The sequence below is a fragment of the Cyprinus carpio genome, chromosome B3 (genome assembly GCF_018340385.1).
Source record: "Cyprinus carpio isolate SPL01 chromosome B3, ASM1834038v1, whole genome shotgun sequence".
Taxonomy (NCBI): Eukaryota; Metazoa; Chordata; class Actinopteri; order Cypriniformes; family Cyprinidae; genus Cyprinus; species Cyprinus carpio.
Genome location: NC_056599.1, coordinates 29,898,914 through 29,971,002, shown reverse-complemented (window position 1 = coordinate 29,971,002; position 72,089 = coordinate 29,898,914). Strand labels below are relative to the sequence as shown.

The 72,089-nt window shown below is 36.6% G+C and overlaps 3 protein-coding genes across 6 annotated transcripts; 2 read left to right on the top strand and 1 right to left on the bottom strand.

Moving 5' to 3' along the window:
- The first annotated feature begins 18,050 nt into the window (after positions 1 to 18,050).
- LOC109060208 (parvalbumin, muscle-like) lies at positions 18,051 to 56,285 on the top strand. 2 transcript variants are annotated; one of them, XM_019077362.2, is made up of 5 exons: positions 18,051 to 18,275; positions 53,412 to 53,480; positions 54,809 to 54,941; positions 55,069 to 55,178; positions 55,805 to 56,285. In XM_019077362.2, the coding sequence occupies exons 2-5, from the start codon at positions 53,420 to 53,422 to the stop codon at positions 55,828 to 55,830; spliced, it is 330 nt and encodes a 109-aa protein (XP_018932907.1). In that variant the 5' UTR covers positions 18,051 to 18,275; positions 53,412 to 53,419; the 3' UTR covers positions 55,831 to 56,285. The 2 variants fall into 2 exon arrangements, with proteins under 2 accessions (XP_018932907.1, XP_018932906.1); XM_019077361.2 differs by lacking the exon at positions 18,051 to 18,275 and adding an exon at positions 52,044 to 52,154.
- Positions 56,286 to 56,569: 284 nt separating this feature from the next.
- On the bottom strand, positions 56,570 to 66,323 carry baiap2l2a (BAR/IMD domain containing adaptor protein 2 like 2a). Of its 2 annotated transcripts, none has more exons than XM_042720706.1 (14): positions 66,169 to 66,323; positions 65,492 to 65,567; positions 63,385 to 63,471; positions 62,738 to 62,799; positions 62,532 to 62,603; positions 62,223 to 62,303; positions 61,784 to 61,915; positions 61,362 to 61,463; positions 61,020 to 61,071; positions 60,729 to 60,921; positions 59,982 to 60,047; positions 59,723 to 59,900; positions 58,105 to 58,145; positions 56,570 to 57,988 (listed from the first exon to the last, which is right to left on the bottom strand). In XM_042720706.1, exons 1-14 carry the CDS (start codon positions 66,220 to 66,222, stop codon positions 57,916 to 57,918), a joined length of 1,269 nt encoding a protein of 422 aa, XP_042576640.1. In that variant the 5' UTR covers positions 66,223 to 66,323; the 3' UTR covers positions 56,570 to 57,915. The 2 variants fall into 2 exon arrangements, with proteins under 2 accessions (XP_042576640.1, XP_042576641.1); XM_042720707.1 differs by having other exon boundaries at positions 59,723 to 59,897.
- A 596-nt stretch (positions 66,324 to 66,919) lies between these two features.
- Positions 66,920 to 71,546, top strand: LOC109053813 (chromobox protein homolog 6-like). Of its 2 annotated transcripts, none has more exons than XM_042720704.1 (5): positions 66,920 to 67,078; positions 68,304 to 68,347; positions 68,432 to 68,497; positions 68,828 to 68,894; positions 69,913 to 71,546. In XM_042720704.1, exons 1-5 carry the CDS (start codon positions 67,010 to 67,012, stop codon positions 71,161 to 71,163), a joined length of 1,497 nt encoding a protein of 498 aa, XP_042576638.1. In that variant the 5' UTR covers positions 66,920 to 67,009; the 3' UTR covers positions 71,164 to 71,546. The 2 variants fall into 2 exon arrangements, with proteins under 2 accessions (XP_042576638.1, XP_042576639.1); XM_042720705.1 differs by having other exon boundaries at positions 66,942 to 67,697.
- Positions 71,547 to 72,089: the final 543 nt, after the last annotated feature.

Genomic DNA, 72,089 nt, shown 5'->3' with positions numbered 1-72,089 from the left:
TATATTAGGGGTTAGTAACATTATACTATAGGGGTTAGTAACATTATATATAGGGGTAGTAACATTATACTATAGGGGTTAGTAACATTATATTATAGGGGTTAGGTAACATTATATTATAGGGTTAGTAACATTATACTATAGGGGGTTAGTAACATTATACTATAGGGGTTAGTAACATTATATTATAGGGGTTAGTAACATTATACTATAGGGGGTTAGTAACATTATACTATAGGGGGTTAGTAACATTATACTATAGGGGGTTAGTAACATTATACTATAGGGGTTAGTAACATTATATTATAGGGGTTAGTAACATTATATTATAGTGGTTAGCAACATTATACTATAGGGGTTAGTAACATTATACTATAGGGGTTAGTAACATTATATTATAGGGGTAAGTAACATTATATTATAGGGGTTAGTAACATTATATTATAGGGGTTAGTAACAGTAACATAGGGGTTAGTAACATTATATTATGGGGTTAGTAACATTATAACTATAGGGGTTAGTAACATTATATTAGGGGGTTAGTAACATTATACTATAGGGGTTAGTAACATTATATTATAGGGGTTAGTAACATTATATTATAGGGGTTAGTAACATTATACTATAGGGGTTAGTAACATTATATTATAGGGGTTAGTAACATTATACTATAGGGGTTAGTAACATTATATTATAGGGGTTAGTAACATTATATTATAGGGGTTAGTAACATTATATTATAGGGGTTAGTAACATTATATTATAGGGGTTAGTAACATTATATTATAGGGGTTAGTAACATTATATTATAGGGGTTAGTAACACTATAGTAAACATTATACTATAGGGGGTTAGTAACATTATACTATAGGGGTTAGTAACATTATATTATAGGGGTTAGTAACAGTCTATAGGCTAGAGTGAAAAAACAAAACAAAAGTTGGCTTGTAATTAAACATTGCTATTATTAAGTTGTGTATCAGTAAATTGTGTTCAGCAGTGTTATGGGCAAAACATAGGATATGTTTAGCAGTTCATCTGCAATGCTCGCAAAATTTCAAATTCTATGGTAGCCCTTTGGGCGGGCATTGTTTATATTTCGGTAGCCCAAAATGAATTTAACTAGCCCAAATAAAAGAGACATCAGCTGAACTTCACAAATCAGCATGATGAAAAACTTCAGTGATTATGTATTTCCTTCAAATAACAAATCAAGACAGTAGGGGTGCAACAAATCACACAACTCACATATTACGAACTCAATGTTTAAAGTGGCAACATGTGCAAATAAAGTCCTATGATCCATTTCACCAATACAAGCAAGTAAACAACGTGAATCAATGAAGGAATTTTATTTCACTATTCAAAATAGCCTGTTGGGCAGTAGCCCGACTGCAAGATACAATAGCAGTCTATACAATTAAAGGGGTCGGGAAGTGCCTCTTTTTTATTTTGTACTGTTCTCTGAGGTCCACTTATAATGTTATCAAGATTTTTACACCAAAAAACTTCATAATTAGGAGTATTGGATATTTTCTGTCCTGTTTTTGACCCCCCTCATCAGAATGCCATCTTTGAATAGGTGCGGTAGATTGTAGACTTGGAAGTAAACGCCCACTGCTATGATTGTCTAGCACAGCGTCGTCGTCTGAAAATTCCACATTGGAATGCAGTATTCATTAGGCCGGGGGGGGGGGTTTATTTATTATAAATGTATTTTATGGTGAATGCAGTAGGCAGTAGGCCTATATAAGCACACGTAACGTGCCATTCCTGCATCTGTGCCCGCGCCCATGCTCGCTCTCACCTCATGTTTGCAGCTGAATACAAATGATCCTTATAATTAATGGACAACTAGGCTATATCAGGGAAAATACACCAGCGCAGTCCGGCACAGAGAAAAGAAACAGTAAAAAAAAAAAGCCGCCCAAGATGAAGCACGTGCATCACTTTCAGGCAGCCACGTTCATAATCCTGTGAAGCTTTTGACTGTTAACATTAACATGTTTTAATGTCGGTAATAATTTCATCACCACAAACAACGCATCTGACTTAATATATTAGTTTACATGACTTAAAATGTATTATATAAAAACAATGAGGCAATAATGATTGGTTAATTAACAATAATCATATACTTTCATTGAATAAGACATATAATACCAAATAAACAATTTGCATTATTACAAATGCCTGCAAAGGGCACCAAAGGCCTGATAATTGCTGTTGTTATACTTACAGGACGATCAAATCCTTGTTTAATATTGACCAAACACCGAATCCAAATATTTTTGGCCACCTTTTAGCAATAGAAATCCCTCTTTAATTTCTTCAACAAAAACATGTGGACATCACAGCCCTTACCAAAATTAACCATGGTTTTATAGTAGTAAAACTGCTTAATTTTATTTTGTGTGATTTCTGAATGCTTGAGACTATAAAATCAATCAGGCAACGGTATTATTAAAAGCATAGCCATAGGTAACTGAGCTATAGTTGTAATTTATAAATAATACAATTTATTAAAATTTATTTATTTAATTTTATAATTTATTAAAGTTCTATTTTGACCCCTTATAAGAGGTTTTTTTTTATTCTTTCTTTTATTTTTTTGGAAGGGCACAACAATACTATTCTGCTTAGGACACCCATTTGGCCAGCAGCGGCCCTGCTAGCATCCTTTGTTTACTGACAAAAACAGAGAAATGTTAGAAAGTGTTTTACCAGCTTTGAAATTGTGTGATAAATTCAGTAATTTGTAAAGGTGTCTTCACTTTTAGGAATTTTGTGTGAAAAGGTTTTCAACGCATTTTCGCCGCGCTAACCAACAGAAAGCTGCTTGAGTTACAGTATGTTATGTTAAGTTTTAAGCACATCGGTCTACACATATTGTGTTAAATGCTGTGTGTTAGTTCACAAGTTGTGTTGGTTATTCTTTTCTACACATTTTTGTTTAATATTGACACAAAATGTATAAATTAGAGTGTTACACATAAAGTGTGTTATCTTTCTAAGAGTGTATATGTTCTGCATTTTCTGTGATTATTTACTTTTACCTAACAAAAACAATGTCTTATTTAACCCTGTGTGGTCAAACCTCAGCCTGGTTTTACATCATAGAGTTGTACATTCCATAAGCTGTCGTTTTGGCAGACTGGCTTCAGTATGTGACCCTGGACCACAAAGATTAAGTCACTGGGTATATTTGTAGCAATAGCCAAAAATACATTGTATGAGTCAAAATGATCTATTTTTCTTTTATGCCAAAAATCATTAGGATATTAAGTTAAGATCATGTCCCATGAAGATATTTTGTAAATTTCCTACTGTAAATATATCAAACCTTAATTTTTGATTAGTAATATGTATTGCTAAGAACTTCATTTGGACAACTTTAAAGGTGATTTTCTGAATATTTAGATTTTTTTGCACCCTCAGATTCCAGATTTTCAAATAGTTGTATCTCGACCATACATCAATGGAAAGCTTATTATTATTCAGCTTTCAGATTATGTATAAATCTCAATTTCAAAACATTAACCCTTAAGACTGGTTTTGTGGTCCAGGGTCACATATAAGCTGTTTTTATACTCACAAGAAAGTTTTGAGTTCTGAAACTTACAAGATGTCTTTATAGTACAATGCCCACTTATATGTCAAAAGTTCAAGGGAATTTTGGTTTCTCAGTTCATTCCCTGTTCAAGACTCTGTATACAAAAAAAAAAAAAAAAAAAAAAAAAAAACTAATTTGTGCAAACCTTCATCAGCAAAGAAGAATGGTATGGTAAAAACTGAAAGTGAATGATAGGTGCTATCAAGCAATAAGAAGGATTTTGTCCAAATACAAGAACTACTGCAGCAAAATTGACAGCAAACCTCAATATTCACCTTGAAGGGAATACACAAAAACTGACCACAGAGGCAAAACCAACATCCATGAAAGAGCTGCAACTGAAACAACTTTTTATAACAGATACCATTGTTAAACTGTGAAAAAAAAGATGGTGTCATGATCATGAAACTTGAGATGAACTTCAGCATTTGCACTGTCCAGACAAATCAGCTGACTTGAATATTATCAAACCACTGTGAGCAGTTTCTGAGAGAAGAGTGAGAAGCAGATTCCCCTCTTCAGTGTCTCTAAAGTAACTGGCAGATGTTCTGATAGATGACTGGAGAATATTTAAAGGAGACTATTTTGGGTTGGAAGCTGAATTAAAGGCAAAGGGTGATCAACCACCTTGATAATGAAATATTGTTCATATTATTTTGTCTAACCCATGTAGAGGTGAAGAAATAGTAATTAAAGAAATGTTGTATGCCAGCTTTGACATCTCATTGCCCACATAATCACCAAAGATCAATTACTCAATGCATGTACTAATCTCAAGACTCCGGCCATAGAGTACATGATTTCAGCTGATTTAAAACTCTCTTCATTACAAAACATAGCTCCATCAAGGAAGTATGAATGAAATTTTAGCTATAAAAACTCACATTGAATGCTTTTAAGCTTTGATTTGTATGCTCTCTTCAGTTTTGATGGCTTAATGCTTGCATTTGGCTATGATCTGTGCATTCAAAGTAAACTCACATTAAAGTGATGTGAAACTGCCATGCTTCCTGATCACAAGGGACTGGCCATAAATGAGATACTGATATCTCTGCCACAAAAATAGTTTGTAGGTACTATTGAACTCAGGTTGGATTGCAAATTGCAGCTTCCTTAAATATATATCTTCATGAACAAACCAACATTTAATCAGCATGTTTCAGTAGAGCCTTTCCAAAGCATTATTGTGAGAACTGCCCTCTTAGAAACAGTTATTTTTAGTGTTCCAGAGTTGCATTTATCCGATTTTTCATCATTAAAGTATGCTGCCAGTCTCCAAACCTTTTGTGGAAATTGCAAGGCGGGAAGCATTGTAAAGATACACTCTTAAAAATAAAGGTGCTTCAAAAGGTTCTTCAAGTGATGCCAAAGAAGAACCATTGAGTCAAAGGTTCTTTAAAGAACCATCTCTTTCTTACCTTTTTATAATCTGAAGAGACTTCTTTCGCCACAAAGAACCTTTTGTGAAACAGAAAGGTTCTTCAGATGTTAAAGGTTCTTTATGAAACCATTTGGACAAAAAGGTTTTTCTACGGCATCGTGAAGCATCTTTATTTTTAAGAGTGTAGATAGATAGATATATAGATAGATAGCTCACCAAATGAAGCTCATCGTCCAATGACCACCACCATTTCAGGAACAATGGTTTCTGATTACTTGACAAATGACAGTCAGTCTTTAGTTGTACTTGTCAAACGCGTGACTGTCTGTCAGACCACATGTTAAAAAGAAAAAAAAATGAAAGAAGAAAACGAAAAGAGATAAATAGATTGTGTGAAGATATGACGTACATTGTGGGGGGGGAGGCAAACTGTTTCTTTAGAGATGAGCAGAACGAGCCTCTGTAGATCACAGCATTGTCATGAGTGACAACATAATTCTTATAATATTTGATTCCTATTAGAAAAATGTGTTTGTTTTGGTGGCTTCTATTTTATAAGCAGAAGAGTTCTTGATAGGCATATTACTATGTGCAGGAGTATGTGCTTTACTGATGTAGCTGTGAATACAGTAGGCACACAGTGCAGTAAAACAGTACGCTGTTCTACAATACTGTACTCGCCGTTCAGGAAGAGGTTTGTCTCACTTTAAAAAAACACACTCATTATACTTGCCTTGGCTCTGTGCAGAGCTCCATTATCGACTGTACAGAAACGACAGGGAAAATAGTGGAAAATGTGTGTAGGCTTGTTTAAAATTTCTGTCTCTCTGGAAAATAATGAGTGCAGACAGGAAGAGAACAATGCAAAATATACAGTTTTGCATGTGGACACAGTTTACTTGCTTTTAAGCGCACAAATTGCTCTTATTATGAACTCAGTACCTTTTAAACATAATTTTCTGTCCATGCAGATTCAGAAAATAAGCCCTGGCCACCTGACCCTCCAGAATTTGCATAAAACCAACCAAAAACCTTCTGGCTGTAGTTAACCCTTGATATGAGCAGTGGACCGCCTGTGGCCATTATTTATGTACAACAAACTATGTAACCAAAAGGACTGGAGCAATATTCCCTGTTGATAAAAAAAAAAAAAAAAAAAAAACAGCATATGCTGGTTAGGTATGTTTTGAAGCATGGCAGCTGGTTTGAGCTCATAACCAGCTCAGGACCAGCTTAAACCATCTCAAACCAGCTGACATGCTTCAAAACATACCTAACCAGCATATGCTGTTTTTTTTATCAACAGGGAATATTGCTCCAGTCCTTTTGGTTACATAGTTTGTGATGTTCAGTAATGAATTTAAGTTTCCGCTAAGTTTCCGTAAACTAAAGATGAGTATTAAACGGTTAGCTGCACAATGTTAACATTAGCACAGTAGGCCAGTCATATGCGATCCATCTGGGTTTTTTATTCAGTCTTTCCCATTCTGTGATGGATTGTATTCATTTGCAGAGCAGTTTTACCTTCTCAGAATCGTGTGTGTGAAAGTTTGCATATTCACACATGACTAATATCTGGATTCCCCTGTTTCTAATTTGATGTTCGTTCGACTCAGTTGAATTTCACACCTTTACGCTTCGGTTGCTTTTGTTAGTGTTTTGTTTTTAGATAGATAAAATGATCAAACCCCCTTTCTCCTTCTCTGAGCATGTGCAAGCATTTGAATGTATTTTTTTTATATTGAGTTCACGTTAACAAGAAAGCCATTGTCTTTCATTCACAAGATCTTGCCATTTAGACTCGTAACTTTTTAATCATTTAGCTGCTAACACTACACGTCAGCGGAGAATTTTGAAATCTGTGACTCAGTTCAGAAGAAAATGTGTCCTAGAGTAGAAATGTCTCTTATTGGCCTCTCTTCCTTTTTTTCCAAGATCGCCTTGCTAAACTCTGTGCCCTGTGATTACCTTTCTTCCTTAGAGATCCTTGCATGATTGTCTCAAACAGTTCTCTAGAAAGTTTGCATTGTCTAGACTTCTTCACATGACTTCCTGGTGACAAGTGTTGAGTCTTTTTTCAGTGTAAACTCGAAAGCCACAATAAAGTTAGAGCTTCCTTATTTTAATGTTTTTCGGGACCTCTTTTTCCACTGTTAAACCTTTAGTTTGTTTTAAATTTCAAGTTGTGCTACTCTGAAACACGACGGTGACTCATTATGAACAGGTAGGATGGTTGTGTGGCCCGAAATTACTTTCACGTCCTGTTAGGTGTTTTACAGGAACTGTTTTTGGAGTAAATTTGTGTTGTTTGTGGACTGAACCCTATCAAACTAGAATAGCCCTTAAAGCAACTGACACTGTGGATATTAAAGATACATTTCATAATATAATGCTATTTAATGCTGACCCTCTCATCGTAAGTGAATTGAAGCTGATCGAATGACCTAGAGTTTTTTCCTTGGCATATCTGTTAATATTTTAACCTCAGATTACCAATGAAGGTGTTATGTGTGAAAATGTTTCCTATTCTTGAACGGAACGCCTTCATATAATGCAAGCAAACACGCACAGTTGTTTCCTGGCAGTCTCTTGGTAGTAAGAAGTTTCTTAGAAGTTGCCATTTCTATATGATGTAATGCTTTCAGAAGTGAGTCTACTTCCTGTAAACCCAGCTGAGGCAGATCATCTGGCTGTAAATTCTTTATTGTAGTATTAGCACATTCTCCTGAGTTTTCTCATTCAGGACATTTGGGACTTTTTCCTTAACAGCTCGTTTTGTGCTTTTAAGGGCACCTATTATGCCTCTTTTTACAAGATGTAATATTGGTCTTGGGTGTCCTCAGAATGTGTTTGTGAAGTTTCAGCCCAAAATACCCCACAGATCATTTATTATAACATCTGGAAATGTCATTTTTTGGGGCATGACTAAAAAAAAGCTGTTTTGGTGTGTATCACTTTAAATGCAAATGAGTTGCATATTCTGCCCCAAGAAGAGGATGTAGCATATACATCTCTGGGTTGATTACCTACTGCTATGGGTGGGAGATATGGAAATAATATCATATCATGATTATTATTTATTTTTTTAAATATCACGATTCACGATTCTTTGTCATGTTGGTTTTACTATTTTGCAAGTTGTCTGAGCATAGCAGCCAAACTAATTTTCCTATTATAAAGACAAAGCCTTTCAAGGTAACAAAATACAATAAAAAAGGCAGATATTTAGGCCACAGTGGGTGAAGATAAAATCTGCCATTATTTTATTTTTGTTATTAAAAAAATAAGAACAAAGTATTCCATAGTATTTTTTCCTACTATCAAATTTAATGTGGTCCAGCAACTGTTACCCACATTCTTCAAAATATCTTCTTTTGTGTTCAGCACAAGAAATAAATTAATACAGGTTTGGTTGAGTTGTATTAGGTACAGGTTTAACCCATGTTTAGGTAAACGTGAGTGAGTAAATAAGGACAGAAATGAAATTTTAGGGTGACCCATCCCTTTAATGACAGTCGGCTGCATGTTTAGTACTGTCCCTTTAAAGGGGTCAAATGATGTGATTTCAAGTTTTCCTTTCTCTTTGCTGTGTTACAAGCTGTTAGTGAATAGGTAAGATCCCTAAAGTTGCAAGGACAAAAGTCTCAAACCCAAAGAGATATTCTTTATAAAAGTTAAGACTCGAACACACCCCCCTAAAGTGCCTCGTTTAAACACGCCCCCACGTCTACGTCACGATGTGTGAAGATTTGCATAACGCAGCTCAAATGTTCACACAAAGAAAGAAGGCGTAAATTTATTGTTGCTGCCACCGCCGCTGCCATGTCATTAAGACATTGTGTTTCTTTGTGAAAGTGAAAATACTTTGTTTGGGCTTCCAAAAGAGGACACAACTAGAAGTGGTCAGTGGTTAAGTTGTATTTACAAAACTGTTCCAGAACAATTCCAACCCAAATATATACAGGTCCTTCTCAAAAAATTAGCATATTGTGAAAAAGTTCATTATTTTCCATAATGTAATGATAAAAATTAAACTTTCATATATTTTAGATTCATTGCACACCAACTGAAATATTTCAGGTCTTTTATTGTTTTAAAACTGATGATTTTGGCATACAGCTCATGAAAACCCAAAATTCCTATCTCAAAAAATTAGCATATCATGAAAAGGTTCTCTAAACGAGCTATTAACCTAATCATCTGAATCAACTAATTAACTCTAAACACCTGCAAAAGATTCCTGAGGCTTTTAAAAAACTCCAAGCCTGGTTCATTACTCAAAACCCGCGATCATGGGTAAGACTGCCGACCTGACTGCTGTCCAGAAGGCCATCATTGACACCCTCAAGCGACAGGGGTAAGACACAGAAAGAAATTTCTGAACGAATAGGCTGTTCCCAGAGTGCTGTATCAAGGCACCTCAGTGGGAAGTCTGTGGGAAGGAAAAAGTGTGGCAAAAAATACTGCACAACGAGAAGAGGTGACCGGACCCTGAGGAAGATTGTGGAGAAGGACCGATTCCAGACCTTGGGGGACCTGCGGAAGCAGTGGACTGAGTCTGGAGTAGAAACATCCAGAGCCACCGTGCACAGGCGTGTGCTTTTGAACCAGAAACAGCGGCAGAAGCGCCTGACCCTGGGCTACAGAGAAGCAGCACTGGACTGTTGCTCAGTGGTCCAAAGTACTTTTTTTCGGATGAAAGCAAATTTTGCATGTCATTCGGAAATCAAGGTGCCAGAGTCTGGAGGAAGACTGGGAGAAGGAAATGCCAAAATGCCTGAAGTCCAGTGTCAAGTACCCACAGTCAGTGATGGTCTGGGGTGCCATGTCAGCTGCTGGTGTTAGTCCACTGTGTTTTATCAAGGGCAGGGTCAATGCAGCTAGCTATCAGGAGATTTTGGAGCACTTCATGCTTCCATCTGCTGAAAAGCTTTATGGAGATGAAGATTTCGTTTTTCAGCACGACCTGGCACCTGCTCACAGTGCCAAAAACCACTGGTAAATGGTTTACTGACCATGGTATTTACTGTGCTCAATTGGCCTGCCAACTCTCCTGACCTGAACCCCATAGAGAATCTGTGGGATATTGTGAAGAGAAAGTTGAGAGACGCAAGACCCACACACTCTGGATGAGCTTAAGGCCGCTATCGAAGCATCCTGGGCCTCCATAACACCTCAGCAGTGCCACAGGCTGATTGCCTCCATGCCACGCCGCATTGAAGCAGTCATTTCTGCAAAAAGGATTCCCGACCAAGTATTGAGTGCATAACTGAACATAATTATTTGAAGGTTTACTTTTTTTGTATTAAAAACACATTTCTTTTATTGGTCGGATGAAATATGCTAATTTTTTGAGATTTTTGGGTTTTCATGAGCTGTATGCCAAAATCATCAGTATTAAAACAATAAAAGACCTGAAATATTTCAGTTGGTGTGCAATGAATCTAAAATATATGAAAGTTTAATTTTTATCATTACATTGTGGAAAATAATGAACTTTTTCACAATATGCTAATTTTTTGAGAAGGACCTGTAGATGTGTGCAGCGCATTAAATGGAGGACGAGGACCGTTTCCTGATCCTGGGAGAAAAGACTACAATGCCGGCTGTTCTGACTAACAGCCTGTAAGTACATTTTCAAATTTACAGAATTTACCACTGATGATTCAAACGTGAGTTTTGAGCAGTGTAGAGCGGTTGTTGTTTGTCATTCACAAATGCAGACATGGTTTTATGTTTATGCGGCGCAATGCAACGCAACGTGTAAAAAGACAGTATAAGTCATCATAATCCGTAATTATGTCCCCACTGGATGCAAAAAATGCCTTGTTTGTAATGGGTTTTATTGGTTTTGTCTAGTCGCGCTGGTGTTCTGACGATTTGTGCTACCATGTCAGATTTTGCTACCTCCCATTAAAACAGATGGTAGCATAATTCAGAAGCAAAATCCTTTATTAACATGTACAACAATCCCAACCCTAAACCTACCCTTACAGTAGGATAAATACATTGTTGGTAGCATAATCTGATAGGTAACATTATTTGTTAGAACACCGGGATGTGGCATCACATTATGGTGAGGGGCTTAACATTTCCATCACACACTTGAGGTATTCGGCCAATCACAATGCACTGGATAGATGGCCAATCAGAGCACACCTCGCTTTTCAGACCAATGAGCTTTGTAAAAATCGACACGTTTCAGAAAGGCGGTGCATAGAGGAGAAACAATAATGTACAGTATGGGGAAAATAATGTGTTTTTGAACCATAAACCACATAAACACATTTCATTACACCAAATACACAACATAATGTTCTTTTTAGCAACATCATATGACCCCTTTAAGAGCTGCATGCATCTAATATACAGACACAGAGTCGTTTTTCTCTCAGTTGTTTACTTTTATTTTAGACACAACCAACTAAGTCTATATGTAAACTTTGTGTGTTTTGACATTATTACTGTAGCTTAAAAAATAACTTATTCAGTAATCAGGCACTGTTTGAAATACTTTTTTTGCAAGCGCTTCAGGTGTACGCAGTGCTTAGAAAAAGTGAGTGGGGCCTAAACAACGTGACATCATATTGCTTTGAAAATCAAAGCACTTGCCTAATGAGACTGAACTGGTTTAATAGGGATTAAAAATAAGGAGTTAGGTATTATTGTAGGGTGGTTGCATCACACACTGCCAACACACATTTGTGTCCAAACAACATGTACATGTGGATTTTGCATAACCGGTTCCCTTTAAAACTCTCCAGTAGTCATACACAGCTCTTAAACCATGTCCTTACCACATGCGGCGCGACGCTGCGACATGCGATAAAAGGTATCTTTTCAATGTTTATCAGAGGTTTTGTCCTAACTAGCCACAACGCCAAGATGCAAAATTTCTATTTTAGAAATGGTTTCTATTTCTACACGGCTGGAACAACAACATATGACAGCAGATAATCTCAGGTGATTATGTGCTTTATTCAAAGTTAAACATGTCTAATGTGAGTTTGAATATCATTTTGCGAGACCATACTGAAGCAACAACAGATAGTTTACCTAAGATCTTGAAAATAAATTAAAGCAAAGATGTACGTTAAAACTGTAAACTCACTGCGAACCAGTGAGTGTATTCCATAACAAAGATGGTATCACTCACTCAGTATGTACATTTAATGATGTTAAAAATGTTTAATATGTATGATTTAGATTATAAACTTGTCTATGTTGTTGCGAGTGCAGTGTGCTTCCAGAGAGAGCCCCCCCACACACGCTTCTGATTGGCTGTGATATTTGATTGCTTCTGTCACGTCACGTTGTTGCACCACAGCTGGTGTGGACACCCAAATTGCTTGTCGCTGGAATCTTGTCGCGACGTGTGTAGTTAGGACACGGTGTTACAAGAAATTCCAAAGCCATTTTTTAGAGCAGTTAATGCTGATGGAGGTCTAACGTGGTAAATGTTGTGTTGCAGTGTGTCCTTTCCTGTTCTTTAGAAGCTTAAGCAACAGTCTGTGATGTTGCACTGAGAGCATTAGTGTGTGTGTGATCCAGAGGGAATTATGCAGCCTTTGTCCTTCATGCTAGAGCTGCACAATTGACTCTTCAGCAGGCTGGAATGGACTACAATTCCCATGGGATGTCCAAAGGATACAGCATCCTCTTTGTGCTTTGGTATTCATTCCAGTTAGCTGCTTGAAAACTTTGAAATTCTAATGCAGTGATTTTATAATTCACAGAAACATGATCACTAGTCTTGAATTTGTATAAATTTTGTATAAACCAGATTTAAAAAAAAAAAAAATAATGTTTTTTTTGCAGGTGCCAAACTCACTATGGTGTTTGATTTGCTCTCTGTCTGTGCGTTGCTAGTCTACTTCCTTTTCAGAACCTTCATTTTCAGTTGAACCCATGACTCCAGCTCACTCTACAGTGTGTAATACTCCCAGGGATGAGCTGTTTGATGGGCTGGGGACAAAAAAGAAGACAAGTACCACAGACTTGTCTAGAAACCTGGTTGTTGCTAGGGTCTTTCTAATACCTTTCATAAAATACTAAAAAAAGTACTACAACAAAAGCTACGAAATAATAGCTGAAGAATAGGGCTTTGTTCATGAAATACTGAATTAATATTATCACACATTAACAGAGCAATTCATTTGTACCCTGGTTTGTAGGTACAAGGTCTTCTCAGGACGGCGAGACTCTGTACATTCAATTATGAATCTTTACATCACTGGGAATATTTCAACTGTGCTTAAAACTTGACTGAAATAAGGCAAGATTGTTGCTGGATTTCTCTACATTATGTTTTTTGATAATTGTTCCCTAAAAGCGAGCTTCCATGCAGTTTATTTCCAGATGCAGTAAATGTGATGAAGGCTTTGAACTGCCCCTAGTGGTGATTTGCTGAGGATGAAGTGTTTTGTGGAGAACTGGATAAGAGATGAGCTCATTATGATTTGCTCTTTTATTCCATTTTTAAATGGAATTAGGGATCAGCTTAATGCACATTAAATGAATGAATTCCCTTCTAGATCCCAAAGCAAACTGAAGAAAGGCAAAAGTGAGCTTTACTACTTATTCTGGTAAATCTGCCAACTTTCTCCTGGATCATTCATGAAGAAGGGCCTGCACACATCCCTCACATGGAGTCTATACATCAGAAACTCTTTACACCAGATCAAGTTTTCCGATGAGTTGGTTTCTTGTCATTTAATATCATAGAAGCAGATAGTCTCAAATATAATTCAGCAAAAAACACGATTCACACATGCGTAGACAATTTTCACATGCATGAAACCTAATTCACGTACACACAAAAAAAATTCACGTGCGTGAAAAAAAAAAAATTAAATTATATAGTCATAAAATACATTTCACAAATGCAAAACACAATTCGTAGATATACAACTGTGCACAAAAACCTTTGAATGTTTAAAATGTACAGTTTTCCGATGAATGTACGAATCGTCATTTACTACGAATCCACTCGGATTTGTGTGTGTGTGGTTTTGAGACTTTCCTGGCAGAGCTCTCTTCCCACGTGGGTCTGTCGTACTCTTTAGCCAATCAAATGCGAGCTTACCATTCAACCAATCATATCATAAGCCACTGAGAGTGCATTCAAGGGGCACGATTCTGCGCACCTTTTTCGCAATGTTGATTAATTAGAACGGAAATTAAGCCTTTACATCAGTAATCCCAAAGACAGTAAAAGAAATGGACACAGCGACCCAATTGGAACTCAATTGAGACAATTGAAGGCCATTGCGATTTTTAGCACTTCCGTTTTCTGACGCGCAGACTCAAACAAAGGAAGCTTTCTGCCATTATTGTGACTTCATCTGAACATGTGCAAACTCTACTCTCCTTGAATGCACTCTCATGTGGCTTATGATATGATTGGTTGAATGGTAAGCTCGCATCTGATTGGCTAAAGAGTACGACAGACCCACGTGGGAGAGAGCTCTGCCAGGAAAGTCTCAAAAACACACACACACAAATCCGAGTGGATTCGTAGTAAATGACGATTCGTACATTCAGACACTCGTACATTTTAAACATTCAAAGGTGTTTGTGCACAGTTGTATATCTACGAATTGTGTTTTGCATTTGTGAAATGTATTTTATGAATATATAATTTTATTTTGCGCATGTGAATTGCTTTTTGTGAATATATTTTTTTTTTTATGCACGTGAATTTTTTTTGTGTGTACGTGAATTAGGTTTCATGCATGTAAAATTGTCTACGCATGTGTGAATCGTGTTTTTTGCGTGAATTATATTTGAGACTAATCTGCTTTTCTTGTCATTTAATATCAGCTGAGTAATATATTCTTGCAGACCATTAGCTAAACCTGTGTGTGTAAATATTGAGATTCAGTCCTTGTATTACCAAACAGCTGAGGTAAACTTTAACTGTGGTTGATTGCAGTATAGCTTGATGTGATATTGAACGTCATTAGTGTTTAGCTGATCTGGGAGCTGTGTTGGCTGTCAGCCTAAAAGCTTTCTTTCATAAACACCAAAGAAACTCAGTAACCCAGCACAAATCATTCCACTCAAGAATAAATGGCCAAAAACACTGATTAAAAAAGCCAGTGTTACCTGTGATCGATTGAGGCATTTGCTGATTATGTCACTCACTTCACATACATGTTAAAGTGCCCCTATTATGCAATTTCCAGTGCTGTGTGTAATGTAGCTGTATGTGAATGTAAATGATCTGCAAAGTTGTAAAGCTGAAAGTGTACAATAAATAAAGTTATTGTTTCCCAAAATAAAGATTCGACTCTGAACAGCTGAAACGAGTCGTTAGTAATTCGAATCCCACTTCCATGACGGCTACACGTCACGGGGTAACACATTTGCATGTTGTCCAGCTGCAAACAACTTGACCTTGCCCACAAACATGTCAATAACGACTGCTTCTCTAATCTCAGGGAGGTCAACGCGGGATTCACAAAACGCTTGCTGTTGAAAGATTGATTAGTATCCTGTAAATTTGGACCAGCTGCTCCACTGAATCACAACCTGTACATATGATAAATAATAGATGTTTATATTTTCTATAGAGCGTTCAAAATACAGAACTATTGAAATAGGCATATCGTTTCTGACACGCGCTGTACACCGTAGACCAATCACATCACGCTTGGCCATCTGACCAATCAGAGCAGAGCAGGCTCACGGGTTTAGAGAGACTGAATCTTTGAACTGATTCGCACGGATCGTTTGAGAATCGCTGGAAAATGAGGTGATGTTAAATACATGTTTTGAGAAAGTGAAAGCATTTTTTGACCTTGCATGCATGTAATCATATTTTAGGAGACTCCCAAAACAGTATTAGAAACCGTAAAAATGGCACAATGGGGCACTTTAAGTATTTCAAGGTATTTGCTGTCCCCTCTGCCGTTTGCACGTATTCAAATCGTTTTTGGATAAAAACTGCTTTTTTTTTTTTTTTGTAAAAGCCACTGTGATGCATGAAAATGCAGTGTACCAGAATTTATGTTAGTGATGGCAGACAGCACTAATTGTTGTGTTTTATAACGTATTGTGACCGACTAAGTTAGTGATGCAGAAGTGCAAATGATATTAAAGTCGGCATGAAACCAAAACTTACCATATGTATTTTCTAAATGCATGTTATTGATCTTATCATGAATGATTCATTTATGCAGGTTTCATTATTTACATTTTTATTTTTGACTTCTCTCTGGTGACGTACATGTAGGCTGGATTTCTCCAGTCAACTAGTGCACTTAAAGGAATACTTCACCCAAAAAATAAAAATGTGCTGAAAATTTAAAATATGCAGGTTATGAATCCTATGCAGGTTGAATGGGTGGAACGATTCGGAGAAATGAGTAGTGCATCACAGCTCAAAAAAAATCCTCTGCAGTGAATGGGTGCCATCAATCAAGAGTCAAACAGCTAAAAAAAAAAAAAAACACCACAATAATTCACAAGTAATCCACACTACTCCAGTCCATCAATTAACATCTTGTGAAGTGAAAATCTGTGTGTATGCAAGAAACAAATCCATCACAAAATGTTTTTAATTCAGACCAAGTCCTCTATCAATAATATTGCTTCATCCAATGAAAACATTTTCTCGTTTTAATCAGGGGAGAAATATGCACAGATCAAACACCTTTTCAAGTGAAACCAGTCCAAACAGCTCTAAACAAGTAGGTTGGTGGATTTTAACAGCAGGGGATGGACTTTTTCACTTAAGGAAATGTTATCATGCATTATGGTATATAGACTGGTATTTTGACCAGGAGTGACAGTTTAAAGTTAAAATGCTATAATAATGTATTACAAACACGCAGCTTTTCACTTTACAAGATGTTAACTGATTAATTGGAGCTATGTGGATTACTCGGATGTTAATATCAGCTGTTTGAACTCTCATTCAAGTCTGGGCAGGTGCTCACATAAATGTATCAAATGGCTTTAGAAGACATGGAATTTATTGCACAAGTCATATGGACTATTTTACGGTACTTTTAAGATGCTTTTTTTTGTTGTTTTGTAGCCTGACAGTCAATGTATTCTTCAGTGTTTGGGAAAGAGCTACACATAACATTATTCAGAATTTCCTCTTTTATGTTTTACATAAAAAAATAATAATAATAAAAATAAAAAGAAAGTTGTTCAGGTTTGGGACAACATTGTAAATCATGGTATAATTTTCAATTTTGGGTGATTTATTTCTTAAATACAGACACCACTGCCACTTGATGCATGGCTCATTGGAGCACATTTGCTGGACTGTAACGGGCAGCAACAGGCACAATATACATGCTTGAAGATAAATTACATTTATTTCTGCCTGAAACTCGCTCACACATTCAGCATCTTGTTTATGCTTTATGCAATTTAGAAATAATTGTGTTTGTGCCTCTGGGTCATCCTATTATGATTTGGAATAATTTGCTGCTCTCTGCACCCCTCCTGGGGATTCGTCCCTTGTGTTTGCTAGTCATTCTTCTACGCTTAGCGACTTTTTGTCTTTTTGTGCAGGTTCTGGTTGATTAATCCTTGTGTTTCATCACCTCCTCAAAAATAATTTTCCTTGGAGTTTGCTCAGAGCCTTCTGGATTGTTGTTTCATATTTCAGGAGATTTAATTTTCAGTTGTTTCTCATTTAGATGAAAGTGGATAGCATGGTGCTCATATCATCTTGAAATGATTAGAAAAGTTAGGCTTTTTTTGTTTTTGGTAATTTATTAGTAATTTGTCCACTCACTTGTTCATTCATTCATCCATCAGGTCATTTGTTCATTATTTCATTAATTTGTTTATTCATGTCTGTTTTTAGCTCATTTGTTTATTCCCTTGTTCATTCCTTCATTAGGTAATTTGGTCATTTAATTTCTGTCATTCATTCACTGAGTCGGTCCTTCATTCATTCACTGATTCTCACTGCTTTTCTTACGGCCTTGCACGGTCCCTCCTTTCCGATTTAAGCCCCTCCCCTTCTCTCTGTCTGTCTGTCTCTCTCTCCCTCACTTTCTCTCTCTCTGTCCATTTATCTTCCTCTCACACTCTCTCTCTCCCCTTCATCTCACCTCCAACTAGTCAGTGTTCCGTCTCTGTCCTGCTCTGTCTCTCTCTTTTTCCCTCTCTGTTTATCTCTCTCTCCCTCTCTCTCTCTCTTTGGTGTGCTCAAGCTCCAGTTCAGTTTGCTGTCTGTCTGTGCATTGCCGGTCTCGTTCCTCTGCAGACCTGAACCTCCAGCTGAACCCAGGACTCCAGCTCACTCTACAGCGGGTAAGACTCCAGGCATGCTCTGCTACCACACAGGGAAGTGTTAAGTGATGATAAATCAAGGAACTGTTTGATGGGATGGAGACAGAAAGGAGAACAAGTGCGAGAGCCATAAAGGAAGTAATACAGAAAGTACAATGAAAACTGGGGTAAAAAATGTTCAATTATCAAGTATAAGGAAGACTAAGATAGTTAGAAGATACACAGAAGATTGTCTCATATCAGAGTCAGCGTGGCTGCAAAATCATCTTCATGTAATATCCCATTCACAAACCACTGCTGAGCTCTGCCAGCCCTCCGCACTGTGTGTGTGTGTGTGTGTGTGTGTGTGTGTGTGTGATGAGAGAGCTTGAAGAGCATTCCTGAAAATGTAATAGATCAAATCTAGTGAAAATGGGACTGTAAAATGATAAAAGATTGCAGAGAGTTTTATGAAGACACATGCAGATGAACTTGATTAATCGCTCATTAAAAAGTGATTTAACCTTCTATCTGATATACATTCTGTATATCAGTCATTCTATCTTTCTGTCCTTTTATCTGTCCATCTGTATATTTATCTCTCTGTCTGTCTGTCTTTCTGTAATTCTTTCTGTCCATCTCTGATGTTGGAGTGTCGTTTCTATTTAGTTCGGTTCTCTGAATGCATATCGATCTCATTCATAAACTGATGCTGATTCTACTATAAAAGTACTGAGATAAACGACATTGTGCCAAATAATATTCCCGTAATAATTGTCATCTGCATCAGTTGATTTACCTTTATGTCACTTTCCTAATTCAGCATTTTTTCATCTCTTTGGGTACAAATACTCTCTGATACATGCTGTCAGGGTGTGTGGGGACTCCTGGAATGGGGTTAGCGTGTTACCTAAAAGGATAGCATACCAAAAAGATTACAGCCATTCTGCAGTGATGGCACAAAGTGTGCATGAGTGTGTGATTGTGTGAGTAAAAGATGCATTACTCCTGCAGGCTGCCTGCTCTGGTTAATGAACCAAATCAGTCACACATGCTCAGTCTCTTGCACATTTTTGGCCATTTAACCCTTTTGACTAGATAAACCGTCCACCAGAGATTGCCAGTTTAAACCGTGCGATTCTTTGAACTAGTCTTTCTTTTCGTGTATATTCTCTGGTGTGTTTCCTGCATGCTGTCGTCTTGATTTAAAGGTGAAATGTTTAATTTCTGCACTGCTAGCGGCACCAAATGGAACGATTCTGTCCCAGAGGTGCGGTCCATCTGTGAGTCCACACTTTTTTGGTAACATAATGCCACACAGACTGATAAAAAACTGTTCTGGAGCCCACAAAGTGAGCTCCCTTCCAAAACCTAAAATGACAAATAAAGCACTGGACGTCCTTGTGGACTTAATGCACTTACTGCAGCCATCGCACAAGCTGGTGCATATCAATTATTGTGTTTAACTGTTTTTGAAATGCTCCCCTTGTCTGCCAATGGTCCACCAAACAAGTCAAGTCAAATGTATTTATATATCTCTTTCTACAATTCACATTGTTTCAGAGCAGCTTTACAGACTATCTTGATGTTGATGTTTATAATATGCATAACTGTATGCATTATATTTTAGATCAGAGATGGGTTATGACATAGTTTACATTTTGCAGTGATATAAATAATGTGTTCATGACTTGCTTAAAGATGTTTGGGCACATAAAGGAGAGTTAAAGTCGACTTAAAGCCTCAAATTAAAGGGTTAGTTCACTCAAAAATGAAAATTCTGTCATTAATTACTCACCCTCATGTTGTTCCAAACCTGTAAGACATTAGTTTATCTGTAGAACACAAATTAAGATATTTATGATGAAATCCGAGAGCTTTCTGACCCTCCATAAACACCAACACAACTGACACGTTCAAGCCCCAGAAAGGTAGTTAGGGCATCGTTAAAATAGTCCATGTGACATCAGTGGTTCAACTTTAATTTTATGAAGCTACGAGAATACTTTGTGTGTGCAAATAAAACAAACATAACTACTTTATTGAACAATTTCTTCTCTTCTGTGTCAGTCTTCAATGCACGTTCAAATGAGCTTCACAAATTTAAGGTTGAATGACTGATGTCACATGGACTATTTAATGATATCTTTACTACCTTTCTGGGCCTTGCACATTTCAGTTGCTGTCTATGGGAGGGTCAGAAAGCTCTCGAATTTCATCAAAAATATCTAAATATGTGTTCCGAAGATGAATGAAGGTCTTGCGGGTTTGGAAAGACATGAGGGTGAGTAATTAATGACAGAATTTTCATTTTTGGTTGAACTATCCCTAGTTAGGAGACTTTAAGATTTGCCATTATGGAAGATTTAAACAAATAATATGAAACTTTTTCTGTTGTTTCTTTGAATTTGAATTTGTTTTTCATAGTTATGGGCCATTAACTGTGTGTGCTTTGGCTGTGTGTTTGCTCAAACAATCTTGGATGAACAGACAGAGATTGAGTGTGTGTGTAATTGCGTATATGTGTGTTTTTGGATGTGAGAGCAGTCAAGATTGGACAGCTGACACTAATTGAGTATTGGCAGATAGAGAATGCAGTGTTGGTGTGTGTATGTCTGAATTTCTCTCATACGTGGGCAGCTTTTAGATGAAACTCAACAGCCACCTATCTCTTGCAATCTGTTTCTGTCTATCTTTCTTTCTCTCCCTCTCTCTCTTTCTCATACACACACACACGTCATTCATTGAGGCTTTCTGGAGATAAAATAATGCGCTGTACTGTTGTGACAGCCTTGAAATGATAGATTAATTGAGACTTTGTGAGGTCTGCGTTATTTCAGCCCCACATTAGAGGCCTCACGTAAGACGATCAAAGCAATTACGGCCGATGTCTCATCAGAACGACATGTGCATACTAATTAAAGCTGAAGTGACTTGTGATTTGGAGGATATTGTGCAGATATGCGTTGTTTACTCACATTCATGTCATTTTAGACCCACATGACAAAAATAACTTGTAATTATTTATTTATAATAACATTAAATGACAGCATCATAAAAACTGTTCATACAAATTATATTTCAAGGCTTCAAGTCTTTAGTTAACAGAGGTGAAAATGATCAAGAAATGACTGAAGTGGTCTGTTTTTCAGACATCTGCTTTATAAAATGGTTTAGAAAATTTCACCTTTGCATTCCACGGGAGAAAGGAAGTCATATTCCTTTAATGTTAGTGACTGCATATACACATCTGTTTGAATGCACACACGTACAGAAGCACATTTGTGGCCACATATTGAACAGCTGCACATACAGAAGAGTGTCACAGATTTCTGCTTCCAGTCACATTCACAAAGCAGGAGGCTGATTCTGAGTCATAACTCAATATTTGAGCTGTCAGAACCCCTAGATTTCCCACAAATTCAGGTTTAGATTCCCTTTAACCATTCACACCTGATCACATGCTCATTCAAGGTCAGGCGGTCTGATAACTGCCTCTGCTCTTAGCGCTACAGCAGACCACTGCAGTACAATACTAATGGATTTGATTTCAGTCTAGCTTTACTTGTGAACGTCTTCATCAGACTTGTTTAATTTATGAGGTTTTTGTTAAGGGTGGATCATGATTAGGTTTAGACTTATTTTCCAGTATTGATAAGGTAATAATTATGTTTGTGTAATGGTTGATAATCAATAAATAATTCTGATCAATTTTTTAAATAATTATATATAAAATATTTAATTGATATTATTGAGCTTAATACAATTTATACTATTTTGTCTGAAAAAGTCATTTTAAATTTCAAAGTAAATTTCAAAAACTATAGAAATTAATATTTTTACTTAGCAAGCATGCATTAAATACAGAAAGAGTGACAGTAAAGACTTGTATTGTATTGAATTTGTATTCATTAAAGATTCCTAAAAAAAAAGTGTGCATACATACATACTGATTAGGTAATAATTATGTTCATGTTATGTCCATAACCAATAAATAATGCTGTCCATATTGTTGAGATTTTTAATAAATATATTTTAATAAATAGATATACTATTTATACTATTTTGTGTAAATTAAATGAAATAAAATAATATAAAGTAAAATAAAATAATAAATAAAATACCAAAATTATAGTCAGTCATTTTAAACTCTGCAAGTAAATTTAGCCATCATAGCATTATAATGTACAGCATGGAAAATGGATATTAATTTCTAGATTATTAAATTATAAATTTTTTAAAAATTAAGTATTATTCTGTAAAGATTTACTTTGAGCAAATCTAAATTGTGGAAATAAGCACACTTTAATATTAAATAAATAATAGTGTTTTATATATGCATGTACACACACACACACACACATATATATACTGTATATATCTCAGTCACCATTAGGAAGAAACAAATCCCGCTCTCTTGTTTGTGTTCTTGTCAGCGACATTGTGTGGGTGTCAGGAGTGTTTAAAATGAATACGTGTGTGTGTTGAATGCCAAGCCTTTTGTAAACGTGTGTTTGTGTGTTTATCTGATTTGGATTTTATCCATGATGCTAAAACACCTGCTAATTATCCACTTTGAGCCGCATGCTAATGGACAGACACGCAGCACAGACCCATTAGCTGGCATGTTAATATCAACGCAGGACAGATAAACATGAGAGGTTTTCTGTTAAGAAGTCATTATTTGGTATGGCAGTGTGTAAATACAGTATTCTGCATAAGAGTGTGGCGCTAATTTCTACATCTGTGAAAAAAGCAGATGTCTGAACATGTGGGATTGTATGCTGTATCTCTAGCCTTCCTGTTTTTTGCCTTATACTCTTAGGTTTCAACATTTGTACATTTAATAATGTGCACAATAAAGATTGTTTCTTATGCAAATCTGTCATGTAGCCTCAGAAGAGACACTTTCATGATACTTTTATGGTGCTTTTGTTTACTGAAATCTCTTCTGATTGCAGACTTTGGTATCTTGGCAAAGCTGAGCCAAATGCGTGCAACTGATCTATTCTAAGCACTTTGTAGCATTTTAAGGTGAGTATTTTTTGCTCAGACTTTGGCTCAGGCGAGGGAAAAGTCTAACTTTAGACTGACGATAAGGTCACTGTGTTGCACCAGGAGTCTCACCTTCAATTAACCAATCCCTGACCTCCTAAATGAGGTCAGAACTGTGGCAGAGGTCCACTGGGAGACCAGTCTAAAACGGTTCTTAAATACACAGTAATATGCCCTAAATTTGCGCACAGTCCTTGAAAAGCAGCTGAGCTCTGGAGAATTTGTAATTTTTTGAAAGAAGACTTTTATGCTCACCAAGGCTGCATTTATTTTATCAAAAATACAGTAAAAACAGGAATATTGTTAGATATTATTACAATTTAAAATGCCAGTTTTCTATTTTCATTAAGTCTTAAGTCACTGGGGTATATTTTTAGCAATAGTAAAAAAACAAAAAACAAACAAATAAAAAAAACATTGTATGGGTCAAAATTATCGATTTTTCTTTAATGCCAAAAATATTTTATTATTTTTTTAATCTTTAATGTCAAAGATATTTTGTAAATTTCCTACCGTAAATAAATCAAAACCTAATTTTTGATTAGTAATATGCATTGCTAAGAACTACATTTGGACAACTTTAAGATTCAGCTTTCAGATGACAAATTCATGAAATTGACCCTTATGACTGTGGTTTTGTGGTCCATGGTCATATATTTTAAAATGTAATTTATTCCTGTGATGCAAAGCTGAATTTTCAGCATCATTACTCCAGTCTTGAGTGTCACATGATCCTTCAGAAATTACTCTAATATACTGATTTGCTGCTCACAAATATTTCTTATTATTATCAATGTTGCAAACAGCTGCTTAATATTTTTGTGGAAATTGTGCTACCTTTTTTTCAGTATTATTTGATGAATAGAAAAGTTTAATAAAAGAACCGCATTTACTTGAAACGGAAATCTTTTGTAACATTTATACAAGGTCTGTTACTTTTCCATCACTTTTGATAAATTTGATGTGTCCTTGCTGAATAAAAGTATTCATTTATACACACACACACATACACACACACACACACACACACACACACACATATATATATATATATTATGCAGCACATGCAGAGTCATTCTCTTTCTGAGGTCAATCAGTTCAGTTCATTCAGTCAGCAGAAAAGGAGAGGGAGACTGCGTTCCTGTGCTTTTCACTGAATAGCGGTTTTCAGTTACAGTATCTCTGCTTTGTCATCTCAGAAATCTGCTTGATCTCAGGGGATGCTTGCACCTAAAGGACAAAATAATAGAAGTCCCAACAGCTGATATGAACTCGCAACTTCAATCTGGCGACCAGTAGGATTTCATGTCTTCACCCTGTGGGGTGTAGAAAAAATTATTTTTGTCTGATAGAGTTCCAGAGGTTAAGGATATTGCCTCAGAGTCAGTACTAACTGTGATTCGGTCCCCCGCTGAATCAAGATTAGTTTTGATTTGTCCTCCGAGTTATAATTAGCCTCATTATCCCGTAGTCTGACCCCCTACTCTCACAGAACCAATGGCAATGATTCACATGCACCAAGGGACAAATGAATTTGGGTCCTTTCTAGCTGAATCAAATGCATGTTTAAAGGGATAGTTCAGTTAGTGTGTTTTGTCTTTACAATGAATGTTTTTCAAAAGCTTTTTTTCCCCTCCAGTGGGTGATCTCCATCTTTTTAATGTGGAAGCTTGTTTATGCAATGGAATAAATAAAATAAATAAAAAGGTACAATTTTAACTTTTTTCTCACAATTCCGACATTCATTCTTTCAGTTATTAGTTTATATGACTTTTTTTTCTTTTTTTCAGAATTGCAACATATAAAGTCATCATTGCGAAAATGGTAAGACATAAACTTGGAACCATGAGAAAAAAAGTCAGAATTGTGAGGGGGGAAAAGATGCAATTACTGTTGCAAAAAAATAAATAATAATAAAATAAAAAATAAATAAAAACCCAAGTTGTAAACTTCCCAGAATTCTGAATTTATATCTCACAATTCCGAGATATCTTGTATATCTCATTAGACAGTATCGTGAGATATAAACTAACAAAAAAGTCACAATTACCTTTATATATGTAATTTATTTATTTATTAATCTATATATCTATTCTGTGGCAGAAACTAACAGGCTCTGTTGTTGAGTAATTTTGATGACCTCTAATTTGAATATTGGGAGCATATGCATTTACATGCTCAGGAATATTTCATCACATACAAGCAGAAACAACCACAATGCTCTCAGTATTCTCTAGAAACCAAGAACCAACAAGAATCCTCGTCATTTGTGCCAGACCAATCAAACACACCAATCCTGAGGGCGCACCGCAATTCTGAAGGTCATTTTGCTCCTTGCAAAAACAGACAAGGCACAAACATGTACTGTACCGCTCGAAGCCAGTGAATTGTGGGATAGCCAGAAGACAGAAATGGTCACGGTGTGGAATGAAGTGACTTAATTAGGCCGAACAGTGCTTTAATACCCGCAGGGCTCTGGGCAATTACAGTAAGAGGCCATTATAACAGTATTACTCCGTGTGTGTGTGTGTGTGTGTGTGTGTGTGTGTGTGTGTGTGTGTGTGTGTGTGTGTGTGTGTGACTGCATGTATAGCTCATTACTTTCATTTACATCTTGTACGACCATGAGATGTAAGTCCTCTTTCTTTCATTCTGCAGTTCTCTATGAGTGCTCACTGCTCAGGCTGGTCACTGGTCTAAAGCAACTGTGTGTATGAAAGTTAAAGTGAAGTGACGTGTGGCCAAGTATGGTGACCCATACTTGGATTTTGTGCTCTGCATTTAACTCATCCAAGACCACACACATAGTAGTGAACACACACATACCGGCATGAACACACTTAATGATCCAATGACAGCAATGTCTGATTCATAAAAGAATCATTCTGTTGACTCGACTCTTTCTATGAACCCGTTGATTTGCAAAACCTGTCTGAATTATTCATTTGCAAACAGAATCTGTTAATCCGTTCTTTTCAGTCTTTCCATTTCAGTTTACTGACTCAACTATCTAAACACAGCTATTGTCTGATTTGTAAATTGTTTGTTCTTTTGAGTCAAATCTTTTCCATGAGCCATTCAAAACCGGTCTGGATGATTCATTCACAAATTAGACTGAATTGGTTCTCAGTTTCTACTCACTGACTCAATGATCCATTCACAGTGGGCAGCGGCTCACTCGCAGGAAGATTATCAGTGAATTAAATTAATTTTGCTCTGTTTGTCACACAAAGCTCTTGTATGACTTCAGAAGACTTGGAATGTAAATGTATAGTTGCATGGGCGACTTTTATGGCGCGTTTGCAAGCTTTTTGAAAAATGAAACCTTCAGTCCACATTTACGCACTGAAAAGTGCTAATATGTAAATACTCACAACATTTTAGGATGAATCATTCCGTTCCACAGGTTTTCTCCCAAACTCAGCACAGAAAATGGCAAAAAATCTGCAGATCCCATCTGGAGCTACTAATTAGACCTCCTTTAAGCTCATTTTAACATGTTGTGGTATTACTGCTGAATTGTTGTGTGTTCGTGTTGATTCGTGTGTCTAACACTGAAGATTTGCTGACTGCAGAGAGACTCCTCAACTAATTCTATTTTCAAGGATTCTTAAACAGCCAACAACAGTCCCCTCTAGCACACACACACACACAGGCACACACACACACACACTGCACCAGACACGAGGAGAATACTGATTTTATGTTGGTCCTCTTTTTTCACGCTATAAGCTGTGGACATGACAAGAATGGAAATAGAGAGGAAAAGAGAGAGCGGGCAAGCTGTCTACTGGGCTGCGGAGAAATAAGGTGGTAGAGGAAGACTAGAGGAAGGGAGAAAAGGAATGAATGAACTAGAATGGAGGTGAGGAGTGCGTGAATTAAAGAAATGAATAGTTGGCACAAAGAGAGATGAATTAGCAGAGCATTGAAAATGAGTTTGAAAGGGATTTTCATTGCACAAACAATCCCAATCTGGTTGTGAAGTGAGACGTTTCAGTGATAACTTGTCCTCAAAACCAGTTCAGACTGGTCCAGTTCTAGATTAGGTGGTTCTGAGGTTTATTGTGTTGAAGGAAAGAGTTTTTGAACCTCAATGTTCTTCTGTTTGTTACAAATATATGAGGAAATAACATACATGCAATGTACGATACATACAAACATATGTTTTTTTTTTTTTTCATTCATAAAATTTTTTACTTTCGACCCTGATTCTGACTGTCATTGGTTATTGGCAGCAATTATGTGCTGCAGTCGAGAGCAACACAGTCATTATGCTTATAATAATGAGAGTTATGTGTGTACATGTGTATTGATCTCAAATGCTAACAGACACATAAATCCCTCTCTTAATGAGCAGAAAGCTTTGGTAAAGTCTTCTGTGTCCAAGAGATGTTCGTAATTGCCAATTATTTACTGTTATTGCTGTAATTAAAATGGGCGAGTGTATTTGCCAGCACAGATAACTAAGTAACTTCATCAGCTGCTCCCGTTCTCAATAAAATACCATAACATCAAAGTCAATAGATACAAATGGGTGCGTAAACACGTTATGTAAAAATGTAAATGAATCTGATGTTTCAAATAGCACTGTTCCTCACAGATCCAAAACTCTGAAGGATCCACTAATGACTTTGGCAGTAAACCCAGAAGCTGTTTTGCAAGGAATTGACATTTGTCGCATACTGTCCGCCAACATGTTTTCTGAGAGTCACTTCAATCAAATCACCATTAAACATCTGCACGGGAGTCGTGCTGTAAACTGAAGATCATTTTCTCCACCATTTAATCGCACAAAAGCTTTGGACTGATATTACGGCTGAACAAAAGTAATTAGCTCGCATTCAGATGGCCACAGCAGCTGGTACAAACACATTAGCAGCAAATTTATGTTTGCATGCTCCTCTTGACTTCCTTGTACAGTAGTATGTAATTAAATTAGTTAATTTATTTGTTTATTGCTTTCCTTCTATTACGAATGTGATTATTAGTAGCATATGCTGTAGCTCTTCAAAAAAAATTACAATGATAACCACAGTTTCTACATTATTCCTAGAGTTTCTATTATTACAAATATTATATCATGTACTCATACTGTTTCCTGCCATTTTTATTAAATTAATTCATTTTATATTATTTTTAATATAAACTATTTACTATAATTGTATTAAATAACATTTTTATAATGTTAGTTAAGTTATATCTTAAAATGTTATGATAAATATTTTATTTAAAAAATTGATATAGCATATCTTTCAAACTGAATTGTTTTTAATTTCTGATTCGTAACAGTAACTGTAGTTGTATTGCTGTAGGTTTCTCTTTTATAGCTCAGGGCCAGATTTAGTAACAGCTTGAGCCAGCGCAAACCATTTTTTGGCGTAAAAATAGTGCTGTCAGGATTTACTAAAGACGCACAGTGAAGAATTAACGCTGAAAAGGCATGGACACAGTTATTTTTGCCCCTGACCTTAGTGAATATGCATTTGTCTGAGTTTCCCTTTCAGATGCAACATTTATGGGAGTAGAGTATTAAACTGTATCATGCAATGTGCTTTACTAACGTTTGCGCTCGTCAGATTGCGCCATTATTTAATGCCCCCAAAAAGCATGTCTTAGCAGGCGGTAAATTGCGCTGCTCTTGGTAGATTGCGCTGGTCATTATGAAAATGATCTGGCTGCATCTGTGTTCTTTATTGTGTGCATTGTCAGTAAATCACAAACAGAATTTTCCCTGCTATCGGCACTTTTATGGAATTGTGCTCTAATGCTAATTTGCCCTGTTTAGTAAATCTGGCCCTTAAGCGAAATTCTCAATTTGATTTCCATTTAATCTCACTGAGACTCAATTACTGTAAGTATCAGATTGTCTAATTTCTAAGAATGTTTTTGAGAAACATCTAATGTGAATGTGAATGTGGATATGATTACGCCAAGTGCCCTTTCATGAGAAATTCATGAGAAATGAGTTCATATTGATACCCCTGACTTTCTGACTAGACTTTGGTTTTAATGGCAGTTCTGAGCATGGATGACACTTCACTGAGATCACTTCTGAGATGAGAAGACTTTTTTTTCCTCAGTAAAAAGTCTGAGAAGCAAGCAACTTAATCTTAATTTTCAATGTTATCTCCATTTGAACTCACTGATGTCTTTGAGAAACATTAAAGTGATCCCATTTGTGAGCTTCCTGTGAGTTTTTGACTTCTATAGCTTCATTTCACAATTTCATTGCTTGATGTGACAGAGAAAGAGAACATCTCAGAAAACTGAGGCCAGTGACAGTACACTAAAATCTCCCAGCATGCTCTCTGGCAGCGAGCCACAGCCCTTCCCTGGTGTCTGATCTCAGATCAGTTTATTCTGTGCTGCTGCTTGCCTTCACATCAAGCAGACTAGAGGACTTTTTATTCCATTGCATTCTTTCAGACCTCAATGCCTTTCTTCATTAATCCATCTGTCTTTTCTTTTGCTTTTTCATCTGCTCTTGCTCTTTTCTTACCTCTTTTCTTCACTCGTCCTCTACTTTTCTCAAGTCTGCCTATATTCATTACTTGACCTTCCTCTGTTTTTCTCTAGTTAATGGAATAGTGTGCCTGTGATTGTCAGTGTTTGTTGGAGTGACTGAACACAGTGTTGGTGTTTTAGTAAGTGTATTTGAGTTGACTTTTGTTTAGCAGAAAGTATGCGCATGAAAACGTGGGTGTGTGGACGTCAGGTCTTGAATAAAGATTTTAGCAGAAGGATAAAGCTTTCTTTAAGATGAATACGTCTGTTTCTAAAGCTGAACTCTTTGTATCTTTTCTTACCTCCATTTCTTTCCCAATTCCAGTGAGTCTATCTGTGATTTACTTTGCAACTTCACCCTTAATGTACTGTAATCACACCAGCTGGTTAAAAATAATAACACAAATTGCTCAGAAAAGATGTTTATTTGCAGATTATATTTGGTTTGATGTTTTGTTACCTAATGCAATGATTTTCAAAACGGGGATGTATGGTCAATTATGTGCCAGTATTTATTGGCCAAGATTTTTGCTTTTAGTTGTTGCATACAGTATTGGATATTTAATTGTGCATTATATTTGTACATTATGTTTTATGTACACATAAAGTTAATCTTAAAAAAACAACAACAACAACAACAAAAAATAATTATTTAATAACACTGTTAACTTATCTTTAGCGAGATAACATCTCATCTCAAAATGTATATTAATTTTTCATACGATACATTGTATTTAAAAACATTGATCACTGCATGATCACTTCCCCTGTTTTTATATTTAGATTTTTTTTATCAACATCTATAATTCACATAAAGTTTATCTTTAAAAACAAATAATTTAATAACACTGTTTAATGTTATGTAATTCAAATCTTAAATTGAATATCTATCTTTCATACTTAATAATAATGTGGATGCTTAAAAACTTAAAAAAAATGTTTTTTTTGTTTTTAGTTTTTTAAATTCACAAAACTCAGAGTATGGAAGACTAAATTGGTGTCCAAATATTTTACGTGTTTTATTTTTAGGTAAATCTCCCACCAGAAATGTGATATTTTGCATCCCTAATTCTGACATTTTTAAAAGTGTCCAAATATTTTACGTGTTTTATTTTAAGGTGTTTCTCCTTAGCTTGAAGTGTTTTTGACACACCTAATGTCACATGGGGTGTATTCCAGAAAGCACCTTGCTTACTCGAGGTATGTGGTTCCAAAAACGCGTCCGGGAGTAAGTTCATTTTTGCTTACCCAAAAAAACACGTCCGGGAGTTGTTCATTCAACTCAGAGCATAAGGTGCATATGGCCACCTAAGCGACGAAGACACTATACAAAAAAAAAATAAGAAAAAAACAAAAAGCACGCCATGCTGTTTCCTTCTTCTTTTGTTCTATAGTCGTTTACATGCTTAGTGCATATGGCCACTTAATTGATGGTTGTGCAATCATTAAAAAAAAAATCTGTTTAATCTTTAATCCTTGAGAATATGAATTATATTGTATTTTTTATGCTAATTATATATTAAGACATATCAGATATGTATTTTGATTTAGAATTTAGACATCATAGAAAATGCAGATCCAGAGTGTTTTATAATTTATACAGATAACTGTTATATATGCCAATCTGGAGCAGGTTATCTTCAGAGAGCAAGTTACATACCCTGAAAGTAACCTCCGATTATGGAACCAAAAGCTGAGGTTATCCGCTCGCTTATCCTCAAACATACCCAGGTATGTCACATAACCTGCTTTTTGGAATACCCCCCTGTAATATCACCAAAGGTCAAATCATTGATCTTTTGACACAAACACACACACACACACACACACACACACACACACACACGTAAGATGGTGGTCAGGTATAACAAACACGTTTTTGAAGCGCGATCTTCAATGCACCAGGTCTAGTTCTAGTTTTGAACTTCTGAATGCAGCAACAGAAGACAAGCTGAACTCAAAGGTCAGTCTCACAGAAGCGTGTGTGTGTCTACAGGTGATTTATGTGTGTACGAGTGGAATTTGATACACTCAAGCTCTCCAGGTTACGAGTTACAAGAATAATTTAAAATAAATATTAAAATTCAAAGAAAATCCTTTTTGATTTGTCCCTCAAGTGAACAAGAGATGCATTTTTGTGCGTGTGTTAACACAGAAACTCAAAAAAGAGTTCTTAGTGTGAAGCATGAATAGACATTTAACAGCATGAATGGACAGATGAAAGGATAAATGGAGTGTGTGTGGATGGCAGAGCTAGTTGGAGGAGCATATTGCCCTGAGGCAGTGATGCATTGTGGGAATCCTGCAGCATGCAATATGGCTCATGCAAGACTGAGCTTGAGAAAGTGGAAACTGGCAAAGCTATCACTCTTTTTGACGCATCAGGCACATTTATATAATAATAATAATAATAATAATAATAATAATAATTCATCGCATTTATATAGTGCTTTTCTGGGCACTCAAAGCACTTTACATACAGTAGAAGGGCGTAATCTCCTCAACCACCACTAGTGTGCAGCTTCCACGTGGATGATGCGACGGTAGCCATATTGCAGAACGCCCACCACACACCAGCTTATTGGTGGAGAGGAGACAGAGTGATGAAGCCAATCAGCAGATATGGGGATGGTTAGGAGGCCCTGATGGTCAGAGGGCAATGGGCGAATTTGGCCAGGATACCGGGGTTACACCCCTACTCTTTTTGAAGGACATCCTGGGATTTTTAATGATCACAGAGAGTCAGGACCTTGGTTTAACATCTCATCCGAAAGACAGTGCTTTTTGTCAGTATAGTGTCCCCATTACTATACTGGGGCGTTAGGACCCACACAGACCACAGGGTGAGCACCCCCTGCTGGCCTTACTAACACCTCTTCAAATGCACACATTTTTCAATTACCCAAAGCTATTCTTGAAGTCTATCGTCTGTTTCTTGCAAGGAGTCAAGTTTCGGCTGGTTGGTCTGGTCCTGTTAGCCCCTGCTGGTTGATGTTATAACTCATCGTCTTAATGCAAAAACAGCCATTCAGAAGTTGCTTTGTTGTTGAGTATTTTTATTTCACGAACAACACATACATCACAAATACATTTTGAACATATTTTGTAAGTGTAAAATTGACCTTCAGCCATCAAGTTTATGGCTAGTCGCTAGTGAAAATTTTAGGAATGTGAATGTTCAGTCACACTTTATTTTATGGTCCAGTTCTCGCTATTAATAAACCATTAACTACGGCTTTTGCTTCAAACTCCCAATTTGCTGCTCATTTGTCACGGTTTGGCAAGGGAGGACCTAGATCCAGAATGAACTGGGGGGGGGGGTGCAGAGTTTATTAACAAAAATGGGAACACAAAAGGACAAGGCAGGAAGACAGTCCACACGATAGGGCAGGGCACACGACAGGAGAACAGGCTGGTGAGGGATGGGGATAGCTCCAGACTCTGTGGCAAAAGGGGACTAGGTAGTAGTGTTGCTTTCGTCAATGAAAATTATGACTATGATTACGTCGTCAACAAACCTTTATCACATGATGAAAACGAGACAAGACGCAAGGTAAATGCTGGTCATGTGATGACAACTATAATAAAATGTATAATGCAATATTGTTGATGAATAAAAATGAGACTAAATGTGGTTTACAAAATAAAAACTATGCTAAAGTGTCCCTTCATTTTCGTTGACCAAAACGAGAGGAAACTAAATGTTATAATGTTATTTCGTCTCTTATACACATTATAATAATAATATTTCACAATATCTCTTTCCCATATCACACCCCCAACAACCCACACTCGCCACAATATATAAGAAGACGACAACAAACAAAGCTAGGCAGGATTTATACTTTAAACGTTGCACTATTCTTTGAAACGACAGGGGGGCGACGAAGAGTAATTGTCCTCTAAAACCATCAGGAATCACCGGTGAGAAGAAGTCATTTGCCAGTACAAGTCTTCTGATGAATGAGTTGATGAATTAATAATTTCTTTACAGGCATTTTTGTTTGTATGTACAAACTTAAAACAATCTTAAACTATTGGATGTATTTCGCATCAAACACAAGACAACTTTAAGCAAATAGTGTATAATTAATATCTAAATGAATTCTAATTCTATTTTATACAATAAAAATAAAACATACTTCAAATAAGAGAAATTAGTTTGCGCGCACTCAAAGCGAACTTCCGGATGACGTCATATTTCCTGCGCTCACCCAAGCGAACTTGCGGACGCGTCGAGTATAAATCAGCCTTGACACAGAGAAAGGGACTTGCTATTCAGTATATGCATCCAGTCTAGTTTTTCTCTTGTCAATTCTTGTTATTATTTGTTCCCGTGTTTAATCTATAGTCTAGTTCCAGTCTGTGTTGTTTAGTTCTTTGTTTTAGTTCTTGAACCTTTTGATTTTGTCCTTTTTTCCCCCTAGTTTTCAGCAAGATTGCTGTCTTGTCTTTATTTATTTATTTTGTTTGTAGTTCTAGTCATTTATTCCTACCTTTTTCTGGTGGTGGGCAGAGCGAGGCTTCATAAAACACTGAAACAGTCGAAGCAAATGCGCTTATGCTTCGAAACAATCCGACCCCTGTCTCTACACGACTAGTTGTCATTTTGAAGTATTGCTCTGAAACAGCATTGACAATGAATCGGTTAAGTGAATCGATGACTTATAACGTATACTGTATGTTGTGCTTGTTATTCCACTATGTGGGTCGGGGGAGTGGTAAGTGTTGTTGTCAGAACCTCTCACCTTAGGTTTGAATCCTGGGTGAACTATGTATATAATTATAATATATATTTGAAAGTTGTGCTTTTATTGTTCTGTTCTTATAACATCTACATCACAACTGAATGAACTCTTTGTGAATGTTATTTTGGTCATGAAAAAAATTTACATTAATAAAAGACATCAAGCCATAATTCCTGGCTTTTTTTTTTTTTGTTTTTTTTTTAACATATAAAGACTTTTATTTAAAAGTAATTTATTTGAAATGTTCAGCTGCATTACCTCCACTTTTATACATTTAGGTAAAAACAGATTAAAAACATATTGTGTGGTTTGTTCCCGACCCTGTTGATCAAAAGCAGATTGGGGTCTCGAAAAACTTGTGAGATGGCCCATCACCTTAGTCACGTGACATGGGTCTTTCAAATCACACTTCGGAGCAGTGTTTCGAAACATCTGCACTTCTGGATCTCGACACTGTGTCAAAATGTCAGTTTCGCATCACTCATCCCTAGCTTTTCCCTATTCCCTATTTTTCCTTTTGTTTTCATAAGTTTTCATAAGTTTTTAGTATTTATTTTATTTCTCATTTTATCTCCCTAGTCATAGTTTGCAAGTTTTTACTTTTGATCTGTGTCTATCTCGTCTCTCCTGTTGTCTTGTCTTTGTGTGTGTCTGTCGTGTTGGTTCCTGCCCTGCTCCCTGAGTCCTCCCTGGTCACTGATTCTTCTGACCTGACAGACATTTTGGTGCTTCAAGAGTTACCATCCCTAGGGCCAAGCTTGTGGTTCCTTGAGCTGCTACCTAGCAGTGTTGTTTTTTTTGGCGGCTAGTTTTTAATTTATGTTTTAGTCTAGTCTTTGTGTGAAGCTGTCATTTTAGTTTTTATTAGTTTTAGTCACGTTCATACTCTTTTTAGTCTAGTCAAGTTTCAGTCAACTAAAAGTCTGAGCATTTTAGTCTTATTTTAGTCAGAACTATCCATGACTATTTTCGTCTAGTTTTAGTCTGCGAAAACTGATGACATTTTAGTATAATTTTAGTCGACGAAAAACTGATGACATTTAGTCTAGTTTTAGTAAATGAAAATGGTATTTTAGTCTCTTTTTTAGTAATGCCATTCTATTTAACCCAGTCAATATAGTACAAGTACCTAGTAGTATAGACTAAACCAAAATTTTCTTTTAGCCAAACCCATTTCGAACAAAAAAATCAGCAAATTTTTCTCCCAAAAAATAAATTTTTTTGGCCGGCCAGCCGGGGTTCATCTTTGGGAGAAAAATTTGCTGATTTTTTTAAATTTATTTATTGTTTTTATTTAATTTATTTAAATGTATGTGTGTGTACTTCTAACATGTTTGGTTGGTAAAATAAATGTTGTAAATTCAAATCAGAGCATCTTCCGTGTCTGGAATGGATGTATTCTTGAGTCTATAAGGTAACAATAATATAATAAGATAATCTTGTTTGAAATGGGTTTGGCTAAAAGAAAATTTTGGTTTAGTCTATACTACTAGGTACTTGTACTATATTGACTGGGTTAAATAGAATGGCATTACTAAAAAGAGACTAAAATACCATTTTCATTTACTAAAACTAGACTAAATGTCATCAGTTTTCGTTGACTAAAGTTAGACTAAAATGTCATCAGTTTTTGTAAACTAAAACTAGACGAAAATAGTCATGGATAATTCTGACTAAAATAAGACTAAAATGCTCAGACTTTTAGTTGACTGAAACTTAACTAGACTAAAAAGAGTATGAACGTGACTAAAACTAATAAAAACTAAAATGACAGCTTCACACAAAGACTAGACTAAAACTAAAATTAAAACTAGCCGCCAAAAACAACACTGCTAGGTAGCAGCTCAAGGAACCACAAGCTTGGCCCTAGGGATGGTAACTCTTGAAGCACCAAAATGTCTGTCAGGTCAGAAGAATCAGTGACCAGGGACGAGAACTCAGGGAGCAGGGCAGGAAACAAACACGACAGACACACTTGCAAACTATGACTAGGGAGATAAAATAAAAAAAAAAATAAAAAGTAAAAACTTGCAAACTATGACTAGGGAGATAAAATGAGAAATAAAATAAATACTAAAAATAATTAACTGGAACTTATGAAAACAAAAGGATAACAACAGGAAAAAGCTAGGGATGAGTGATGCGAAACTGACATTTCGACACAGTGTCGAGATCCTGAAGTGCAGATGTTTCGAAACACTGCTCCAAAGTGTGATTTGAAAGACCCATGTCACGTGACTAAGGCGATGGGGCATCTCACAAGTTTTTCGAGACCCCAATCTGCTTTTGATCAACAGGGTCAGGAACAAACCACACAATCGCACATCTGTTTTTACCTAACTCCCACAAAGTATAAAAGTGGAGGTAATGCAGCTGAACATTTCAAATAAATTACTTTCAAATAAAAGTCTTTATATGTAAAAAAAAAAAAAAAAAAGCCAGGCATTGTGGCTTGATGTCTTTTATTAATGTTAATTTTTTCATGACCAAAATAACATTTACAAAGAGTTCATTCAGTTGTGTTACAGATGTAGATGTTACAAGAACAGAACAATAAAAGCACAACTTTCAAATAATTATTATAATTATATACATGCTTCACCCAGGATTCAAACCTAAGGTGAGAGGTTCTGACAGCAACACTTACCACTCCCCCGACCCACATAGTGGAATAACAAGCACAACATACATATACGTTATATCATCAATTCACTTAACCGATTCATTGTCAATGCTGTTTCAGAGCAATACTTCAAAATGACAACTAGTCGTGTAGAGACGGGGGTCGGATTGTTTCGAAGCCTAAGCGCATCTGCTTCGACTGTTTCAGTGTTTCATGAAGCCTCGCTCTGCCCACCACCAGAAAAAGGTAGGAATAAATGACTAGAACTACAAACAAAATAAATAAATAAAGACAAGACAGCAATCTTGCTGAAAACTAGGGGGAAAAAAGGACAAAATCAAAAGGTTCAAGAACTAAAACAAAGAACTAAACAACACAGACTGGAACTAGACTATAGATTAAACACGGGAACAAATAATAACAAGAATTGACAAGAGAAAAACTAGACTGGATGCAATATACTGAATAGCAAGGTCTAACAAGACTTAAGACACAAGCAAGGAGAATGCACACACAAAACAAACCAGCAAAGACAAGAGGGAAGTGAGCACAATATAAAGGGAGCAGAGCACACAAGGATCAGGTGAACACAATTGGACAAACAAGGACTAAACAAGGGGTGATTAAAAACGAGGAGGCAGGACAAGAGGCCTGGCCAACACAAACAAAAACACAGCCATGTGCTCATGCACTAAATAGATAAAAACACATTAAACAAAGACAGGACAGACAAGACTGTCAGGCAGGATTCTGACACTTACAGTATTAATAGTAAGTAATGAAGTTGGTGCTCAGGATCTGCAAATCATTCGCCATCGTCCTATCAGACATTTCTCCTTACTCTGTGTATGTGGTAAGTGAACTTTCATGTACTGTATTGCAACCGGCTACCACTATCAAGTGGCTAACCTTTTAGTGGCTCCGTAGAATGCGTTATTTGTTTCACGCTTCGGGCACACACCTAACCCTGCCCCCCAATGTCATCAATCATTACAATGTTTCACTGTAGACATTGTCCGATGCCAGTTTGGTAGACATCACCCAACATTTACTGGACCAGCATGTTTCAAGCAGTGTAGGTGCAACCATGTCACTGCATTTTCTGAAAAAAAAAAAAAAAAATAGCAAGTAATTAGTTATTTTCTCCAGTGAAGTATTGCAACAGAATTGCAAGATGTAATCTGGCAATTCTGAGTTGTGAGAATCACAATTACAAGGAAAATAGTCTCTTTCACTGGAGATCAAGGTTTGTTCTCCTGAGCCCTTATCTCTTAACACACATTCACACATTCAAGAAAATGCTCTGTCCTACACTAATTCTGTAAATGCTCGCACAAATCTTATGAATTTCTAAATTTGACCATCTCTTTGTCCCTCAGTCATATACTTTTGTTGAATGTGCTCTCATTCCATGGACCTCATGCTCAGGGTTGTTTCATTATGTGCAGGAAATACAGGCCTTTCTTTCGAAGTCATTTGATTGTGTCTTTATTTTTACCGTCCCGAGAAAACCACATCCCTTGTTCCATGGCACCTCTCCTCCTCCCTCCATCCATAATTAATGAGAGAATATTCCTGTGTTTCTGAAACTTGTGCTCTGCAGTAGAAACAATATGGAAAAATGATTCACTGATTCAGCTCAGCAGTGGTTTATCTTGTCATCCTAAATGTTTAAGGATGGGGGTCACACTGTGCATTTAAATCATTTTAATTTAAATAATTGTATATTTAAAAAAATATATATACATATAAATATTTTAAAATAGTGCATGACTCTAAACATGTAGGATATAGCAAAATGAAGGCAATAGACAATTTGTAATATTTAATATTACAATCTATCTATCTATCTATCTATCTGTCTGTCTGTCTGTCTGTCTGTCTGTCTGTTTTAGTTAAAAATCTTTAAGAATATTTAGTAAGAAGTTTAAGGGTGCCAAAGTGTAAACAATGCATTCTCATCAAAAGCAATGCATTTTTTATTAAGGTCCTTGAGTCCTAATACACATTCTTGAAGATATTTTCTATGAACGTTGTGCATTGACCTTTTCTTTTTCTGTATCCAATTTATTTAGAGCTCATGCATTGAAGTAACATGAAAATATAGGCTTTCCAGTGTAGAGATCAGACATCTCAGATAAATATATTTATTTTTCATGCCAGCAATCCAACAATTTTATATTTAGTTATTTTTTCATTTCCATCCAAGTATTTTTGGACTGATTAAGAAGTTTTCAGGATTGAAAAGTGCAGTATGTTTATATAGCACCTCAAACTCTATTCTAAAAAAGATCTATTTCTGGTGTAACCCCTAAAATGACTTGTGTTAGACTTTAGCACAAATATACAGTAACAGTTTCACACGTGCATCCACAGCAAAAAGCTTAATACCAGATGGTCTATTTTCTCTTACACACACATGCTAACAGCCACTAAGTTGACCGGCAACTGAATGTGTTTAGTGTTTGAGTGTCCTGGTTTAGCAGAAGGCATTCCAGACCTCTTAGAGTCCTGTAAGAGATCCACAATCTGTCTGACAAGGACAGAACACCGTCTGTGCATGGACACACCTGAATCAAGCTGTGCTTTCTTTTCCTGAGTGGTTAAATCAGAGCAGTGCAGAACATTGTGGCACGGATCAATGAACTTGTATCTAATGTTAATGCAACGTCAGTTGGAAATGAAGCTTAATGTCTAAAGGGCCCCTTAAAAGGCAAAACAGATAGTCCACCTAAAAATGAGAGTGTCATCATCATTTACTAACCCTCATGACTTACTTTCTTCTGCAGAACACAAAAGGAAATATTTTGGAAAAATGTCCCAGGGTTTTTTGTCCATGCAGTGTTATTTGGACCCCAACGTTTTTCAAAATATCTTCTATTATGTTTCACAGAAGAAAGAGTCATACAGGACTGGAACAACTTGACAGAATACTTTCACTTTCACATTTAAATTTGTATAGTAGATTATTTGTTTTATCATCTGAAGCCATATAATATGAAATATCATGCTTTTACAATTTATCTTTAAAATAATGTCACTAATGCATTTTAAAAGCCCCATGGAATCAGAATGGGACATTTGTAGCTTTTAGTCCATGTCAATAAACTTTGAAAGCACTTTTAGCTGATACACAAGTTATACGGCCTTTTGATTCTGGGAAAATGGAACAAAAAATTTTGATGACTCATCCTACACATTCTCTCACAAACTTCCTGTATTAATAGGAAATACAACTGTGCCTATCTGTCATTTTATGGGTATTTTAGGGGGCCTTTCACACTACAGTAACTCTACATACTAAAAAAATGGTGCCCATGGATCCATAAAGAACCTTTACCGTCCATGGAAGCTTTCTATTCAACAAAAGGTTCTTTAGATTATTAAAATGTTCTTCACACTAAGAAAAAACAAGGTTCTTTTAAGAACTATTCACTTAAAGGTTCTTCAATGGTTGGGTTAACATTTTTAAGTGTGAAAAGGCCAAAAGTGTGGCTTAGTATTTTTGGGGCCATATACAGGGAAGAAAGGAAGAGGAATCGAAAGAGATGCTTTCTGACTCTCTCCTGTATTGATCCAATAAAGCCAATGATAGAGACAGAGTTAGACAGAGGACAAGCAATGAAGAGTTTAAAAATCAAAAGGCTCCTTCCCCCGAGTCTAGTGCGGTTTGGATAATTATACATCATTAACAGAAGAGAAATGCACTGAAGGGTGTTAACCAGTCTTAACCGCAGGACTACAGACACACACACACACACACACACACACACACACTGAGTTCTCTGTGAGCATCCGTGCCCCGTAGCCCATGTAATTGACGGTAATGACGATCTGACATTCCCGGCTCGTGGGATCTTTCACCTTGAGCAAAATTGGACTCCTAGCCGCAATGCGGTTTCTCTGAACAGCACGAGTTTAACGACCCGACGCACAACTGAGGTTTAAAAGTGAGTTTTGTTTAAACACCAGGTGGAAGGGAGCTTTCCAGGCTGCTTTCACAGACTCCGAGATGAAATCTTGATCAGATTAAGTCTAAATCTTTTCTTACAGAGCATTCATAGTTTGGAGAGTGCATGAAAACAAACATTCATTCAAAGTAAAAAATCTAAAAACTAGAGTTTTGTATGCGTAAACTCATAAAAATAGTTTTTAATCCTTTAACTCAGAAAAATTGTTTGTAGTCTTTAATACCAAAGCCGTGCTATTTTCTATTGTCAGTGGAAGATTAAAAGAGCTATTTAAGTGAATGTTCCAGCTGCTCTTTTTCTGTAGAATAAAAATGAATGAGACCCTGAGCTGTTACCATTAAATTGTTATAAATGTGGTTCATATGATTTGTATTCTAAATTACAAGTCTTCTGAAGACAACCAAACTTTTAATCATTTTAACTGTAATTGTTCATGTACATTCAAATATGCAAAATGTTTAATGACATTGATCGGTTTATTTTTATTCTTATTATTTTGCTGAACTCACTCCCGAACTTGCCCCCCCCCCCCCCTTCTGCCCCAGGCACCACTAAACTATAAACCCCCACCCCCAGGTCCCACATCCCCAGGTCCTTCCACTCCCTTTCCCACTAACATACGATAACATGCACCAGTCACTTTTTGCAGCATTGTTCTACTCACTACCTCATTCAGCATAGAACTGACATCATTCTACTGCCTCTTCAGTCAGTTAAATAAAAGAACTGCTCTCTGAGCCCTTTGTCACTTTAACATGTGCCTTGCGCTGCTTTTTAGCACTACAATCTTTTTATTTGCACTGTTTGTTCACCTCACTGGTTTGCACTCTCAGCTTTGTGCCTTGCGCTGCTTTATTTAACTTTATTTTTATTTTTATTGTATTTTAGATTTTAGATTTTATCTGTATCTATCTGTATTTTTAGGCTCTACTGTTAGTGTTATCTGTATGCACCGGGGGTCTGAGAGTAACGCAATTTAAATTCTCTGTATGTATGTACTGTACATGTAGAAGAATTGACAATAAAGCAGACTTGACTTGAATTGAAAGTGAAGGATTTTTGCCTTTGACCGCTTTTATTTAGAGCAGTGATCTTTTTGCAATCTTTTTTTACCCCCTTAGTCCAAAACATTATTCAAAGGCCCAATATAAGTCCTAATATAAAGTAAGATATTTCCTAATTTTTGATTACTTTAAATTACTTTTGACCTAAAATATATTCCATTCTTTGTTATCAACATCAGGAAGTGTATTAAGCATTACACATGATGCCACAGTTTTCTCAAACTGAGGTTTGTTAATGAATCAAATTATAAATAATTGACTGCCTTAGTTTTAGTAAAATGTAATCATGTATTAATATAAAAAGTAGCTGTAATCTGAGCATTTTGAAATATAATGTAATTGCAAGTGCTTAATTTTTGGAATCCAAACCACGTAATTCTGACCAGATGACATGTAATCAAAAAATACCCAGCACCATACATAAATTTTTTATTATTATTATTAATTTTTTGCATATTTGTCATACTTTATATATATATATATATATATATATATATATACAGTGATGTGAAAATTATTATTTTTTTTTTATTATTATTATTAATTTTTTGCATATTTGTCATACTTGAATGATTCAGATCATCAAACAAATTTTAATATTACAAAAAGATACCCCAATGAAAATACAAAATGCAGTTTTGAAATAATGATTTCAATAATGATTTCAATAATGATTTCAGTAATGATTTGGCTGCCTGCCTCTTGGATGTTAAAGCATGGATGTCCCTAATTTTTTTTTAACTGTGAATTAGAGTAAAACAGAGATTGTGGTGTTTACCCCTTCTGATACTCACTGTATACCAAATCTAAATCTTGGTGTTTTGGCACCTTATGTAAAGTCATACGTGAAAAATCTGGGTGTGGTGTTTGGACAGTGCTTTAAAGCTTGATGGACAAGTCAACCAAGTTGTGAATCAGTTCAGTTCTATATCAGTTGTGAACCCTGGTAAAAATTAAGTCCTTTCTTTCTTTTACTAATTTTGAAAGAGTAATCTATGCTTTTATCACCATGGGGGTTGCTTATTGTAAGTCAGTCTTCCTTAAACCACCTTCAGTTGGTTCAAATTACGGCTGCCAGAGTCCTGATGAGATCTCGAAAGCGTGAGCATATTACCCCTGTACTTCAGTCTTTACATTGGTTACCTGTGCGCTACAGGATTAATTTTAAAGTGCTCTTATTGGTTTTTAATTCTTTAAATGGTTGAGCACCCTCATACCTCTCTGATCTGTTGATAGACCACCAACCTGCAAGAGTGCTTAGGTCTGACAATTTCAAGCTTTTAGTGATTCCTAGAACCAGACTCAAGTCTAGGGGTGATCGAGCATTCACCGTAGCCGCTCCGAAACTTTGGAATAGTCTTCCTACAGAAATCAGAACCGCCCCTACACTATCCATTTTTAAATCCATTTGTTTTGCCTTGTGCTATGTTAAATCATTTTTATTTGATCTGGCTTATATTCATGATTTGCATTTGCTTTCCTTGTGCCTTGCAGTTTTATTTGTGACCGTGTTTTAATTCTGTCAATGGTTACTTATGTTGTACAGCACATTGGTCAACGGTATTTGTGTTTAGTTGTGCTTTATAAATTTAAATTTCATTTATCGAGGGAAAAAAGCTGTCCAATCCTGCCTGGCACTACGTGAAAGGGTAATTGCCCCCAAATCTAATAACTGGTTGTGCCACCCTTTGGCAGCAACAACTGCAATCAAGCATTTGCAATAACTGACAATGAGTCTTTCACATCACTGTGGAGGAACTTTGACCCACTTTTCTTTGCAGAATTGTTTTAATTCAGCCACATTGGAGGGTTTTCGAGCATGAATGGACTGTTAAAAGGTCATGCCACAGCATCTCAATCAGATTTAAGTCCAGACTTTGACTTGGCCACTCCAAAACCTTAATTTAGTTTTTCTTGAGGCGTTCATGCACTTGAGCTTGAGGTCACAAACTGACGGCCGGACATTCTCCTTCAGGATTTTCTGATAGAGGTCAGGTCCTGAAGCTGCAAAGGCAAGTGAGGCCTGTAGTTCTTTAGATGTTGTTCTGGGTTCTTTTATGACCTCCTGGATTAGTTGTCGTTGCGCTCTTGGAGTAATTTTGGTAGGCCAACCACTCCTGGGAAGGTCCGCCACTGTTCCAAGTTTTCTCCATTTATGGATAAAGACTTTGACCTTGGTTCACTGGAGTCCAGAAGTCTTAGAAATGGCTTTCCAGACTGATACATGTCAACTCTTTTGTTGCTCATCTGTTCTTTCATGATTTAACAGGAGGGGGCAATTAATTTTTCACGTAGGGCCAGGTAGGTTTTGACAGCTTTTTTCCCTTAATAAATTAAATCATAATTTAAAAACTGCATATTATCTTTCATATATATGTTAACAATGAATGCATACACACTTGTAATATACATATAAACTTGACGCGTGCATTAAAATTTGTATACACCTACACACACTCGCGATAGCACATGTGACACAAAAAAAAACACAAAAAAATACATATAAACTTGATCAAAAACACTCGCACATAAATGTAAACTCGTGCGCGCATAGTTAAAAAATACATCCCTAAATGTTTAATTTGTGTACATATATATATATGCAAGTGATTTCATATGATTTTTTTTTTATTAAACGGAATATTTCATAACGGAAGGCATTTCAGTAATTTTTAAGCGTGACCTGATGGAGAGCCAATCATTTAGAGGAGACTGGAAGCCCCACTTAAAAAACAAATGATTTTTGCTGCTTGTTTAATTTACTTAATTAAAATGAGCTACTGCAAAACAATTCTTTGTCCTGCCTTCTATAGTTAAAAAAAAAAATGTGTTCCCATGTCCCATTTTCTTACATTCAACCCAATTAATTTTGCTGCTTGTTTAATTTACTTAATTAAAATGAGCTACTGCAAAACAATTCTTGAACATTTTGTCATAATATAATTTCATTACATTCAGTCCATTTAATTTTGTAAAATGGAAGTTAACTTAATTTGTTTAGGACTTCATTAATCATGTTTGTTGCTGAAACTGAGCAGTAGATTTCTAGCTCCCAGCATGCCTTGTGTGGGACTGGATTGTTGAGGAAGATCAGAAAAGGATCTATTATATTGCAGTTTTTGTGATGAAGACTCAAGCCCGTCAATGTCCGGTACAGGAAAAAATTGGGATGCATATTACATTAACAACAAATACTGTGCTTTTTACATTACATGTAGCTAGGAAAATGGCATTTCGCTTGCTAATGTGTGCTTTTTTTTACTATCTAGAAGTCACTAGCCACAGTTCGGGTCTAACGTTGTGGGAGGGAAAGGGAAGTATTTGGGATTCATTGCACACCACAGGCAATGATGGATTGTACTGATGAGACTGATTCACTCTGTCGACTTCACTTTACTTCTTTGTCCTCTTCTTCGCCAGTGAGAGGAGCAAAAGTTGACAAAACCCAACAGCTTTATGAATTGAAACTTCCTATGGTCTGCCGTTTCCTCTGGATGATCATTCTATCATCTTTCTCAGACTGCTTGACGGCCTTTTCTGATGGCTATCAGAATGTGTCTGATATGAAAACAAAATATTTCTCATAACAACATAAATTATTCCTGGCCAGCCTCTCTTTTTCTGTCATGAGTTTTGTTTCCACTCTCTGACTGCGGACTTTTAAATCAATCAGGTTTTGGGCTTTCTTCCATCACTTCTCCTCTGAGGAGCAAATGATTAACTAAACCATTGGGGAACAGTATTTCATAACAACTGTTCATAGCACATTTTACATTTTTTTTATCCACCTTTTTTTTAACTGAATTTCTTTGAAATCACACTCCACTCAATACAACATCTGAATTTATAGATTAGGTTTTTTTTTAGTGAATTTCTTTGAAAGCACACACGTCGCAGTTCATTATCTGAATTGATGCATTCTTAAAGAGGTAATTCTGGTCTTTTCAGAAATACAATTTGTGTGGTTTGGCCATGATAACATTCTCTCTTTAAAAAATGCAGACATCATGATACATATTTGTGTGTGTTATATGAACTGTACGTGTGTTTTGTTCACTGTAGAGGACAGCAGCATTGTTTTTTTTCGTTTTTTTTTTTAGTGAATTATCAAGACATTTATAATATATGTGTGTGTGTGTGTGAAGGTAAAGACATTTATAATATAACAATACGTTTCTGTTTTCTAATTAAACTGCTGTTGATTTGGATTTAAAAAATGTTGATCTGAAGGGGTATTTTTTCATTTGTTTATTTTTGTCATGTATTTCTTCTGCTCTAAACACTAAATGCATTTCGCTGAGACCCAGAAGGTTAAACTGATTGTTGTTTCAGAATAAAACTTTGCCTGATGGGCACTAAAGATCCTTTTTTACCAGCTTCCACTCTGTGTCTGTCCTCAGATTTGCCTGTATAGCTACATATATATTGCGTTTCTATCTCTCCATTCAGAGCGTTAATAGACTCACACTGCCGGATTGGTGTGCCCTTTGTATTTGCTCACATGCGGCTGTGTTTTAGTAAATTGATGGATCACTGAGCTTGCCGTAATGTAAAACTCTCCTTCTGGGCTCAGCAGAAAATGTGTCAATCCTAATTTCTCATTCAAGATCTTTGTCTTGTGCGTGCAAGGCTTTAGACTGAGAGAGTGTATTGTTAGAGGGAACATGTTGGCCTTCTTCAACATGAGAGCCTGGAAAGTAGCATTGCGTGTTTCTCTTCACTTGTGACCTACAATGTTTGACTCTTTTCTACATCTTCTTAATTGTCTCATTTGAAAGTAGACATTTCACTCTCTATAGATTTTTTTTTTTGTCTGTAAGGCAAGCATACACAGAGTTTTGAAGTTTCACGCTCAAGTTCACAGAGACCGAGACGGTCGAAAGTGGATCCTGTTCGCTTTCATTATTTACAAAAGCTCCATTTTTTGTTGTTATTGTGAGTGCACACAAATAAACATAGAGTCTTTACAGATTTGAAGGATGTATTACTCGTATCTGTATGAGCAAAAAAGAGGCAGTATTTTAAGAGCAAGAGCGCATCGGCGCCTCCTGCAGTGAGTGCTGCTGTTCAGCTTCCACACTCCGCACAGACACTTGAATAGCACACATTTCTCTGGGTTAACATTAGATTGAGCACCCATATAAAGTTGCTGCTACTAACAGATTTCAGATTATAAGTCATATTTGAGGTAGATGAATGATAGGCCATCGTTTGGATGTCCTGCCCGATGTGTTACAAATCAGCCGCTAACGATCTGCGTGACTTTGCCGATGTGTACCTATTTTTATTCAACTAACCAAAAAAAAAAAACTAATAAAACCAAACCAAACCAAAACACAATCCTCTTCATGTCGACTATTAGGTGGCAGCTCTAATGTTTTCATATACGTAGATGTTTTTTAGCAGAGTATCTGTGGTATGAGCTGTAAAGGCACAGTCCTATTCCTGAAAAGGGGGCGGGGAGCAGCAGCTCATTTGTATTTAAAGAGACATGCACGAAAACAGCATGTTTCACAGAAAATAGGCATTTTACAAATTATATAATAAATGATCTGTGGGGTATTTTGAACTGAAACTTCACAGACACTTTCTGGGCCTGAGACTTAAAGGGATACTCCACCCCAAAATTAAAATTTTGTCATTAATCACTTACCCCCATGTCATTTCAAACCCGTAAACGCTTTGTTTGTCTTCGGAACACAATTTAAGATATTTTGGATGAAAACCGGGAGGCCTGTGACTGTACCATAAACTGCCAAATAAATAACAGTGTCAAGGTCCATAAAAGGTATGAAAGTCATTGTCAGAATACTCCATCTGCCATCATACGTGCAATCTAGGATATATGAAGTGACGGCAACAATTTTTGTAAGCGAAAAAAACAATAATGACTTTATTCAACAGTTCCTTTGTCAACAGTCTCCTCCATCTCTATATCACTGTATGCTGTGTATGCTCTTCTGTATCATCCGCGCCACAAGGATGCACTGCTTTATTCCAAATCAAAGCTAAATACATATAGAAACAGCGCATCCTTGTGGCGCGGAGGACACAGAAGAGCATACAGTGATATGGAGAGACACAGAGGAGACCGTTGACAAAGGAATTGTTGAATAAAGTCATTATTTTTGTTTTCTTTGCTTACAAACAGTGTTCCCGTTGCTTCATATAACCCAGATTGCACGTCTGATGGGAGATGGAGTATTCTGATGACGACTTTCATACCTTTAATGGACCTTCACACTGTTATTTACCTGGCAGTCTATGGGACAGTCTCAAGCCTCCCGGTTTTCATTTATAATTTCTTAAATTGTGTTCAGAAGACGAACGAAGCCTTTACGGGTTTGGAACGACATGGGGGTAAATGATTAATGACAAAATTTTCATTTTGGGGTGTAGTATCCCTTTAATTACATATTGTAAAAAGGGGCACAATAGGTGCCCTTTAAACAACATTAGATAGACGAAAATTAATGTTTGACTTGTAATGAAAAGGTATTTATAGAAAACGGCTGACTAAATCACATATTCAGTACTGGAAGCATTAAACATGACTGCTTGTTTCAATTAATCAGCAAGACTACAAATAATTATCATTGTTGTTATATGTTCCCAGAAGTCTAAACTTATTAATTGGTTAAATATTATTTGTTATAACAGCTATGCTTATCACTGTTCTGATAATGTTATGTACAATTAGTGTGATTTGTTACAGTCCTGTTTATATCTGCCACTGTAAATACGTTTTGTTTTGTTTCTAATTCACATACTGTTCCGAAAACCTTGACTCTCCTAAAGTAGATGCATAAAAAATTCATGAAGTATCATGAAGTATAAGTACTCCAGCTTACTTAGAAAAACAGCAGCCGGAGAAGAGTCTGCTGCTGACCTTTGTGCTGTTTCGCTCCAAGTCGCACTGAGAGAAGAGTCTGCTGCTGACCTTTGTGCTGTTTCGCTCCAAGTCGCACTTGTTTGTAAAGGTCTTCAGACTTGACCTTGCTTAACTTGTTCATGACGTGCGTTTTTACCTCCAGTGACATTTTCACTGCTATTTGTTGTTAAAAATTGTGTTTCCTTCTCTCCCGTGTGTTCATTATTGATGAAAGCGGAGTGGAATATTCTTTTGTTTCTTTTCCTCTCTTGATCTCTGAGACAGTATGAATAGAGAGTGTGTGCGTGTGTGGCTGTGTTTCTGTCACTGAATACTGTGTTCCCATTACAAAGCTGCCAGAGGCGTCCGGTTATCAACCAGTCACTCCGTGTCATGTTTTTGCCTGCATTGCGTGTGAAAGAGAATGCATTACCTGCTACTTGTTCAAATGGATATTGACTTTAGTTGATCTGCTTTAAAGTATGAGTGGCTTGTATGGGGAGCTGCTGTTTCAAAGTAACTTCCCCAACACACGCTCTTATAATACGTGACACTTCACTACCCTTGTCCTGCAGACGTAGGCTATTGTATGTTTGTAAGTGCTAGTGTGTTAAAAGCAACTGTTTGGTGGTTTTAACTGAGACTAGAGGTCAAATGTATTTGAGGTCAGGGCATTAGGAGCAGCTCTCCATGGCAGCTGTAGCCACGGTTATTATTGCCGAATCCTCTCTCTCTCCAGCTCTCTTTCATCTCCATCTCCGGCAATCTCGACATTCCCTGGCCCTGCTGCCAGCGGGGCTCTTGAGGGCTGACAGTTACACCCAGCGATGCTGCAGGATTAGAGATGGTTCTCCAGGGCCTCGGGGTTTCGCTATGCTGCAGAGAGATGAAATTAGCCCTCAGAAAGGGGAATTGGAGACTGGGTGAAAGTTGGAAGGAAAGGGGAAAGCCTTACAAGAAGAATGGTGCCTTCTGGGAAACAACCAGTGAGAGATGTGAAAGACACAAAGAGGAAAAAGTCTTAGAGGGCTTGTAGCACCATCCCTCGAAGATAGAGCTAGTAAGTGCAGTACCTCTGTAGTGTAGATATTATATGATTCATATTTCTGGTTGAATGGACAGTGAAGGGTCCTATTTTTTTTTTTTTTTTCCAGGGCAAAAAAAAAAAAAAAAAAAATTGTGAACAAACAATTTTTTTTTTTTTTTTTGGTTACACAATTGGTATCATCTAGAAAATGTAGTTAAAATCTTGTATTTAATAAAGTTATTAGTAGTAGTAAAAGTAGTAGTAGTAGTAGTAGTATTGGCCATGAAACTGTATTTTTGCCTTTTTTAATTTAGAAATTTTATTTATTCATATATTTTACATTTTATTATTTATTAATTATATTCATTACCCTATGACAATTGGAATAATATTTGTGACAAACATGGCAGGAAATTGTCATTCGCAGCATCATAAGTTATTTTGTATCAGTCATATTTTAGTATTTGTATACTATTATATGTTTTATTAATATTTTGGATAAGATTTCATTTTAATATTTTCAGTTTTCATTATAGTTTTCAACTTGTAGCAAATTTAAATGTATTTTAATCCAGTTTTATTCCGGTTTTAGTTTAGTTCAGTTTCAGTTTTTATTTATTTCTAGTTTCAATTTCAATTTATTTAGCTGGCATAGCAACATATCTCTCCTTCTCTTTTTTTTTATTTATAAAATTACACACACACACACACACACACACACACATATAAATCATGTGCATGATTTAGCAAATTGAGGGAAATACGCACGATATTGTTGTTCCCTCAATTTACTAAATCGTTTCTATTTTCTAATCCGTGTGCATGATTTAGCAAATCGTGTGCAAATGATTTAGCAAATCGAGGGAAAGAATTAGTAAATCAAGGGAATGAAATGGTAATCGTGTGCACGTTTTAGTACATCGAGGGAACAAATTAGTAAATCGTGGCACAATTTATAAATCGAGGGAATGAAATAGTAAGTCGTGCACACGATTTAGCCTACTATTTTTTATAGCAATCCTATATCTGTACTCAACACATAGTTATTTGATATGTGTATTTTACTGTATTTCATTTAACTTATTTTGAACCATTATGAGACATAGGCTACATTCTAATGCATGTAGTAGTATACTAAAAGTATGTACTTTGTTGAAAGGGAAAATCTACCATCTGAAGTGCATAGTACTGGGACTCATAGCATGTCACAGTATTTCATTTTGATTTCACAGACACTTTCTGGACTGGTATCAGAATATAGCATTACTAGTCTTAACATGTAGAATTAAAACTTAACATTCAGACCCATACAGGGCAAAAAGGACCCACTAAGGTATTTTTGTTAACTGAGCGACTTCATTTATTAAGAAGAGGAGTGTATGGGGATGGAAACAGAGAGAATGGGATCATTATGGAGAGATGCTTATCAAGAGACTGATGGGAGAGTGAGGAGAGATATCAAAGAGGGCAAAGAGGGGTGTGAAAATTAAGAAATAAAATCAGATAGAAGAGAGAAAGGGGTCTGTAGAGAGAAACGGAGATTAACAATACAAACAGTGTGGTGTGAAGACACACTTTAATGCAGGCCTGGAGCAAGACACTATTTTATTTTCTAAAACAGATGTGTGAAGCCCTGTAAGATCAAAAAAGAGAAACTGGGGCATTGTTCTCTCTCCCTCCTCTTTCTGTTACACCTTTAACCTCAAGTAAGCATTAAAGACGGTGACACCTCGGCTGAGGTCTAATGTCAATTAGCAAAACCTGTTCAAAACTTTGAGAGACCCCCTCCCCCCCCCACATTACATTCTGGTCTCAAGAACATTATATTATTTATTATTTACATGTGTGTGTATTAAAATGTACATCAAAATGCCACTCTATTGTGTTATAATGAGTGTACACTGAAGCCAATAGAGCTGCATTTTTTAAATTCAGAGTGACTGTTATATTCAGTTGACAGTTTGAGAGTTGCCGTGGCGACCGTAGTGCATCCTCACACAACACACCGGACTTTCTGAGTGAACACCAACCCTTCTGTCTCTTTTGCTCATAAAGGTTAGTAAAAATGATCAAAATTCAGAGGGAAAGAACTGTAACGGTATGCTTTAATGTCCAACTGTTGTGTTTGAAGTGACTGTTCATTTTAGTAGTAATTTCAGCATAACTGTTATGACATATACGTCTGTTAGTGTTATCATTTACCTGGAAAAGAAAAGTGATCAATAAAGAAGCAGTTATTTAACGTCCCAGGTTGCACCAGAGAGATTGTCCTGGTAATATTTGGAGGGTGAGTGGCTTTGGATAAAAGCGTCATCATATGACACACGTAATCTAGATTTTCATCATTACTCTAGTCTTCAGTGTCATTTCAGAAATCATTTTAATATGCTAATTTGCTGCTAAAAAACAACTTTTCTTACTATCAGTGTTGAAAACAGTTGTGCTGCATGTTTGGCTTTGCCAGCTCAGCCGACTTCAACATTAAACCTTCACATCCGTTGAGCAGATCTCGCTGTAGCAAACGTCACTGAGGAAAGTCAGCAGTTGCGCTGTGTTCCAGTCAGCAGAGCTGAAGCTCATTTATTGTCCAGCTGACCCCCGCCTGATCCAGATCAATGAAACGAGGAGCCAGCTGAAAGGGAAAAATACAGTCTGTACTTTCACTGTGCACCTGCACATTACCAATACTGCCTGGTGTGGGGAAACGGACTCAGTGCAGGTGAAGGACTCAGTAGAAAAATCTGCTAAAAATCTGCTGAGGAAGTGTTAACTGAATGTGTGCTGATTAAAAAACATATTTCCAGCTAAAGTCATCTTTGATCTCGATCTCTGACTCTGTGCTCTCTGAGATTGTCTCTCAGCTGCTGGTCTGGACTGAAGCCAGACTCTGAGGCAAAGCGGATCTCTGGATGACCGTTTATACACCTGATAGTGGTAATGTCTCTGGCAGTTCACCTGAGGAAACACTGAAGGATTGTGGGCGCTGGAGCCTCTGTTTTGCAGGATGTGATGGCAGATATAGAAGCCTTCGAGATGTTTTCCCTCTGATCTGGAGTTGGACCTGAGCTGTGTGGTTTAAAAGAATCACATACACACACACATCAAGTGTTTGACGTTCTCTCACCCCTCGAAACTGGTCCATAATTTATGACTTCTTGAGGGCCTTTTATCAATTCCTTCTTTTCATGATCTTGCGCCGTACAGCTGCATAGTTTCATGCTGCATTGCTTTTTTTTTCTTTTCTTTTTTTACTATACAGTACACCGATGCTGATTTTTCTTTCTTTTTCTCTGCCTATGTCTCTTTTTGCAGTTGTAGAAATGGCGATGAACAGCATCCTCAACACTGATGACATTAAGAAAGCCCTGGATGCCTTTCAAGGTGATTATTTTTCCATGCCATCCTGAGTTTCATGCTTTCATTTCTTCTTCACATATTTACTTTTACTCTAAAATATGGTTAAAAAAAACTGAAAACAAATAGTATTAATCACAATTTTTATAAGTGTAAATGATTGTAAAACTGCCTCTTTTTTAGGGGCTGTTCACTTTTTTGATTCAGCTGTGATGTTTTCCCCCTTTTTCTGTGTGCTAGATCTCTTTGACCATTGCGATCACATTTCACATCTTTTGCAGTTTCAAGCATGACACGGAAATGAGCATTGCAGCTAAATTTTAAAAGTTCAACTCTTGAAAAGTGTCTTGTGAGCTTGCGGTTTTACATTCCATTGCCATGCATCTCCTGTTAAATTCATAATGCATTCTGTTTGAATGGCCCTTTATTCTGTCATTCTCTAGTGAGAAAGAGAAATCATAACTTCCATCATAATTACAGGGAAAAAAAGATTATTACATAATTACAGAAAGATCATGATTAATTAACATGGTTACTCGGACTTTGGAAACACTATAAAAAATACTTGACTTAAAAAAATGTGCAGTGGATTTCCTTGAACTTGTTAATTTAGAAACGATGCAGAAATACAAACAAAGTAAAATAATACATTTAAATACATTTGTTTAAATACCCTGTTGAAATCTGCTTAACATTTAGGGAGGGGCTTAAGAGCACCACTTTAACTGGATTTTTAATGCAAATGACAAACAAGAAAATGGCAATAATTGTTTTATCTTTATTATCTTGTTTTTATAATTATTAGAAGCCAAAATTGTGATTTAATATCCTGGTTCTTTTATTTTTATTATAATGAAAGTTGACAAGGACTGGGGCTATTAAGCTAGAAAAAGTAATTCACATAAAAGTAATTCACATGACTATATTTCAAACAATTTTACTGAAAATCTTCCACTCAACTATATCAAATCTGTCTAATGCCAGCATATATGATTAGAGAGCCAAAGCAGAGGGCAGGTTTTAAGGGATCCAAACCATAAATCTGTTTTTTTCCATCTGTTTTCAGTCTGTTTGTCTCACATAACTATTATGTGACTTCAGAACACTTGAAATATATATACAATTAGCACAAACTACTTGCTTTTTATGGTTCTATTTAAAGCTTGACAGTCCCAAACTCTATTTACTTCCATTATATCAAGAGAAAATTCACCTTTTGTGTTCAACAAAACAAAGCAAAACAGGTTTGGAATGACATGAGTGTGAGGAAAAGATGACAAAATTTGCATTTTCATGTAAACTCCTCCTAGTTTCAATGTCAGTGATTCTTTCTGTTTTTTGCAACCTTCTTGTAGCCGTCGACTCATTTGACCCCAAGAGGTTTTTTGAGATGGTTGGACTGAAGGCTAAGTCGGCTGAAGATGTGAAGAAGGCTTTCCACATCCTGGATGCAGACAGTAGTGGCTTTATAGAGGAGGAGGAACTTAAGTAAGACTGCATCACTTCTACACTACAAACAGATAACTTGTAACCCGTTAGATTTGTAATTGAAACTCTCAGAGTATAGGTAAGCACACAATACATTTGTTAGACTCGCTCTGTTTCCTCTGTGCAGGTTTGTTTTCAAGCATTTCGCTACAGACGGGAGAGACCTGAGTGATAAGGAGACCAAAGCATTCCTGCAGGCTGCGGACAAAGATGGAGATGGAAAGATTGGAGCAGAAGGTAAAATAAAGCAATATACCAGAACAGCAGGGGCGTCACACATCTATTCATTTATTTATTTTTTGAGGGGGCACCAGTGGGAGCCCTGACTTACTTGATAAGTGATAAGATAAGAAAACACTTTCTTTTGAAATATAAAAAACATACTAGTTCTTTATAGAAGTGTAAGCTGTGTTAGTCTAGTTTTAGATTAGCGACTAAATATACCTGGTTTCAAATCCCAACATGCTTCCTCAGTTTGAATGGGCAGGGCTCCAGACAAAAAAAGACTGTTTAAATCTTTAATTTCAAGTAATGATTCATGGTTGATTTATATGGAAGCCTGTTCCTGCTACAGAATGAAAAAAGATCATGATTCAAATCCCACTTCATTGAATGATTCACTGAGTGAGTGACTAGCGAGTCTAATTCAAACGGCTAACTCACAAACAAGTGTGAATCTTTTAGACTGACTCATTAAAAAGAACTGGTTCATAAGAGTCATTTCAATCAGACACGCACAAAATTTTCAGAACTGATTACATTTTAAATTATTGTGGAGTCCTTATGAATATGACACTTCTACTAACCCATAACATGCACTTTATCAAAAATGCTAATAATCACTCTATCTCTTCCTTTTTCAGAGTTTGCTGCTCTGGTTTGTGAATAAGTGACTCCGACTCTTGGCCTGTTCATACCTTATGACCCTTTGACCTCGACACCTCAGCCTAACCTCCCTGAAGCACACACACACACTCACTTACACACCCTCACTCGCTTGCACGGCCCTTTCTGAACACCTCCCTACACACAATCACACACGCTGACCGTCATGCTATTTATTTTCCTTTTTATAAAAAAGTGAGTGTTTCTGCTAGTGTATAGACCAAGCGACCTTTAACAGGGCAAAACTTCATGCTGGCAATATGTAGATATAATAGAAAAGAAAACACCGCATTGTTGATCATCCACTATTCTTCATCTGTCTTTATCTTCCTCCTTCGCTCCTCTCCTCCCCTCTAAACTCTCTCCATCCCACTGTTAACAAGCCGTTGTGAAACACACCAAAAGAAGAAAGAGGTCAAGTTGTGAAAGAAAAGAAAATAAAGAGAAAATACCTCAAGAGTTCTAGTGTTCTTTTTTTTTATTATTATAATTAGTTGGAAGGATGGTATGTTTGACAGGGTTTTAAAATTTTTGATTAAAGGATTAACTTTCTCTTTTTATTCATGGGTATGTATTTAAATGGAATTGGCTGCAGCCCACAGTAAACGGGAATTTGAAAGGCAGGAAGTAAAAAAAAGAAAAAGCTAAATTTATTCTTGGGGAAATGGTCATATACTGGAATTAAAATGGGATGTGAAAAAGTTAGCGGCATCACTGTTTTTTAGTCCTGAACAACACAGAGCCACTAAATCAACATTATTTTATTTATTAAACCTCTCAAGGTGTAAAGAATTAGTCCAAGATATCTACAAGAAAGACTGTACATTGTATCTTTTCCTGTAGCCACTGGTCAAATCATAACAGATGTAAATTACAGCTGTGATATAGGCACATATTTCTGTTTTTGATATTCAACATCAATTAAACAGGAAAAGATTCCCTCAAAAAAAAAAAAAAGAAAGAAATGCTGATAACATACAAGACATCCCTACAAATGGGTTTGAACTAATGGGCTTGACACTTCAGGAGAAGGTCACACCAATTACTGTCAAGGTTAAAATGAACATTCACTTTTTAGGCACTTAAGCAGACAGAACAGCCAATTTAGGGGCAGCTTATAATTGGACGCATCAGATGAATTAACTGAGCCGACAGACAAAGTTCAAGCACAGAGAAGGAGAGAGAGACTGATAGTCGCTTATCAGAGACACTGGGGTCCCAGAGGAACTGTAGTTAAACCAGCCCCAACAGCAACATTGTCATGAACAAACATGACAGTATACATTTATAAAGTGCATTCAGAGGACACGTGATGCTTTAAGAGGTGTTTTGCTAGCATAATGCAAATTATATACAATTAAGGTGGAAAAGACGCACTTATCTCAGCACTTAAAAGCTGACCTGGGCTGACCTGCATTTACATTTCCTGTTTAGTAAGAACAAGTCCAGCATATAAAACTTCAAGAGAACGGAAGTGATGTTTTAAATACACAGAAATGACAAAATATTTAGACATGTACGCCACATTTAAAAATGTCATTGCATTATGTGACAAAATATCAAACCAAGTGGACCTATTTTAAAGAAGTTTCACTTGACACTTTTCAAGCCAAACATTTCACAAAAATAAGATTTCATCAGATGTTAGTTCAACATGTTCATAGTTAATGTGATGAACTGCACCTGCATGAACTTGAGAAGAACTGACTTCACACATCTAATAAAGCACAGTGTTTGTTCGAATATGCCACTTCGTGAAATTCATATATTTTAAGTGTGACTTAAGTGCCGAAATATTTATGGGGCCATTTCATGTAAAGGAGTGTTATTAATTGTGTTTGCTGCCACAGACCCTCCAACAGCCTGAAGATAAAGGTAAATTATCTTAACTGCCTGCTTTAATGGACTTTTAAAGACTAGTGATTGATCATTCTTGAGTCGTTTTGTCCTAAATGTGATGCTTTGTACTGATTATGCTGGAAAATTAATGTTTTTGAAAATGGCTGAACAATGTACAGTAAAATGTGGAGCACTGATTAGCTATTGAAGAACTGTTAAGGAGCTGACGTGCCATTGGTTGAAATATTATTCATATGCGTGGAGCTGATCTGTCATTGGTTTTAGTGGGTTTAAGCTTCACAGTGGCAAATGGATTTGTGCCTCTGGAAACAGAGAGAAAAAATGAACATAGATCATAGATCTGCCATATAGATCGTAGAAAACAAAAAGCAACACAATTAAGGGGTTAATGGATATGAAACAATTTCTTTCTACCAACCTTGGAAAAAGTTGTGGTCGAGACTCATAGTCATCTTGTCTCTGTAAAAATAAAATAAGAGAAGTTATTTAGCACTGATGATTGTTTTAGAACAGTTTTCAACTACTTGCGTCACAACAAAACCAGACAAATGTGATGCTGAATCCAGAGAAGTGTACTGAAACTACCCCATACTCTTAAAAATAAAGGTTCTTTACTGGCATTGAAGAACATTTCAAATCCATGGAACCTTTCCATTGCTTAAAATGTTCTTTTTAGTGGAAAAGGTTCTTTAGATTATTAAAATGTTCTTCACAAAATGGTTCTTTTAAGAACTGTTCACTGAAAGGTTCTTTAAAGAACCCAAAATGGTTCTTCTATGGCATCATTGTAGCCCTGTTCTTGTCATAAAGTTTAAGTACCCGAGCAGATTTCTGGATATACGCTTTTAAAGAAATACTTCCTTAAATGACAAAATCACAAGACAAGTATATAGCCACAGCAAACCACAACAAATGCAAAAGGAAGTAATAGGCTCATATACTGTATAATTGTAGCCCTTTTGTGGTATATCAGAGGATCACATCAAACACACACACACTCACACACACAGACCGTCAGCAGAAAGAGCTGCCCCCTTGCAGCCACCAGAATGAAGGATGAGGTGTGGTGGAGAACAGCACTTCACCACAGTGCCCCTGCTGGCCACAGTAAGAACTGACACTTAAAATTCAACGCCAGCCTGTTCTCGTCTCATCTCCACATTTACATTAGCTTACAGTCAGGAATCTCTCCAGGGATTTAAAATATTCTGAGCATCAGCAGATCTTCAAAAATGAAACCACATCAGAATACAGACACAGTCCCTCAAAGGATTACTACATTACAGTTGCTGCATGTTAATTTTTACTTTGCGTGCAATATTATTAATGTGTTGTTTAATGGAAGAAACAGATTGTGCTCATTTTTCTTCAATTATAAAAGTCTCACATGAATCAAACTGGACCCTGTTTACTTTCTTAATACGTGTTCTTTCTCTAAATGTGAACATTACACAATGAATGTTCATTTTTAATTTTCATAATCTTGCATTAAAATGTAATAACTTTTCCTTTTTAGCTGAAATTGACAATTTAGTCATATAGTTCACTTTTCACAGTCTTGCTGAAGGATAAATGGTTTATTTAATTTTATCCATCAGCATTTGTAATAAAAATGTAATAATTTTATTATGAAAAATAATTGTTTAACTTAAAATAATTGAATATTCTGAATCTAAATTAATTTCTATTCAGAAAAAAGTTACATTACTGAACAAAAATGTGTTATTAACGGGATAATTTACACAAAAATGTAAATTCTGCTGTAAATGTAAATGTACAGCCCTGCATGAGTTTCTTTCTTGTGTTGAGCACAAACAAATATATTTTGAAAAATGTTGGTAACCAAACAGATGCTGGTAGCCATTGGCTTCCATGGTATGAAAAAAAATACTTTGGAGTCAATGGCTACCATCAACTACTTGGTTGCCCACATTCTTCAAAATAACTTCTTTTGTGTTCAGCAGAAGAAACAAACTCATACACAGTAGGTGACTTTTCCATGGAACACTGTTTATGTTGGTTTGAACAGGCCTCACTCTGTTTTCTGAAGGTGTGGGAGTGACTGGCCGGGAATTGCTGGATCTGGTTGACGGAGGTGGTGGTGGCGGAGGTGCAGGTGCAGGTGCAGGTGCAGGTGGAGCTGTTTGTTGCCTGCTGCTCACGGGTTGGTTGAGGAGGTTACTCATACTGCTGCTGCTTCTGAAAGAGCTGCTACTGAACAGAGAAAGAGGTCAAAGTTCATGAGACTGAAGCGCAGATGCGCAGGTGTTGGGAAAAGGTGCCGTATCGGCTTACCTGGAGAGAGGAGGTCCAGGTGGTTCATCCATGGGCCCTACATAAGCAGCAGGGAACCAGCCTTGCCTGCAATGCAGATCAAATGAAAAGGAAACTAAATCAGGTGGTCCATCTGAGCACTTTATTTGTTTCAGTGCATCACTGAAGAGAATACAGCAACTCTCCTTTTCATGAATGGACACTGGAGTTTGAAATAAGGACTTTATGATTACCAGCCATATGAAACTTTTAAAAGATGCCCTGCTGAGTGGATAAAACTGATCACTTATCATGTTGTAGCGTGGGCTGTAAAAACGGAAGTACTTTAAAATGATAATGCATGTGATGCATATTGTACTGATAGATATTACTAATATATGCCTGCTATGTTTTATTTACATTCATAGTGTGGCTAAAGATAAATGTTACTTTGTTCAGTCTTCATATTATATAAGATAAGATAAGATAACACAATATGCAATTGCATATGCAATTGCTGTCCTTTGGCAAATATGAGGGCAATTGTGTCTTAAGTAATACATGCAATGGTGATTGTTACCTGGACTCACCATCACTTGGTGAGATATTTTGCTAATAAAATAATTGTGCCATAAGAATAGCATGATAACTTTATTACAGTATGACATTTCAGCGAGAACGTTTGGAATTAAGCTTGAAAATGCTAATGTTGACAGAACATTATGAAATGAAAATGCTGTATTCATATGTATCTGGATCAATGTAGACTAAGTGTGAAAGTTCTCTCACCGTCCAGAGCTGTCAGAGCGGCCGAACAGCCAGCCGTTCCTCGGCTCTTTAACCAGGAGGGTGATGGTTTCTCCTCGGGAGAACGGCAGGAGGGTGGAGTTTGCAGAGGGAGGGTGGGGCACCAGTGCTCGCATCACTTTGCCTCCAGCCAATCCTGAGTTGGAGTTGGAACGACTGGGCTGAGGGGAGGGGCCTAAGATGAAGAGGAGAAAAATTTGCCATGTTAAACACAAAAAACAGTGCGCAATATTCACAGATGTCTTTTATCATTTCAAAATAAGCTCTCCACACCTCTAGAGGGAACCGTGCCCAGTGGTTGCTCTGCCCAGCGGTTTACATCAAGCTGAGAGAATTACACAGACAATTACACAACATTGAAATGTAAAAAAAACAATAAGTGAATTTTATTTAAAAATAATTTACTATTTTCAAAAAAAAAAAATAATATATATATATATATATATATATATATATATATATATATATATATATATATATATATATATATATATATATATATATATAATATGTTTTTTTTTTATTAATTAATGTAATATAATACATTGTAATATATATTAAAGTTAGATCCAATGCAAGATTTATCATTATATCTATAATATCATTATATCTCACAATGCTGTCCTCCACTCGTGAAGGAGTGCGTGGACGGGATTCTCTCGTGTGATTCACCAGATCTTTCCACCCCTCGGCTCTGTTTTGCAGGCCGCCCCCTGTCTGTGGGAGGAATAAAACATTTAAACACACATTGATCAAACTGAGCACTTACAAACAACTTTTAATTGCCAGAAAAAAAAGTCATATTCTAAAAAAAACATTTTATGTAGTATGAGGCTACCCAAATATTTTGTCTTGTCCAAAGATTTTTCCCCCTTTCAAAAAATCGAAATAATTAGGCAAACAATTGATATGGCAAACTTTTACGACAACACTAGACACAAATTCTCCTTAATAATATCTCCACATCACTTTGGTTACACCCCATTAAGCAGTTAGTTAATTATGGATAAAAACTATTAAAAAGTAATGATATTAACCTTGTTCATGAGATATGCAATGGACTGGGTGAAGCTGCTGTGTTTCTCTGCCAAGAATCGATATCTTCTTTCTTCCTCCTTTAACGCCTCTCTCTGACACTCTCTGAGAAAGTGCACATATTCGCTGCCGTCCTACGCAGATCCATCAACATTATTACCATAAACATCATTATCATGATATTTTTCATATTTTGCACCATCATGAATGACAATAATGCCTCTAATGCTTCAACACTCTAAAAAATAGCTGTTTAGTTGGAGACAAATGTTTTGTTTTTTTCATAAAATTTCTGTATTTCTGTAATTTTATTTTTATTTTTTATCTGCTTTCTGAATCTAAACATGACAAATGAGACAGTCTACAGTCCTCTGGATGCCACGAACACAGAAATGTTTAAATCTAGTGTGCCATTTAGCAAGGGTCACACACTGCTCTCACCTGTGGGACCCCTCGCCTCATCTGTCTCTCCAGTGCCGATGCCTGGTTTCTCACTTCCGTCTCATAGCGCCTCCTGCTGTTCTGGAGGAGAAAGTAAACCAACCACATCAACATCAACATCATTTTAGTTTCAATATTTAGATTCATTGTAATCACATAATGTTCCTTGTTCTGAGTTGGCTGAAGGATAAAGTATCTTTAATTAGGTAAATATTAATTATACTCCTAATTTTAGTTGTTTATGCATGTTTTCTGTTCTTAAAGTTTACATTTTCTGTTTGCATTTGCAAAATATACCAAACAACTCACCAATATGTATTCTTTATCTAGTCTGACATTGTCGTCCATCTCTCGAAGGACCTCGGAGTGGAACCAGCGGAACTGAATCAATCACACAGACTCGTTAAACATGGGATTGGTCGTACAGACGATCAAACATGCATTATGTCAACAATGTCATCATAGGAGCAGAAGATATCGAATGATTGGTCAATAGAGGAGGATCGGTAACGCACCACTCCCTCCAGCTCATTGGTGAGTCTCCTCTGACTGTCTGAGATCTGGATCAAAACATCACCTGCAAAGCAAACATAACTGCCTTTTCTTGAGTGTCCATGTGTTAAAGTATTAGCCTCCAAAGGTTGCACTGGCAAGCTGACGTTGTGTCACCATTTATTATTTAACATCACAGAGGAGGTGCAGTTATCTGATATTGACTACAAAACTCACACACACACACACACACACACACACGCTCTCATACAATCTCTCTGTGATCATAAAATATGATTCATAGCAATAAAAGCACCATTGAAATTTAATGAAATTTTTCCATTAAACCACAACAGGGTGATAGATGTCAGCTATAAATAAACACACACACACACACAACCGAGGAGGAACATAGTGAATTTACAAGAGCAAAGTACAATATGAGTGTGTGAAGGGCACTGTCTCCCTCCCAATTTATCACCCTCAATAAACACACATAACTCTCTTTCTTTCCCGCTCTGTCCCTGCGATGGAAAGTAGGCAACATATTTATCAGAAAAATATGAATATGAACTGTGTATCAAAAATCCCTGAGTTTGACAGAAACATGTCCTGCTATAATTTAAAAGTGTGAAAGGAAATTAAATGATAAGAGGAAATAAAAGCTTACCCATCAAACGCGATGACATGGTCTGCATGGCCTGTTCACCCATCTTAGACAGAGCACTGAAATAGGCTTCACTGGTGACGGCCAGGGCTATAGATATACACATAGATTTAATTCATTTACCACTGTATGATTTTGTAACAGTAACAGTAATAATATCTTAGCATCCTTAAAACAAGATCAATTAGCTTCATTTAGATATCAAAGACTAATTCACACAAAAAGTAAAGGTTAACCCTTCTTTGCCTTCTATCGTAGTGCTCAAATCTAACTTGTGTGATTTAAATATGAGACAGGAGACAGGACTGGTGTTGGATCACCTATATTTTTGAATTTTTCTCAGTGAAGTGCTTTGCTAGTGCTTGACATTATTTACATTACATTTGTGACCATGGACCACAAAACCAGTCACAAAGCTTTCCATTGATGTATGGTTTTTTGGGATAGGACAATATTTGGTATACAACTATTTTAAAATCTGGAATCTTAGGGTACAAAATAAATAAATAAATAAAAATATATAAAAAAAATACTGAGAAAAAAATTGCCAAATGAAGTTCTTAGCAGCAATGCTTATTACGAATCAAAAAGTTTTGATATATTTATGGTAGGAAATGTATAAAATATCTTCATGGAACATGATATTTATTTAATATCCTAAAGATTTGTGGCATAAAAGAAAAATCAATAATTTTGACCCATACAATGTTTTGTTGGTGATTGCTACAAATATGCCTGTGCTATGACTGGTTTTGGGGTCCAGGGTCACATTAATGGATTTGGTGGATGCTTTTATTTTCTTCACTCAGTTTAATTTTCATTGAGACAGACACAAAAATGTTTTATTATAAGCTTCTTTGAAAAACAATTATATTCTTATATTCTCTCATTTCCTTCATTATCCACTAAGCACACTCTTACAACATATTTACAATTTAACAAAATATGAAATATCGTATATGATATATTATTACCTATAACTATGACATATAATGATATAATGGTTTTGAAATGTATAAAATAAAATAAAAATAAATTAAGTAATAATATTAAATAGATATTAAGTATACTAATATTTTGATTCATTTGCAGTGTAAGTCTAATTTTATAAGTGATACTATTTAAACATCATGAAAACAAGATTAATTATTAAAACAAGTTAAAAGGTTACATTTTATTTAAATTCGTTAAGATATTAAAGGACTAGTTCACACAAAAATTCAAATTCTGCCATCGTTTACTCTTAACTTGCCACTGTACCAGTGACATTGGAGTCAATGACAATGAACCTGATACAACAAACCTGCATGATATATTTGAATATTCAAATGTATTTTAATTATATTTAGACAATGCTGTAATATTTGCAACTGTAAATGAGTTTGAGAGCTATGGTGAAGAAGATTTTAAAAAGCCTGTTTTGTCTTCACATAACTATCTGGTTTCTTTTGTGTTCTGCAGAAAAAAAAAAAAGCGATACAGGTCTGGAATGACATGTGGAAGTATATGATGACAAAATTGTAATTCTGTTCTTGAACCAACCATTTAAGACTTGTTAGACAGACCATTTATCATTTATATATTTGCAATTTGTCTTGTTTAATCTGCTTATTTGTTGTCTTGTTTTAATCACATTTTATATCCTGTTCCTAATGGCCACTTTTGTCTCTTTTTTCTTTGGGCTGAAGTGAAATGTTTAGTTTTGTTTGAAACACCATTTTTTTTTCTTTAAGGGCTGATATCAAGTCAAATATTCATTTTCCGATTACCAAAAACAATATATAAAAAAGGTTCTTTTATTGGTTCTTTAATCTGTTGAAAGATGACTATCAAACTAATAGAACACTGCTTGATAGTCATCTTTCAAAAGATTAAAGTCTTTCACAAGTACAGCGAGTTAGTGGGTTAGTGAAACTCAAGACTCATAAAATAGACAGTCATTAAACAATGATATTGAATCAGCCAATGACGCCGCAGCAATGCTAACTTATTATCATCAGTGACAGCCGGCAGGCCAAAGTTCAAAAACTTTGCTTTCCTTCTTCCTTCTTCCTTCTTTCAGCTTTTTCAGTCTTTCTATCTGCATTCATTCTTTCTCAAGTTGACTTGCCTTGGAAAGCCTGAATGTAGTTGTTTCCCAGTGTCACCAGTCTCTGCAGACCTGGGTTGAACTGCTCCATTATGCTCTAAGTGGATGGACAAACAGTGTAAGAATGAGAGTCCGATAACATCAAATGTCAACACATACTGTCACTCCACATCAATCTGTCACCTTGGTTGCTGTTTGTCACAACAAAACGGCCTATATCTAAAATCACTTTTGAAAAATACTGATTTATATATATTTATATATGTATATATATATATATATATATATATATATATATATATATATATATATATATATATATATATATATATATATATATAATTTTTCTCTATATAAACTGTACAATAACTTAGTAATATTTTACATTATAGCAATAAACTCTCTCTATAATTTTTTATAATTTTAATATTTTATAATTTATAGAATATTTTGTAAATAATAATGTGTATGTATATGTATGTATATGTGTGTGTGTATTTACACACACAATTATGCTTCATGCTGTAACAATGTAATAATTTATCTTTAATTATTACTTCTGAATTACATTTTTAAAAACATATAGGCAACAAATTTCTTATAAATGTAAATGAATGTCCATGTACTTTATTAATCTTGTTTTACTCAGTTAATATACGTACATGTGATTGTGTATCAGTGAGAGGCTTCAGGCTTACCGTATAAATGGCCAGAGTGGTGCGGTGCAGTTGATCACTGTTTTGTCCTGACATCTTGAGCTGACACCGTGATACAACAAACAAATAAACAACATCCACTGACTAAACAACAGACAAACAGACTGACAGATGACCCACTGCTGTCTCCCTTTTGTCCCCTTATATACACACATATATAGACAAATATATAAATCAGTGTTTGTGTGTGTGTGTGTGTGTGTGTGTGTGTGAGAGAGAGAGAGAGAGAGAGAGAGAGAGAGAGAGAGGGAAACAGTGAGCTATTGTCACCCGTGTGGCCTGTGAATTATTGAACAGTGCAGAGTAATAAAAGTGTGACTGAGGTTAGACACCTGCCGTAAACACTGCACACCTGTGATAGGAGACAGAACTGGTGTTGAATTGCCAATATTTTTGCATTTTTAAAGTGCAGTGATCAGAAACCTTTGCTAAAGCCTTTACCTTTACATGTACGCATTTGACTCTTTTTCATTCAGACCCAAACAAGTATTTTACATACACTTGTTTGGGCTTGGAAAATAATTATATTCTTTTACAACAACTCTCATTTATGTCATAACCCCTATGATTTTGAAATGTATAAAATATAATGATAATATAAAAAGATGTATAAAAATTAAGTAGGCTATACTGAGATATAGAGCATAGATAGATAGATAGATCTTCTTCCTCTTTTTCCCCAATGTCTATTATCTGTAGACCAGTGCATTCTTGCATGGGCCGCTGTGTTCGAGGCGCGCGCGCGCGTTTTTGGTTCACTCCTCCACGGCGCAGGATCTCTCCATCGCTTCCGCGGAAGAACGTCTCTGCTGTCCCACTAAAGATGGAGCTGTCTGCGGCAGGGGACCGAGTGTTTGCCGCTGAGGCCATCCTGAAGCGCCGCATCCGTAAGGTCAGTGTGTTTATTATTAACACTCGTGTTATTTCCTTTCACTGCGGCCTACATACGCACTAAACTTCAGCCCTGCGGACCCAGCGCAGTGCACTGAACTGCAACAGAGCACCATGCTTTCCTATGCAATCATAAAACCGCTTGTATTACGCGCAGTTGTGTATGCAATCATTTTTTAGGGCACTAATTTGACTTAGAGTTGCTCGTTTTCGAGCTCCGTGTATTGTGTAAGGTCGTTTAGGTTGGAGCAGCGCCAGCTGGAACTGGTGCTGTTAGCGCATTAGCTTTTTTGTGTCTGCCCGGAGTGCAAATTTTTGACAAAGGCCGGTTCGTCTGACACCCCATCGACACTGCAGGCGTGCAGCGCGACGCGACGCTTTCCAACTAGAACGCTAGCACTATCGCTTAAGTTGAGGAGCTCTTTACAGTGCGTTAAAATCAGTCAAACAGCGCATTTCGCGCGTGTGCAGGATGATAGTTTCGTAAATTTATAATGGAATGTTTACGTTCTATAGACTATCTGTGGCGTCGCGTCGCGTAGCAACCACTCGTTATTGCGTTCGACTCGCTGTTTGTTTTTGTTTTCAGTGCGACCGGCGATTTTTTTTCTTCAGGGACGGTACGGAACAAAACGTTGATCGTCAAATGACCAGCATCCCCTGATACTAAATACATGAAAGAACTTTTTGTATATTGTGTTACACTACGCATGCGCGTGGATTTGATTGAGTTCATTACTGAATGGATATGTTTTAATATTACATTTATGGGGTCAGGATCATGTATAGGCGTTTTTGTCAACATTTACTCTCTTCCAAGATTACATGACTTACTATAATTTTTCCATACAATGGAAAAGGAATCTTAAAAGTGTTCCCCTTGAGTATATCTTAAGTGCTCTAGAGTCTTGAATGAGTTTTGTCATGTTGACTAATTCACAACCCTATATAGGACAAGCGGTTTTAGAATGAATGGGTATGGATTACTTTTATGATATATTTACACTGTGTTTTTGAACTCTGAAGCATCATCTGTATAGAACACGCAGAGTAAAGATTCTTAAAGGATATCTATTCACGTGTTTCGTTAAAAAATAACAGCATGTGGTTTAATAACTGCAGGAAGGAGAGTAAATAATAACAGAGTGATCTTGATGAAATATTCTGTCAATAAAAGATATCGTCCAGAAATGTTGGGAACGGAATCTGATCTGTCTTTTCCATAGGGACGGATGGAGTACCTAGTGAAATGGAAAGGATGGGCAATAAAGTAAGTGAACAGAAATTTGATCCATTAGTTAAGTTTTGTATATCTAATGAGTCATGGATGTTAAGTGATCTGGATGTTTTGCAGGTACAGCACGTGGGAACCTGAGGAGAACATCCTAGATGAACGACTCGTTGCAGCATTTGAACAAAAGTGAGTTGTGTGCTGTTCATTTTTGCTCCTGATTAACATTGAAAGGAAATGGACTTATGCAAAATGTCAACTCATGCAATCGTGAGCGTTAAATTCGTTTGTGACAGTTGGCGCTTCTGTTTGAAGTGGTCTCCCTGATTCAGAGCTAGATCAACTCTTTCCTGCATACCCACAGGAAGCATTCACACAGACATCTGCAGCCACATCACATGAATACTCAGTCTGAAGTAAAACTTTGTAGTCATGCTTTTGCTAAAGAGGATGTTTGAAACTGGCACAAACAATGAAACTCCATCACAAACCCTTTTAACAACTCGTATTTTTACACAGAGAGCGGGAGCAGGAGATGTATGGACCTAAAAAGAGAGGCCCGAAACCTAAAACGTTACTTCTGAAGGTACGTCAGCAATACCATCTGACTGAAAAGAAATGTATTTTATGGTGTGCAAACTCATCTAGTTAATTGTTTGGAAATATGCTTTTAAAATATAAAAAAATATATCCCCAAATTTTAAATTCTGTCATCATTCCCATTCCGTCATTCCCAATCCATAAGACTTTTTTTTAACTTCTAAACACAAATTGAGGTATTTTTAATGAAACCTGCGCAGGATTCATTTTTCATTTTCTGCTAAAAATACGTTTATTCCAGCTCTCGCGCCTAAAATCCCAGATGCAGAGATCTACATATTTCAGTCCTGTTTCAGTGTGATTCTCTCTCCCTCAGGTGCCGTAGGCTTTTTTTACCCAGTTCACACACACACGTGATGCTTCTGACCTTGTTGCTGCAGGCAAAAGCAAGGCTCTTTCCATTGCTGTCATATACAACCCGAAATTTATTTCTGAAAATTATTTATTTCTCCCACTTCCCGCACACACCTCAGTATCAGAAATTCAAAACATGTTCTGCGCCACACTTGTATCAGGTCCCGTGGGAATGCAGACCTCTAGTCAATGCAAGCACAAGTTTGATGTTCATAAAGAGATTGCAAAGAGATTCATAGGAATCAAGCATTTTTATCCTAATCTTATGAAGTTTGCTTTGAACGGATTTAATTTAGGCTTTAATTTACATATAAACACTGATCAAAGAACATACACAGAGCACATCAAATATAGCAAACGGAAGCGTGAACATTCTTGCTCTACACGCATCCTCATCGGTTCTTGTGAGTATTCTTGCGTGACTCTCAAAACCAAACCTCATTGGTTCTTGCATGTCAAGTATGTATGTTTTTGGGTGAATGGACTTTAAATAGGAGGACAAAAATATCTTTATTTGTGTTTCAAATATAAACAAAAGTCTTATTTGTTTGGATCGACATGAGGGTGAGTGAATAATGACAGAATTAAATTTTTTTGGCAAACTATACCTTTAGTAAGTTAATAATTTTTGACTTTTCCCAATTATTTAGTCAAGAGCACAGGTTGCAGAGACTTCCTCAAGAGTCCCGGAGTTCAAGCACACTCGTCCTCAGCAGCATTCCAAGCTTCCTCCGCCCTCGGCTGCACCGTCCTACACCCCAACCGCCCCTTCCAACGCTAAACTGCAGTCGGGCACCGCTCAGCCCAAACTGAAGAAAGACATTCACCGCTGCCATCGCATGGCACGTCGGCCCTTGCCCCGCCCAGATCATACAGTCGGTCCCTCCAGTCCTTTTTCGTCCCGTCCAACAGTCAGTCCTTTCTCAGAAACGGTCCGCATTCTCAATCGTAAAGTCAAACCCAGGGAAGTAAAGAAAGGACGTGTCATTCTGAACCTCAAAGTGGTTGACAAGGCTGGGAACGGCACAGCTGCTAATAGTAGAAGGACACACGTACCCTCCTCCCAACAGTCGCATTTTGGGCGGCAGAAGATTCCGTCCCGGAACAGGGTGATTGGGAAAAACAGGCGGTTTGGAGAGGTGTCCTACAGAGGAATCCAGCCCACCATTAGAGGTTCTGGGTTTCCTGTTTTCGGGAAACTCTTCGATTCTCAGTCCCTGAGCAATGCCGAGAACCAGACTCAAAGTGGAGAGAGTCGTAATAGCACAACAAACAATCTCTCTTCCTCCCAAAGTTCAAAGGTGGACGTGTCCAAAAGTCAGACTCTTGATGAACTGCCTGCGTCAAACTCAAGCTCGGAAGTTTCAGATGGCGAGCCACCCTCTCCACAACAAACCCAATCCCAGCATTCCTCATTGCCGCCCAAGGCCTCCGCAACCAAGACCCAAGATCCTGCCCTTCACAAACTCAGCGCTCAACCTGTAGCATCCAAAAACAGCTCGGCTCCTTCTGCTCTTCCATCTTCTCCTATGTTTTCCTCATCGTCCTCTGCCTCGTCATCCTCAGAAGACAACGAACACATCCTGGACCTCTCCGTACCTCATGAAATGGACAGGCGATTGCGGCGACGCCATCCCTTCTCTGGCCGTCATCCGCTCAAAGTCCCAGAGGTGCCCGTGTCGGAGGAACCATCAGAGGAAGAGGAAGATTTGGACTGGCATCCTGACATGACCTCCAAATGTGCCAATGTGGTCGTGACGGACATCACAGCTAACCTCCTCACCGTAACGATCAAGGAGTTCTGTCATCCGCCGTCCGCTACCCCTCCTCCCTGCTACCCCAAAAATATATCAGCTCAACACAACACAAAACAGCCAAAGCACCAGCCCAACAAAACATGAGTGCAGACACCACAGATACGGCCTCCTCCAGCCTTCAGAAGGGATTTTAGGAGGTTTGTTAGTAATTTGTTTACAGTGTCTCATGGGAGTCTTTGTTAAGAGATGTGGCCAAGCTGTCCACTCTAGAACACTGTGCCATGACTTTCATAACCATGAAAGTATGTATCTGAATAAGGTTTTTTTTTTTTTTTGCTCACTGAGCACATGGACTTTTTAAAGGAAGAATTTGCTCACCATTGGCTTCTTTAAAGATGTGCCAAGCAGCTTCCTGTATGGTATTTATTCCATGTATAGTATATCATTACTGGTTGGTTGGTTTATATGTATACACTGCTGTTCAAAAGTTTGGTGTTGGTAAGATTTTACAAACATACAAACAGTAAATTTAAAAGCTAACATAACATAAAACATTATGTCAGTCTTCAATGTCACAGTATACTTAATAATATCATTCCAAAACTTAACATTAATCATCAAAAACTGCAATCGTCAGTGTCACACGAAAATCATCAGAAATCATCCCAATTTGGTGCTCAAGAAACATTTCTTGCAACGTTAAAAACAGTTGTTGCATAATATTTTTGTTTAAACTGATTTTTTTTTTTTTTTCAGGATTCTTTAAGTTAAAAATAATGTACATGTCTTTCATCAATTTAGTGCATTCTTGCTCAAAAGTACCAATTTCTTTAAAAAGAAAAATTATACTGATCCTAAGCTTTTGAACAGCAGTATAAAATATAAACCAAGTATTATCTGCATCATCATACTCAATCCCATACTGGATTCTATTTACTGTGGCATTTTCAGTTATTTCTGTGAGGGAATGTATTATGTACAGCATCAATAACATTGAAATGTGCCGTAAACCACAACTGGAGGAAATAACCTGCAGTAATAGTTGAATATTCAAAAGGAAAACAACTATA

Coding starts and splice junctions, on each gene's coding strand:
- baiap2l2a (XM_042720706.1), bottom strand. CDS start 66,222: ATGTCAGGACAAAACAGTGATCAACTGCACCGCACCACTCTGGCCATT. Junction 62,800..63,384: donor CATGTCATCGCGTTTGATGG/GTAAGCTTTTAT, acceptor TTTGCTTTGCAG/GTGATGTTTTGATCCAGATC. Junction 62,304..62,531: donor TAGATAAAGAATACATATTG/GTGAGTTGTTTG, acceptor TTTCTCCTCCAG/AACAGCAGGAGGCGCTATGA.
- LOC109053813 (XM_042720704.1), top strand. CDS start 67,010: ATGGAGCTGTCTGCGGCAGGGGACCGAGTGTTTGCCGCTGAGGCCATC. Junction 67,079..68,303: donor TGAAGCGCCGCATCCGTAAG/GTCAGTGTGTTT, acceptor TCTTTTCCATAG/GGACGGATGGAGTACCTAGT. Junction 68,348..68,431: donor TGGAAAGGATGGGCAATAAA/GTAAGTGAACAG, acceptor GATGTTTTGCAG/GTACAGCACGTGGGAACCTG.
- LOC109060208 (XM_019077362.2), top strand. CDS start 53,420: ATGGCGATGAACAGCATCCTCAACACTGATGACATTAAGAAAGCCCTG. Junction 54,942..55,068: donor ATAGAGGAGGAGGAACTTAA/GTAAGACTGCAT, acceptor TCCTCTGTGCAG/GTTTGTTTTCAAGCATTTCG. Junction 55,179..55,804: donor TGGAAAGATTGGAGCAGAAG/GTAAAATAAAGC, acceptor TTCCTTTTTCAG/AGTTTGCTGCTCTGGTTTGT.